This window comes from Euleptes europaea, chromosome 5 (assembly GCF_029931775.1).
Source record: "Euleptes europaea isolate rEulEur1 chromosome 5, rEulEur1.hap1, whole genome shotgun sequence".
NCBI lineage: Eukaryota > Metazoa > Chordata > Lepidosauria > Squamata > Sphaerodactylidae > Euleptes > Euleptes europaea.
Genome location: NC_079316.1, coordinates 12,311,362 through 12,381,840, shown reverse-complemented (window position 1 = coordinate 12,381,840; position 70,479 = coordinate 12,311,362). Strand labels below are relative to the sequence as shown.

The 70,479-nt window shown below is 46.6% G+C and overlaps 2 protein-coding genes and 4 non-coding genes across 8 annotated transcripts; 2 read left to right on the top strand and 4 right to left on the bottom strand.

The window, feature by feature from the left end:
- The first annotated feature begins 11,464 nt into the window (after positions 1-11,464).
- TRNAT-AGU (transfer RNA threonine (anticodon AGU)) lies at positions 11,465-11,536 on the top strand. The gene has a single exon. It is a non-coding gene; the product is annotated as a tRNA-Thr (tRNA).
- Positions 11,537-26,066: 14,530 nt separating this feature from the next.
- Positions 26,067-49,636, top strand: RFC4 (replication factor C subunit 4). The gene is made up of 11 exons (XM_056849864.1): positions 26,067-26,082; positions 28,980-29,127; positions 30,664-30,742; positions 35,518-35,597; positions 35,934-36,053; positions 38,590-38,733; positions 39,590-39,710; positions 42,663-42,788; positions 44,198-44,278; positions 47,955-48,071; positions 49,501-49,636. The coding sequence occupies exons 2-11, from the start codon at positions 28,994-28,996 to the stop codon at positions 49,594-49,596; spliced, it is 1,098 nt and encodes a 365-aa protein (XP_056705842.1). The 5' UTR covers positions 26,067-26,082; positions 28,980-28,993; the 3' UTR covers positions 49,597-49,636.
- A 2,146-nt stretch (positions 49,637-51,782) lies between these two features.
- EIF4A2 (eukaryotic translation initiation factor 4A2) lies at positions 51,783-60,509 on the bottom strand. 3 transcript variants are annotated; one of them, XR_008933329.1, is made up of 12 exons: positions 60,401-60,509; positions 58,265-58,307; positions 58,043-58,175; positions 57,658-57,797; positions 56,172-56,340; positions 55,859-55,968; positions 55,470-55,613; positions 54,660-54,797; positions 54,203-54,292; positions 53,888-53,967; positions 53,192-53,289; positions 52,457-52,597 (listed from the first exon to the last, which is right to left on the bottom strand). XR_008933329.1 is itself a non-coding variant. In XM_056849542.1 (11 exons), the coding sequence occupies exons 1-11, from the start codon at positions 60,427-60,429 to the stop codon at positions 52,453-52,455; spliced, it is 1,221 nt and encodes a 406-aa protein (XP_056705520.1). In that variant the 5' UTR covers positions 60,430-60,509; the 3' UTR covers positions 51,783-52,452. The 3 variants fall into 3 exon arrangements, 1 of the variants encoding a protein (XP_056705520.1); XR_008933328.1 differs by having other exon boundaries at positions 52,461-52,597; positions 53,188-53,289; XM_056849542.1 differs by lacking the exon at positions 53,192-53,289 and having other exon boundaries at positions 51,783-52,597.
- LOC130478497 (small nucleolar RNA SNORA81) lies at positions 55,256-55,433 on the bottom strand. The gene has a single exon (XR_008933358.1). It is a non-coding gene; the product is annotated as a small nucleolar RNA SNORA81 (small nucleolar RNA).
- Positions 55,676-55,805, bottom strand: LOC130478485 (small nucleolar RNA SNORA63). The gene has a single exon (XR_008933347.1). It is a non-coding gene; the product is annotated as a small nucleolar RNA SNORA63 (small nucleolar RNA).
- On the bottom strand, positions 57,874-57,944 carry LOC130478499 (small nucleolar RNA SNORD2). The gene has a single exon (XR_008933360.1). It is a non-coding gene; the product is annotated as a small nucleolar RNA SNORD2 (small nucleolar RNA).
- Positions 60,510-70,479: the final 9,970 nt, after the last annotated feature.

The following is a 70,479-nucleotide window of genomic DNA, read 5'->3' as shown; positions in this document are numbered from 1 at the left end:
GTGCCCAAAGCTGCGATAGAAAGGAAATCTTACCCCAGCTGGAAGGAGTCGCTACGGCTTCCTGCACATTAACGCCGGAGGTCTTGCGTGTCCTCTTTCTCAGCCAGAAAAACAGCTGCAGTGGCAGGCAGCATGCGGGGCTAGTTGTGCAGGATTCAGTCCCCCCCCCCCACACACCCAGGAAATGGAAAAATCACGCAGCCAGCAGCCCTATGGAGCAGGTAGCATCAGTCACAGGCATCCTGTCTCCCTTGGCAACCGCTTGCTCTACATCGCTCGCCCTCATGCCAATGAGGGCTTTTGCCAGATGGGTTTTAAAATCTGGATCGGCACCTGCACAGCCTTCTGCTAGCCACCCCAGAGATGCTGCAGTCGCGGAAGACGTGTCCGGCAGGAAACGTGTGAAGGACCGAGCAATTCCAATTCCCAAATGGATTAGTAATCATACTTGGAAATCGAAAGAATCTCCTGGAGCTTATTTGACCCATGTTTACCTTCCAGGAACCTCAAGGGAAGGGATATCGCAGAGATCGAGAAGGTGCAGAAAAGAGCAACCAAAATGATCAGGGGACTGGAGCAACTGCCCTATGAGGAGCTGTTAAAATTTTTACGCCTGTTTAGCTTGGAAAGAAGGTGGTTAAGGGGAGACATGATAGAGGTCTATACAATTATGCATGGTGTGGAGAGAGTGGACAGGGAGATGCTTTTCTCCCTCTCATAATACTAGAATGCGGGGTCATCTGCTGAAGTGGGAGGGTGAGAGATTCAAAACAGATAGAAGGAAGTATTTCTTCACACAACGCATCGTGAAATGGTGGAACTCCCTGCCTCAGGATGTGGTGATGGCTGCCAACTTGGAAGGCTTTAAGAGGGGAATGGACATGTTCTTGGAGGACAGGGCTTTCCATGGCTACTAGTCAAAATGGCTACTATTCATGATGCATAGCTTTCGCTTCAGGATCAGAGGAGCAGGCCCATTATATTAGGTGCTGTGGAACACAGGCAGGATGGTGCTGCTGCAGTCGTCGTGTTTGTGGGCTTCCTCGAGGCACCTGGTTGGCCACTGTGTGAACAGACTGCTGGACTTGATGGACCTTGGTCTGATCCAGCATGGCCTTTCTTATGTTCTTATGAGTGAACAAATTGGTGACAGGGATGAGTTTCAGAAGAAGGGTTTGCGGAGAAACTAAGGGTTAAGGAGCCTCTTCCCTTCCCTACTCCAGATCGCTTTGCATATCCCAAAGGAGAAGTGGCCGGCAGCCTCAACATTGATTAGTTCGGCCCTAAGAGGCATAAATCACAGGAACAGTTCTTGTGGCCTAGTTTGCAGGACCTATGGTCAATCTCAGGATCACTGGGCAGAGGTCATGTACGGATATTAACACTTCCAGTAAAAAGGGAGGTCCCAAAGTTGAAGGCAGCAGGAAAAGAGGAAGACCCAACAAGAGATGGATTGACTCTATAAAGGAAGCCACAGCCTTCAGTTTGCAAGAGCTGAGCAAGGCTGTCAAAGATAGGACATTTTGGAGGACTTTCATTCATAGGGTCGCCATGAGTCGGAGGTGACTTGACGGCACTTATACACACATCCTAGCCTTAGGAGTGCAGTCCACCCTATGTGAATTCATATGTTGTTACTAAAGAGGACATCTATCTAGTCATGGTGAAACCACCACATTAGGGTTGCCTGGTCCCTCTTCACCACCAGTGGGAGATTTTTGGGGCAGAGCCTCAGCAGGGCAGGGTTTGGGGAGGAGAGGGACTTCAATGCCATAGTGTCCAATAGCCAAAGCAGCCATTTTCTCCAAGTGAACTGATCTCTATCGGCTGGAGATCAGTTGAATTAGCAGGAGATCTCCTGCTACTACCTGGCAGTTGGCAACCCCACACCACATCCAAGTCTCTTAGAATACTCTTTAATAGGGAGTACACCCAAGAGCTGGCCATTAAACCCAGCTATCAGTTTTTCTTTCTTTCTCCTGCAATATCTCTTCCCCCCAAATCTCAAATGCCCCCAGCCAGCATATATACTGGAAAAGAGATTCACATTTCTTGAAAGAACAAATGGAAAACTCCATGCTGCTATTCGTTACCCTAATGATCATTTAAAAAATGATGTTTTAGAGGGGTGGGCCACTAGGGTTGCCAACCTCCAGGTGGTGGATGGAGATCTCCTGCTATTTCAACTGATCTCCAGCAAACAGAGATCAGTTCACCTGGAGACAATGGCTGCTTTGGCAATGGGACTCTATGGCACTGAAGCCCCTCCCCAAACCCCGCCTTCCTCAGGCTCTGCCCCAAGAAACTCCCGCCAGTGGTGAAGAGGGACCTGGCAACCTCACCCCCCATAATTACTACCACCTTCTTTAAAAACAACAACAACAACAACCTGGTCAGATCTGGGTTGGGAAATACCTGGAATTTCGGGAAGGTGGGGTCTGGGGAAGGTGGGGTTTGGGGAGGGGAGGGACCTCAGCAGGGTAGAATGCCATAAAGTCCACCCTCCAAAGCAGCCATTTTCTCTAGGGGAGATTAGTTGCAATAGCAGCAGATGTCCAGGTGCCACCTGAACATTGGCAGACCTATCCTTCTCCTATGCCTTTAATTGCAGCCAAAATTAAGGAGGCAAGGCTTCTTCCCTTGATTTCTTCATAGGGTTCCCAAGACACACACACCCCGGCCACCGGCTCTGCGTTGAGAAATACCTGGAGATTTTGGGGGGAGGGTGAAGCCTAAGGAGGGCAGGGCTGGGAGAGTGAAGGGACTTCAGTGGGGTATAATGCCAAAGCCTCCTCCTTCCAAAGAGACCATTTTCTCCATGGGAGCTGATCTCTGTGGCCTGGAGATCAGCTGTAATCCCAGGAGATCTCCGGCCACCACCTGGAGGCTGGCAACCCTAACCTGGGGGACAGGTTAGGAAAAGGTTCACTAGTGAGATTTCTGCCCAGCAGGCTTTAGTTAAAAGCAAATGAACAGGGCTGCTAAAGAAAGTAACACCCTGCTAGCAATTTTGCAGTGCAGTTGATCATAAAGCGTTACTTGTCTAGCGACAGAAGCACAGATCAGATGGATGATGACTCAGCACTCAGATCTATGATGAGTCACTACCCTGAGATGACCAATTTATTTGAGATCATTGTTTACTCTTCTGTACCAGCTTTAAGTGGGTGATGGAACCAGCGGGACAGGGTCTCGGCTAAGGGGTCGAGAGGAAATTGCAGAGGCACAGAACAGGACTCGAGACATCCGGCTCTTTGCAAAGGCAGCAAAATTAATACAACAATAAAGCCCACATTCATAATGCAAAGGACAGCCGCAAATCACAAAAGGAGGAAGTGCACAAAGGCTGTGAACTTGGCATGAAGTCTCACCAGTTTAACTGCTGCAGAGGCACGCGCCACAAGCAGGAAACAAAACTTTAAGGACTCGAACTTTAAGAAGGCTTTCAGGTGTAATCTACAGCTTTCAAGGAACAGCGAAGACAAGTTTGATAGCACTGGTGAGGCCTCTACACTTTTGAGCAGTTTTCTGCCTTGAGACAAAACAATCACCCAAAAAGTTTCAACATGGTTCATCCAAACCGGGGTGTGTAAGTGGGGGGGGGGGGGGGAGGGAGGGACGGAGAAGCTATGGTGAGCACCTATTGGCTAGCACCTATGCCTTCATCAACACATATGTTCCCCATTCTTCTACAGGTCAGTTTTCCAATTGTTTTCAATGCTTTTAAAAATGCTTGTGTGTTTTTTGTTTTGTTTAATTTGGTAAGATGAAGGAAGAATGTTTACATACACAAGTGTACATGTACCACTTGACATTTTGCAAAGCAAAAAACTAACCTGGTGTATGAGAGATGGGAGAACAGAAAGAACGGGAGCACCTCTTGGCAAGGGAAAGAACTCGCTCAACTAGCACTCCACTTGCTGGCATGTAAGTCAGTCTTAAAAAACTACAAAGTTTACACCACAGGCAAGAAAGCAACTGGAAACATGTATTTGTCTTCAGCCTCTGGGTGTAGGATTGCCAACCTCCAGGTACTAGCTGGAGATCTCCTGCTATTACAACTGATCTCCAGCTGATATAGATCAGTTCCCCCGGAGAAAATGGCCGCTTTGGCAATTGGGCTCTATGGCATTGAAGTCCTTCCCCAAACCCTGCCCTCCTTAGGCTCCACCCCAAAAACCTCCCACCGGTGATGAAGAGGGGCCTGGCAACCCTAGGTCACCCTGTAGGTGACCCTACCCATACCCCTCTAACATAATTAGTCCCAAAGGATAACCCACTTTAGAAATAGGGTTGCCAGCCTCCAGGTACTAGCTAGAACAGACTGCTGGACTTGATGGGCCTTGGTCTGATCCAGCAGAGCTTTTCTTATGTTCTTATGTTCTAGAGATCTCCTGATATTACAACAGATCTCCAGCTGATATAGATCAGTTCACCTGGAGAAAATAGCTGCTTTGGCAATTGAACTCTATGGCACTGAAGTCCCTCCCCTCCCCAAACAACACCATTTTCAGGCTTCGCCCCAATAACCTCCTGCTGGTGGCGACAAAGGATCTGGTAACCCTAATCCCCAGATCTCTAGGAATTTTCCAACCAGACTTGGCAATCCTATGGACCCCTACAAGCATCTGAACTAGGGTTGCCAGTAGGGTTGCCAGGTCCCTCTTCACCACTGGCGAGAGATTTTTGGGGGAGGAGCCTGAAGAGGGCGGGGTTTGGGGTGGGACTTCAATGCCATAGAGTCCAATTGCCAAAGCGGCTATTTTTCTCCAGGTGATCTGATCTCTATCGGCTGGAGATCAGTTGAATAAGCAGGAGATCTCCTGCTATTACTTGGAGGTTGGCAACCCTAGTTGCCAGGTCCCTCTTCACCACCGGCGGGAGGTTTTTGGGGCAGAGTCTGAGGAGGGCGGGGTTTGAGGAGGAGAGGGACTTCAATGCCATAGAGTCCAGTGGCCAAAGCGGCCATTTTCTCCTGGTGAACTGATCTCCATCGGCTGGAGATCAGTTGTAATAGCAGGAGATCTCCAGCTAGCACCTGAAGGTTGAGCAAACCCAAACCAGCAACGTGTTGCAAGGACAATGAATAATTCAAAATTAAATACTTGTAATAGTGTTATTCAAACTATCATATACACTATATACAATGAACTTGGTTTACAAACTGAACTGTATATACCAAAGAACACAAAATTAAACTACAGAACATAGGTACAATGTCCATTTTTTGCAGTCCTTTTAGCTGTATAGAACGTCTTGTCATTCAAGAGGTAAGAAGGTCAGTTCTTCATTTAAACAGAAGCCCGGTTGTCTTTCTGTTTCGGCTTAACAAAAAAGCCTTCCTCAGCGGCCACTACAAAAATACAGCAATATACACAATGCAAAATGGTCTATAAATAACAGGAATCAAAAGTAAGCATTATAGGAATAAACAAACAATTGATACTTACACGCGAGCTGTTACTAACTGGCTTTCGCGTTGGCAAAGGGCTACTTTGCCAACGCGAAAGCCAGTTAGTAACAGCTCGCGTGTAAGTATCAATTGTTTGTTTATTCCTATAATGCTTACTTTTGATTCCTGTTATTTATAGACCATTTTGCATTGTGTATATTGCTGTATTTTTGTAGTGGCCGCTGAGGAAGGCTTTTTTGTTAAGCCGAAACAGAAAGACAACCGGGCTTCTGTTTAAATGAAGAACTGACCTTCTTACCTCTTGAATGACAAGACGTTCTATACAGCTAAAAGGACTGCAAAAAATGGACATTGTACCTATGTTCTGTAGTTTAATTTTGTGTTCTTTGGTATATACAGTTCAGTTTGTAAACCAAGTTCATTGTATATAGTGTATATGATAGTTTGAATAACACTATTACAAGTATTTAATTTTGAATTATTCATTGTCCTTGCAACACGTTGCTGGTTTGGGTTTGCTCAAGTAACTATACAGCACGCTAACGTTTGTTTGCTACAATAGCACCTGAAGGTTGGCAACCCTAATCTGAAGAAGTGGGCTATATTCCATGAAAGATTATGCTAGACTGAAAACGTGTTAATCTTTGAAGCGCCACAAGACGGCAATTTAATTATTTATTTTTTTAACCAGTTGCCGAACTGGGATGTAACTTCTCCCTAAAACATTTGGGAGAGTATGAATGAATGAAATAGCACTCAGTTGAGGACTGCCTCACAGAAAGCGTGTGAGAATATCACACTGGGTACTTAATCGCATCCGATTCTGTGATTTCTTTTCCAATCCGTGCAGAGAAGAGACCTCGGCTTTCCCATAATAATAATTTCACACCCACCCATTCACCAAAGAGATAAGGAAATGGGAGGTAGGGGAATAACACCCATGAATGAAATGAGTTGTTTCTCTTGAATGTTGGCTGAGGGGGAACGATTGGAAGGAACAGTTTATTCTTATTTTTAAAAATAGTCCGAGCACAGAGGAGGAGTCTAGGGTTGCCAGGTCCCTCTTCACCACCAGCGGGAGGTTTTTGGGGCAGAGCCTGAGGTGGGCGGGGTTTGGGGAGGGGAGGGACTTCAAGGCCATAGAGTCCAATGGCCAAAGCGGCCACTTTCTCCAGGGGAACTGATCTCTATCGGCTGGAGATCAGTTGTAATAGCAGGAGATCTCCAGCTCATACCTGGAGGTTGGCAACCCTAGAGGAGTCAGTGTTGGCTGATGTTTCCGCTTTACAACATTCCTGCTTTATGTTTTTGCCTCTGGCCTGGAGTTGTGAGTTTTAATTTCAAACATTACTGCCCCCTTGGGAAGAGCCGTAGGTCGGAGCCTGCTGGGTCAGAGTAGAAGCTGACCAGTTGAGGTGGAACTTGATGGATCATGGATAGGGTTGCCAGCTCTGGGTTGGGAAATACCTGGAGATTTTGGGGGAGGAGCCTGAGGAGGGCGGGATTTGGAGAGGGGAGGGACTTCAATGCCATAGAGTTCAATTGCCAAAGTGGACTCTATAGCATTGAATTCCCTCCCCTCCCCAAACCACAACTTCCTCAGGCTTTGCCCCAAAAATCTCCAGGTGTTTCCCAATCCAGAGCTGGCAACCCTATCTCAGGCTCCACGCCCAAATTTCCAGGAATTTCCCAACCCGGAGTTGGCAACCCTATGGCCTCTAACCTAGACCAAGTTGTTTGATAGAGGGACATGACAGGGACTCTGGACAGGGTTGCCAGCTCCGGGTTGGGAAATACATGCAGATTTTTGGGGCAGCGCCTGAGGAGGGGAGGGACTTCAACGCCCTAGAGTCCTATCGCTAAAGCAGCCATTTTCTCCAGAGGAACTGATCTCCATCGGCTGGAGATCAGTTGTAATAGCAGGAGATCTCCAGCTAGGATCTGGAGGTTGGCAACCCTAACCCCACCCTCAAGTTAATGCTTGCCTGGCTTCAGCGTTTGAAGCTCATTGCTTTCCTTTGAGCCACTTACTCTATGCAATTATGGAATTGCTGAGAGGGGTGGGGAATGTCATCCCCATTATGAAATGTGCCCTTGTAAAACAAGGCTTTCCACTGAAATTGCCTTTCCAAATTTATCACGTTGGCTGCCATAAAAGGTGCTTCCCCCCCCCCACCCGACCTCTAATATTAGCTTGTTATAGCTGATTCAGCTATAACATGATTCATGGCGGCTGCGGGTGCCATTTAGGGGGGGAAAGGGAATGTGTACCTCACTAAAGGAGAATTTACAATGCCAGTAGCTGCTCCAGGAAAAAAGAAAAGACTTGGCAAGATTAATTCCCTGCTAATGTTGCATAAAATATACACCATTTTTCACACTGTATTTCGGACAAGGTGTTCCTGTCCCTGAAAAACATGTTCTTATACTGTTCAATTTCTTCAGGTGTGACTGATATAGGGTTGCCAGCTCCAGGTTTGGAGTGGAGCCTGAGAAGGGCGGGGTTTGGGGAGAAGAGGGAATTCAATGCCATAGAGTCCAATCGCCAAAGCGGCCATTTTCCCCAGGTGAACTGATCTCTATTGACTGGAGATAGGGTTGCCAACCTCCAGGTACTAGCTGGAGATCTCCTGCTATTACAACTCTTGTGTTTGGCTCTTGTGGCCCTTTCTTGCGTGCCCAGGGTAGTGCCGATCGCCACTTTGGGGTCACCTGGAGAAAATGGCTGCTTTGGAAGGTGGACTCTATGGCTTTATACCCCATTGAAGTCCCCCAAACCACGCCCTCCTCAGGCTCCACCCCCAAAATCTTCAGATAATTCCCAACTCAGAGCTGGCAACCCTAGTGACGATCCTTGTGCTGTGGTGGCAGCTGCTGCCAAAGCAATGTTTTGAAAAATCTGCACAACCAATCAAATCGCTAATGGCCAATCAGAAGCCCTGCTGGGCAAAACATCCACCTAGCCCCACCCACTTTCTAAAAATACTTGATGGGCACCAAAAAAGGTGTTGGTGAGTGCCAGCTGAGCTACCTTCCCTCTCCAAACCTGGTCTTCTCCAGGTACCACCCCCGAATCTCCAGGATTTTCCCATGCTAGGGTGGGCAACCCTGTCATAGTGGGCAGAAAACAAGGAATCATCCCTGTGCGGAAGTTAGTTAGATGCACCATTCATTCATTTGACTTGGTATACAGAAGCTTCATGATTGCTTTACAAAGTTCAAGATTGTTTTCTGATATAAATAATTTTGAGAGTATGCAAAACGGACTTGATCACTTGGGTTAGGGTTACCAGGTCCCTCTTTGCCACCGACGGGAGGTTTTTGGAGCGGAGCCTGAGGAGGGCGAGGTTTGGGGAGGGGAGGGACTTCAATGCCATAGAGTCCAATTGCCAAAGCGGCCATTTTCTCCAGGTGAACCGATCTCTCTATTGCCTGGAGATCATTTGTAATAGTGAGAGATCTCCAGCTAGTTCCTGGAGGTTAGAATTCAAGGTGCAAGCACCAGCAAAAGTAAACCTAAAATAAGGTAACTACAATACAAAATTGCTCTTAAAATGTATTAAAGGTAATTACTAACAGGCACAAGCTTGGTTGAGCAAACAGGAAATTTACAAAAGGTACAAAGTAGATTCAATATAACAGCATACAAGCTTTACACAAAGATAAATATAGGCAAAAGTGCTCAATGAATATCATAATTTCAAGTCCATGCATGTAGATTGCAAAATTCAAGCAATGGAGACAAGACGTGGTGCAATGGAAATCCGGTATAATTCCATTTCATAGGAAACTTTTTCAAGCTCTTAGTCCTTCCGTGCCAAGTTCATTCAATATATGAAGGAGTGTGCCTTCCTTGTATACATGGACGGCAAAGTAAGACGTCTCCTGGAGGTTGGCAACCCTAACTTGGGTGAACTCTTTGGGAAGGCCTTTTGTTACATTATGTTCAGCTACCCCCTATTGTGTTCAATTGCCCCTCATTTACTGCGACTGAAACAGTGATATCAGATTATACATAAGCAAAGAAATCTGATCTAGACAAAAAGCTGGGGAATCCAGCTTTCCTCCCCAGGTTTTACTCTCCCATTAACGCTGAATAACTCAGTGACCTTGAAGAAACCTCCCAGCTGCATCAAAATAATGAACACATTTCCCGTCCAGTCAAGAATGCCATAAAGATGCATGAATGTTTGATAAATACTTTGCATCGCTCATCCTCAGAGGCCAAAGACTAATTTGTTATTTCCAAGGGGCGGGAGTAACTCCTGGAACGCTTCTTTCACTGTTATGTTAAAAGGCAGGGCTGTGAATTGTTCCTGTTAAAAATGAAAACCATTCTGCAACAAGGTTACAAAGACAAGCTGGATCCCGCAACCAGCATATATTATACGAAGTAGGGCAATCTGTAGGGTTGCCAGCCTCCAGGAGAGGGCTGGGGATCCCCCAGAATTATAACTGATCTCTAGACGCCAGTTCTGCTGGAAAAAATGGCAGTTTTCAAGGGTGGATTCGATAGTATTAACATCCCTGCTGAGGTCCAGCTATGGTTGCCAGCTCTGGGTGGGGAAATACCTGGAGATTTTGGGGGTGGAGCCTGGGGAGGGCGGGGTTTGGGGAGGGGAAGGACTTCAACGGGGTATAATGACATAGAGTCCACCTTCCAAATTGGCCCTTTTCTCCAGGTGAACTGATCTCTGTCGCCTGGAGATAGGGTTGCCAACCTCCAGGTGGTAGCTGGAGATCTCCTGCTATTACAATTGACCTCCAGCCAACAGAGATCAGTTCCCCTGGAGAAAATGGCTGCTTTGACAATTGGACTCTATGGCATTGAAGTCCATCCCCTCCCCAAACCCCGCCCTCCTCAGGCTCTGCCCCAAAATCCTCCTTCCAGCGGTGAGGAGGGACCTGGCAACCCTACCTGGAGATCAGTTGCAATGCCAAGCAATCTCCAGTTACCACCTGGCAATTGGCAACCCTAGATCCCACCCCTCTCTAAACCTCTCCCTTACCAGGCTCCATTCCCAAATTTCCCAGCCCAGACTCAGCAACTCTAGCAATTTGCCACAAAAAATATTTCCAGAGAAGGAAACAGCATTGCACAAGAAAAAAAAAAGCACATATATTATTTGAATGGGAGACATCTTTTTTTTAAAATATTTTTTTATTATTTTTATAACAAAACATATAAACACAATAAAAAAACAATATATATATATATAAAATACACATACATAAGAAAAAAAATAAAAGAAACATATTTTTTGGTGGTGGTGGTGGGGTTGTGGTTTGCTATTTTAGTTTTGGTTTTAGCTGAAAATGTTTTTAACTATTATTGCAAGCTCCCTTGAACCACGAGGAAAGCCAGGATGTAAATGAGTAAATAAATCTTGCAATAATAGTTGCAAAAATCTTGCAAATAAATCTTGCTGGAGTGTAAATCTAAAATGCTGACCCTCAGCAAGAATCTGGATGCTTTTGTTGAAATTGGGCTGCATTCACATTTGCCAATTAAACTGCTTTTCAGCCCTCCTCCCACTCTTGGTGTGCATACGTGAAAACCATAAAGGCAATTTTAAATGTGCTTGCATCAGGCTTCTGAATCGATTGACAGCCACACAGAAAGATTGATTTACAATTGCATCCCAATCTTCCTGAGCTTTACCATGCACATGTGATTTTGCTTTGGGGCTGCAGGATTTAATCAGTTTAATGTATAGCCTACCTGAAGCATTAGCTGATTAATGTTGGAGAAGGAAGGGGATTTTAATTGGGGGCGGCACACTTTAATCAGGATGGCTGAGGGTTACCGTGAAAAAGGAAGCATTAACGATGGACTCTCCCACTAACAATGAGTTATGACTTTTAATTATGAAATTGCAAGCTATCCAACCGATCCTTCAATATCTCAGAAAGCCATGCTATGTTGAGGTGCATTTCAGGCAGGTAGCCACGTTGGTTTGTAGTAGTGGGACAAAATTCAAGTCTAGTAGCATCTTAAAGACCAAAAAAATGTCCAGATTGAGGTGCAAAACCTCAAAATTGAGGTGGGGAGGAGCTGTGGCTCAGTGGTAGAGCATCTGCTTAGTATGCAGATGGCCCCAGGTTCAATCCCTGGTGTCTCCAGTTAAAGGGACTAGGTAAGTAGGTGATGAGTATGAAATGTAGGGGTGGGATTTCTGCTTGCAATGAAACATCTAGATAGAAACTCTTTTGATTTAATTTAAACTCGTTGATTCTGGTCTGACCTTCTGGGGCAACAGAAAACAAGTCAGCACCATCCTCTATTTTACAGCCCTTCAAGTACTTGAAGATGGTTATCATATCACCTCTCAGTCGTCTCCTCTCCAGGCTAAACATACCCAGCTCCTTCAACCTTTCCTCATAGGACCCCTCACCATCTTTGTTGCCCTACTGTGGACATGTTCCAGCTTGTCTACATCCTTCTTAAATTGCTGTGCCCAAAACTGAAGACAGTACTCTAGGTGAGGTCTAACCAGAGCCGAGTAAAGCAATACCATCACTTTGCATGATCTGGACACTATACTTCTGTTGATGCAGCCCAGGATGGGGTCCCATGACCCGGCTGTCATTCTCAACAGCGAGACAGCAACTGCAGGGAACTAATTTTCTAAGCACTGCAGGGCCCCTAGTCAGATCAGAACCATAGTGCAAGGAATGAAGGGACTTCAGCCTTTCCCCTGTGCCATTTTTCTGACCTGAGATGGCCCCAGGGGAGCATTATTTGGTGCGCCGAGGGGTTGTATGTGCATCAGGTCAAGGAAATGGTGGGGGAGGGGAATCTGAAGCCCCTTCTCCCTCCTACACCATGGTCATGATCCAAATTGGGCCATGCAGCACTTGAGAAATTACTTCCCCTCCGCTGCTGTCTGACTGCAGGAAATGAGAGCCAGGTCTAGCGTGGCTGTTAGCGACTTCTATTAAATGCACCACCTGCTGTTAAAGCCCAGGACAATTCTGATGAATTAGGTTGTGAGGCCTTAATATCACCAGGGAAGACTTTCAAACAGGCCTAAATTTCTTTAAGGGATTGCATGTTGCAACGACGAACCGTGTTTGCCTCTGAAGCGTGCCCGCTTGAGTCATGGCTGTGCATTATGCGCTGTAGATTCTAGATATTTGTTCCATATGCCTTTACTGGACCACCTGAATCGCATTCTGCATGTCTTTGTTGGGGTAGTCACAGCTTTCTTAGAGCTCTCACAGCCCCACCTACCTCACAGGCTTCTCTCTGGGACCCCTGCCTTTCAAGGACTCAGGCAAACATGGGAACTACCTCCTTAGACAAGTATTGTATTTGAGGCAAGTCTGGGAATCAGCAGCCGCTCCCCCTTTGATCTGAGATAGCACCTTCCTGTAGTCAAGTCAACCTTTGAGACTGTGGTCAACCAATGGTGAAAACTCACTCTTGAAGCATGGCCATTGGGTAAGCTCAGTGGTGAACACCATTGCATCCATGGTAGGGTTGCCAGGTCCCTCTTTGCCACCGGCGGGAGGTTTCTGGGGTGCAGCCTTAGGACGACGGGGTTTGGGGAGGGGAGGGACTTCAATGCCATAGAGTCCAATTGCCAACATGGCCTTTTTCTCCAGGGGAACTGATCTCTGTTGGCTGGAGATCAGTTGTAATAGCCGGAGATCGACCCAGTGTGCCACAGCAAAGAAAAAGGCAAACTCTATGCTGGGATTATTAGGAAAGGGATTGAAAATAAAAGGGCCAATATTATAACGCCCCTGTATAGATCAATGGTGCAGCCATAGTGTGCACAGTTTTGGTCACAGTATCTCAAAAAGGACATTGCAGAGCTGGAAAAAGTACAGGAGAGGGCAACTGAGATGACTAGGGGGTTGGAGCACCTTCCCTGCGAGGAAAGGCTGAAGAGCTGGGACTTTGCAGTTTAGAAAAGAGACAATTAAGGGTGGGGGACACATTATAGAAGTTTATAAAATTAATCATGGGGTAGAGACAAAAGACCCAACAAGAGATGGATTGACTCAATAAAGGAAGCCACGGCCCTCAATTTGCAAGATCTGAGCAAGGCTGTCAAAGGTAGGACATTTTGGAGGATGTTGATTCATAGGGTCGCCATGAGTTGGAAGCGACTTGATGGCACTTAACACACACACACGCACACACACAAGAGGGGGATGGAGATAACTTTTTCTCCTCCCAACTCAAGTCCATCTAACAAAGTTGATGGGCAGTAGATTCAGGATGGACAAAACAAAATACTTCTCTACCCAATGAGTGATTAAAATGTGGAATTTGCTACCAGAGGATATATATACAGAGGATATAGATATATAGTAATGGCCACAGGCTACTTTAAAAGTCTGCTTCAAAACGGGATTCGTTCAATTCATGGAGGATAGGTCAATCAGTGGCTACAGCCCATGGTGATGAAAGGAAACCTCCCCGTTCAGAGGCAATAAACCTCAGAATATCAATGCTTAGGAGGCAACGTTAAGGGAAGGCTTCGGCTTTTATGCCCCTTTTGTTGGAATTCCAGGGCAACTGGTTGGCCGCTGTGTGAGTCGGGATGCTGGGCAAGATGGACCACTGGTCTGATCCCGCAGGGCCTCGCTTATGTTCTTATTACTGTGCTCTCCCATGTGAACCTACCCTGACAGCGCATTCCTGAGAGGAATGCCTGCGCCGGGCTTAGGAGGCGTACTAGTGGCGTTGCCTCCTAAGGAGGTATGTACTACAACCCTCATAGGGTTGCCCGGGAGAATAAAAGGGGGCGTTTCCGAGCCATAACGGCTCAGGAGGCCACCCAACAGTGCCAGAATGCCCCGAAAATGCCTCCCAGGAAGCTGGGACTCCTCCCGGGACGCCGCCGTAGCTGTGGCCGGTGTCTGTACACCGGCGGCGGGTTCCGGCGGCACCCGGGCTTGGCGCTGCTTCGGCAGCAGCTGGAGATTGGCGTCCAGCCCTGCACGCCGGTGCTGGGGTCACAAACACCGGTGTGCGCCTCCTGGATGCCGGCGCTCTGGGCCCTTGCGCCGGGGTGGGCTGTCGCCAGCCTCCAAAGGGCTTTGGGCGCGGCAGCTGGCGCAGCTCAGGAATGGGCTATGAGTATTAGAAAATCTGTTACCTGTGCCTCTACCATTTGAGGAACACTGGATGATCTCACGAGACAGGGCCTTTTCAGTAGTATCACCAACCCTTTGGGTCTCCCTTCCTAGAGAGGTTCATTTGACCTCTCTGTAATGGAATTTAGAGGGAAAATTGGCCTTTCAAGAAATGCTATTCTGGAGCACACACTTTGTAACTTTGAGCTGAAATTATTCTTTTATTTTTATCTTGACTTTTGGACCTGAATTGCCTTTTGCTTCTCTCCTTTTAGTAGCGTTTTACTTTACTGATATCCTTGCCCTGATGGTTTAAAAAATATGTAATCTGACTTGGGACATCAGTGAAAGACAGGGTCCAAATATTACAACAACCGTGGATCACATATGAAAAAAAATGCCACATATTTCTATTGATCAGATCTGGAAGAACACATGCGATCTTTCGTGGAAACGGTCCAAATTAAATAACTACTACATGGACCTCCTAAACAGGCCTTTTAGTTTAATATTTCTTAAATGGATTTGTCATTTATTTTTGGATCATCAGAAGCACCCAGAACACATGCCCGTCTGTATGAAATACTTTCGTTCCCAGAGAGAAACGACGACTATTGGCTACTTGTAGAAAAATGATCAGTAGACAGAGATCTGATTCTAGAGCTGACTTCACCACTCCTGGCACAGGTATGTACTACAGCATGCTTAATCTTCTTATTGGCAGTAAAAGAGCATTGCCTGACATTGTAATACTCCCCTGAAAATTCTGCCCACCAAGGCATAAATCAGGGGTATAATAAAATGATTCACATTTTAGTCTTTTTCATGATGCACATTCAGCAACCTCATTCAGGTAATGGAAGGCTGGGAATGATCTATCAGAAATTTGAATTGGGGGGCTGCTCTTTTACTCCAGAACCACTAAAAGCCATGCTGCCGATTGAAAGGCAGCACCTGCATTTGCTTTCACATTTCAACCGTAACATTTTCGGTTCGATAAAACGACAGGTTCGGATGTGCCGGGTTTTACAATCTCCTCCACCCCAAATTGCTTCCTCTGCCATTCATCTGCAATAACTGGGAATTAAAATACAACCCTGAGCTAAGGTAGTAGACAGCCAGTGAACATGGCAAGCTCTAATACCTTTGAGAACATGCAACATATCATATCGCGCTCACTAAGATGCACTGAGCCGAAGATTTGATCCAACCCAGCAGAAAAATCAGCAGACTCTCCAACCATATTTGACGCCCAGAAGATGTGTGTGTCCCCCCCACTCCCTTTTTCGCTTGGCAATTCACAGATGTACTACGATACCACTCGCCTCCTCCCTCCCCCAGGTGTAACACTGACACACAAAAGCTTGCGGCTAACAGCTTGGCGTCCTCACTGCTTCCAGGGAGATGATCCAGACCCAAAAAAAAAAAAACCCCACCACAAAAGAGGGGCCTTTCCTTACCCACATGGGTGATGACCGTAGCCAGGCGCTGGTTGAGCTCCTGATGTGACATCTCTTCTTCTTGCAGCCAAAAAAGCATTTCACACGGAAGCAACCATACAGCACCAGGGGAAAGAAAGAAAGAAAAGAGAGAGAGAAGCCTAAGATGTAACCAGGGTGGGAGGCAGCTCCTCGACATACACAATGCATGTGCCACTCCCACAGTGCCGGGATCCTTCCTGGCTGCTTGCCTTATTACACCTTTTTTTTTTTTTGCGACGGGCAAGCTCTAGCAGCATCCAGAGCACACCGAAGGCGCTCCCTGCAAGATCCTTCCAGGTGTGCCTCTATATTTTGGACCCAGGGAAACAGGGAGACGGATCCCTTCCGTCATTCCTCCTGCCTCCTCGGCTCTACCTCATTTCTCTCTTGGTTTTTTTCCCTTTAAATGAGGCAATGTTTCGGGAGAGGCGGATCTGCGGCCAGCTACCGAATTCCCAAGGAGCTTCTCTGATGCTAATGCTTCGAGGCAGGAAAAGAAACCCCAGATCTGGGTTTTTTTGGGGGTAGGGGGTAGGATGCAGCCAGCTTGCACAAGGAAATCGGACTATTTTAGCCCGAGGGTCCCTTGAAAGCTCCCTTTTAAATTCCTTCCCCCCCACCCTTTCAAGCAGAGTCATTAAGCGTCTTTTCTCCCCAAGCGCTCCACCTTTGCTATTAAGGGGAGTATGTCTGGTTAGGCTTGAAAGCTAATGGTCGAAGACTGCGGAAACCACAAGTATGTTCATGGACACACAATGCCTAAGGAAGTACGTTAAAAACCCCATATTTGTTGAGAAAGGGGGGGAAAGCGTGTTTAAATATCCTTTCCCTCTGATGCATAAAATCTACACACAAACGCGCATGTCACTGCAGAGAATGAGCCCACGATGAAACAGGGTGCATGGAGAGGGGGGAAACGCAAGAATCTCACAGCCCTTTCCACCAAGCAACATTGGATTAATCGTGCTACCCCCTCCCCCAATCTCCTAATTTTTCATATACATCCCGAGGGCTGCTTCATGTATGACAGTGATTAATGTCTGGGAGGAATAAGGTCTGTTCCTGTGTCAGGATAAATGAATCGTAGCCCGGGGACAGTGCAAGGAATTCTGACACCTAAGCAAAGCACACACGTGGCACCTCCCCAAGTTAACACCAGCCAGGTCGGAGCTGGACCCCTGTGGCAATGCCTCGGCCCTGTAGGGTTGCCAGCTCTGGGTGAGGAAATACCTGGAGATTTGGGGGTGGAGCCTGGGGAGGGGAGGGACCTCAGTGGGGCATAGCGCCATAGCGTACATGCTCCAAAGCAGCCATTTTCTCTAGGGGAACTGATCTCTGTCATCTAGTGATCAGCTGTAATTCTGGGAGCTCTCCAGCCCCCACCTGGAGGTTGGCAACCCCAGCCTCAGGACCTCAGCTTGGACTTGGCCGATAGCAGAACAGGTACCACAAGCATTGCCTGCCTTGCCCTGTGAACACATCAACACAAGAAGCTGCCTTATACTGAATGGGACCCTCGGTCCATCGGTCAGTATTGTCTACTCAGACCGGCAGCAGCTCTCCAGGGTCTCAGGTAGAGGTCTTTCACATCACCTACTTGTAGGGTTGCCAGGTCCCTCTTTGCCATCGGCAGGAGGCTTTTGGGGCAGAGCCTGAGGAGGGCGGGATATGGGGAGGAGGGACTTCAATGCTAAAGAGTCAAATTGCCAAAGTGGCCATTTTCTCCAGGGGAACTGATCTCTATCAGCTGGAGATCAGTTGTAATAGCAGGAAATGTCCAGCTAGTACCTGGAGGTTAGCAATTGCCTGGGATTACAACTGATCTCCAGGCAACAGAGACCTGTTCCCCTGGAGATAATGGCTGCTTGGGAAGGTGGGCTCTATGGTGTTATACCTCATTGAAGCCCCTCCCCAAACCCCACCCTCCTCACGCTCCACCCCCCAAATCTCCAAGTATTTCCCAACCCGGAGCTGGCAACCCTACACAGGCACCACCCTAGGGTTGCCAGCTTCAGGTTGGGAAATACCTGGAGATTTTGGGGGTGGAGCCTGAGGAGGGCGGGGTTTGGGGAGGGGAGGGACTTCAATGGGGTATAATGCCATAGAGTCCACCTTCCAAAGCGGCCATTTTCTCCAGGTGAACTGATCTCTGTCGCCTGGGGATCAGTTGTAATAGCAGGAGATCTCCAGCCAACACCTGGAGGTCGGCAACCCTAGATCTTCTTCTTGTCCAAACACGGGCAGTTTATAGCTGGGACTGCTTCCTCCGAATATAAGGGTGGAGATTCGTTCTATACATGTCTGACTCACCCAGCCGTGATGCCAGTTTTGGAGTTTATGGGCCTTTCCCCTGCCAAACTTTCACACCCTCTCCCAGGACTGACTGAAGCCTACTTGTTACAGAGGTGGTAACCATGTCTGGATGGCATCATTTTAGGTTGCTGGTGTGGGACTTGCATAATGGAATGCTCTCCATTATGTTTTGTTTTTTTAAATATACCCATTGATAGCATGGCCACTGGGTAAGCTCAGTGTTCAGCTAGTACCAATGAACACCATTGCATCCACCTACCTCACAAGGTGTCGGTTGTGGGGAGGGGAAGGGAAGGTGATTGTAAGCCTGTAAGTTGCCCATAGCTTCTTAGAGGAAGGGTGGGCGAAAAATGCATATTAATTCTTATATATATTAATTATAAACAAAAGGGATAAGTTGATTAAACTCCCTCTCAATTTTCAGTTACCTGACATCAAGATTACCTACCTTTTTTGGGTTGCTGCATATTTTTCTAGGGTCTTGTGATGGTCAAGTACATTATCTATTGCCTGTGTGAAGTGCCCTCAATTGCTTCCGACTTATGGTGAACCTATGAACCAATGACCTCCAGTCTGTTAACAGACTTGCTCAGGTCTTGCAAACTGAGGACCATAGCTTCCTTTATTGAGCCAATCCATGTTGAATCTTCCTCTTTTCCTGCTGCCTTCACCTCTTCCTAGCATCATAGTCTTTTCCAGTGAGTCTTGTCTTCCTTAAAATCTTCCTTCCTATTTCTGCTTTTCAAAGTCCGCATTTTGCACGGCAAACATACCCCTGTTTTTAGGGGCAAACGCAGACTTACACATGAAATATTGATTCACATCGGATACTAGAATGCATTCTTCTTCCACTGTTTAAGAGTAAAATGTCAATCCCTGTGTGATTTCTTTGGTCGCGGTCCGAGGGATACTCTCAGGAGACTGGATCAGATGTTGCAATTTTTAGGAACAGAAGGGGAGAAAGTGAGAATGTACAGAATAAAACCAAAGCCCCTGGGGTGAGATAAATTAAATAAGAAGGGGAAGGGTAGATAAGCGCTGTCCAGAAGCAGAGCTGAGGCTGGGCAGAAGCAGAGCTGAGGTTGGGCAGAGCAGCTGCCTTTTGGCTGGATACTGATAGATCCCCTGGGAGTCGCGTCGCATGCCAGATGTCTTTTAGAGGAGCCATAATGGATAGAGGGCCTGGTGCCCGTTTGGAGTCCTACCAAATGCAAGGAGAAATGCATTAATTGGATGCATTCGGATACGGAGAAGGGAAAGGGGATGATTGCAGAAAAGGGAAGAAAGGAGGTTGGCGTTTAGCTTGCTAGGTAACTGCAAGAGACCCATCGCCATATCCTGGGGTTGCTGCTGCCTATCAATATCATGAATAAACAGTCTTCCAAGAACCAAGGTATTATGATTCCATATTAGTGTAAGTGGAGGAGTGGTGTGGTTAGGAGTGGTGCTCCATTTATGCACGGGATGTTTTGCCTTGGATTTGCTGCTCTCTAGATGCACTTTCCCCCCATCCAAATTCTCAAAACTCAACAGTAAGCCCCCATGCAGAGTTTTGAGAATTCACATAGGGGAAATGTGCATCTAGAGAGTGGCAAATCCAAGGCAAAACATCCCATGCATAAATGGCCATGGACTCTAATCTGGACAACTGGGTTTGATTCCACATTCCTCCACATGAAGCCTGCTGGGTGACCTTGGGCCAGTCACAGTTCTTTCCTTTCAACCCCACCTGCCTCACAAGTTGTCTGTTGTGGGGGAGGGGAAGGCAAGGCAGCTGTAAGCCGGTCTCCTTAAAAAGGTAGAAAAAATCAGAGTATAAAAACTAACTCTTCCCATAAGATGGGAGAAGCAAGCAAGCTGCTCCTTGGAAAAAAGGCAGGATAAAAATGTGACCAAGATAACGTGACCTTCAGCTAGTAATTCTTGATCAGCCTAAACTACCTTGCAGGGGTTTTGTGATGATACAATGGAGGAGGAGGAAGTCCTAGGATGAAGGGTTGGATAATAATAGACGAAATAAAACGATGTGAGGAAATAGTCTGTGTAAAGTGAACTCTAATCTGCCAGGGCAAATGCATTTCCTATGATTTTGTAAAGACAATTATATCCTCCTGGAGTGTCCTCAGCTCCTCTTCTCTCAGACAAAGAAACCATCAACCAACACTGGATGCAAATAATATCTTTCACTCTATATTGGAAATAACTTTCTGATACAATTTCAGGTTTTACAAATATTCCCTACTCTTCCCTACCCTTTACTTGCGATTTGGTCTGATTGAGCGGAGGATGCTGCCGTTATGCCCAATAACAGGAAGCTATTTATTTCGCATTTCCCCAAACAAAATTACAACCTTCCTTTCCCAGTAGAGTGATGTAATGCCAACTTGATGTCTTCCTTGCAACTTCATTTTTCAATAAACTGTTGTTGCTATAGAGACCATCTCCAGGTCAGCTTTCTACCAGTCCCCGGCTCCCTTCCCAAGCGATTACCCTTGTCTTTGTCTAATTTTTAACTGTGCCTTTGTTACGCTCAGAAATTACATCTACAAGGAGCGTCGGATTTATTATCCCAAGAACAGCAGCAGAGAAACTCTCTTTTGGGGCTGCTTTGTTTATTTCTTTAAAAATATTTATAAACTGCCTTTCCCTGACAAGTATGCCCAAGGTGATTTACAAGACATGCTACACTACATTAAAAGCAATAAAACCATAAACACACTACTGAAAACTAGGGTTGCCAACCTCCAGGTACTAGCTGGAGATCTCCTGCTATTACAGCTGACCTCCAGCCGATAGAGATCCGTTCACCAGGAGAAAATGGCTGCTTTGGCAATTGGACTCTATGGCACTGAAGTCCACGCCCTCCCCAAACCCCGCCCTCCTCAGGCTCCACTCCCAAAACTTCCTGCTGGTGGCAAAGAGGGACCTGGCAACCCTAGATATAATGCCATAGAGTACACTCTCCAAAGCTTCATATGTAGTCTGGAGATCATTTGTAACTCCTGGAGATCTCCAGGCCCCACCTGGAGGATGGCAGCCCTACCCCTCATCCTAGAGTAGGGTTCCCAGGTCCCTCTTTGCCACTGGCGGGAGGTTTTTGGGGCAGAGCCTGGGGAGGGCGGGGTTTGGGTAGGGACTTCAATGCCATAGAGTCCAATTGCCAAAGAGGCTGTTTTCTCCAGGGGAACTGATCTCTACTCGCTGGAGATCAGTTGTAATAGCAGGAGATCTCCAGCTAGTAGCTGGAGGTTAATAAAACAAGCAACCTGTGCCATAATAGTCTACCTTAGGAAATAGCACGAAGGCTCAATATAAAGCACGGTAAAGAAACAGACATATGCCCTGTGTTAAGAAAACAATCAATATTTACTGGGCATTGACTTCATGCCTAGAAATTAACCAAAAGCAAAGTCCAGAAAAACACATGCATACACCATAACAAAATTACAGAATGTAGAACTGCAATTCATTAACAGCACAACAATTGTTCATAGGCACAAAGACTCAAAGTAAGTTGTGAAAGCATCCGAACAGGGACCTTTCGTGGTCCGCAGAGGCATATCCATCGGGTGCAAGGAAGGCCTTGGAGAATTCAAGGTGAAAGGAATAAACAAAGAGGACGCAAGACCAGTCGTTTTTGGGGGCAGAGCCTGGGGAGGGCGGGGTTTGGGGAGGGACTTCAATTCCATAGAGTCCAATTGCCAAAGTGGCTGTTTTCTCCAGGTGAACTGATCTCTATTGGCTGGAGATTAGTTGTAATAGCAGGAGATCTCCAGCTAGTAGCTGGAGGTTGGAAGAGATCCAAACAGCACACACAAAGTACTAGAAATGGAGTGATAATTTATAAAAGTGAAAAGTGGTGCAACAAATGAACAATATATACAATAGGATAACAACAAGATACACATACAAAATTTCAATAGAAGTCCAGCATAATGACAAGTTCAATGGCAAAAATAATTATCCTGAGAGTCAGGTAAGTAAATGTCTATTGTCTAAGAATTTATGAGTATCCTGTATGTCAGGTCAGTCAATATTTGTAATCCAATATGGACTTCTCTTGTACTTATAGGCAGCTGAAAAGCAGATGTCCCAGGCAAGAGCCACGGAGGGAAGATGTCAGGACGTGTTGTCTAGATCCAAATCACATTTCGCACATGGCTTCATCAGCTATATGTATCAAAAAGATGCACAGGAAAATCAAAGTCTCAAACGGGACCAAAGAAGTTCATATAGGTCTCAAAGTGGACAAGTGCATGGAGGTTGGCAACCCTATCCTAGAGTTGTATCTCCTGCGATACAGTGAAGTCCCTCCCCTCCCCAAACTCCGCCCTCCCCAGGCTCTGCCCCCAAAACCTCCCACCGGTGGCGAAGAGGGATCTGGCAACCCAACCCAATCCGCAGGGGTGTACTGGCTAGATAACTTACAGGGCAATGTCGGGGTGGGGGGGCACTGCCCTAGAGGGTGACTGACTGGTGGCCAGCAGCAAGCATAACCAAGCTCTAGCAACTCTGTCAGAGCCTCAGGGGTCTCTTGGCTCATACCCTTCATCATCGGCAATGGTAGTTGGTGTCAGCTCACCAATTATCTTTTCCAGCAAATTAGCTTTTTCCAGCAGTTTTCAGGGAGATAATGCCCACTGTTTGCATCACTGAATGGAGTGACAGCCCTGGCTTACAGCGCATCACAGCCAGCATGGTACAGGGGTTAGGAGTGGCGGACTCTAATCTAGAAAACCGGATTTGATTCCCCACTCCTCCACATGAGTGGTGGACTCTGACGCGGAAGCCAGTGGATTGGCAGTCTGTCCAGGATAACACCATCAGAAAGCCTTTTCTGCTACTTAGAAAAGTGTAGTTTATTTCACAGTGCAAAGATATAATACAGATACGTCTTACACACTCCCCGCTCATAGCATCCCACACAGAGCTTCAGTTTCACTCCATTATATACACCTGGTGGACGCAGCCACCAATCACAGTAGATGCCTAGTCATTCTGACATGGCTCCTGTATTGCATCAGCCTCCTGGTCATAACCGGATCAGGCCAGCTCCCTCTAGCTCTCCAGGGACTTTCCAGGCTGATTGCATCATTACTAGATCCACCTGATCTAACCTGCACCTGTCAAACTAATCTGACAGCCTTGTAATCTTGACAGACGCTACTCTGGTGACTCTAATCTGGTTGGCTTCCCCACTTCCACATGAAGCCTGCGGAGTGACCTTGGGCTAGTCACAGTTCTCTCCGAACGCTCTCAGCCCCACAACCAGTCGGAAGCGACTTGACGGCACTTAACACACACAACAAAGGTAGAGCAATCAGGGTATCAAAAACAATTCTTCTTTTTCCTAGTCTGCTCTTGCCCACCGGCAATATGTTACCAGATGACACCACAAGGTTCTTAACCTTTTCGGCTCTCATTATTAGTATTTCCCCCCATCATTCCCCTGACCTGGATGACTCAGGCTAGCCTGCTCTTACCTGACCTCGGGAGCTAAGCAGGGTTGGCCCTGGTTAGAACTTGGATAGGCAACCACCAAGGAAGTCCAGGGTTGCTATGCAGAGGCAGGCAATGGCAAACCACCTCTGTCTGTCTCTTGCCTTGAAAACCCTATAGAGTTGCCATAAGCTGGCTGTGATTTGACAGCACTTTTCACCACCATACATACAACAAACAATGCAATAAAACTGCCTGGGGTCTTGCAAAAGAGTTGTTTTTTATATGCCGACTTACAATTTGGCTTCCAATCCCCTCCCCTCCCCCTCCCCACAACAGACACCCTTTCAGGTGGGTGGGGCTGAGAGAGCTGTGACTACCCAAGGTCACCCAGCTCGCTTCACGTGGAGGTGTGGGGAAACCAACCCAGTTCACCAGATTAGCCTCCACCACTCATGTGGAGGAGTGGGGGAATCCAACCCGATTCTCCAGATCAGAGCCCACCGCTCCAAACCACTGCTCTTAACCACTACCCCACACTGGCTCTCTAAATGTGTTAGGGTAGCAGAAGAATGCCCTGACCTGGATGGCCCAGGCTAGCCCGAACTTGTCAGATTTCTCTGAAGCTAAGCAGGGCTGTGCTTGGATGGGAAACCACCCAGGAAGTCCAGGGTCACCATGCTGAGGCAGGCAATAGCAAATACCCTCCATTGGTCCCTTTGTCTTGAAAACCCTTAACAGGTTGCCATAATTCAGCTGCAACCGGATGGTCATTTTGCTGCCGCCAGGGTTGCCAGCTCCAGGCTGGGAAATGCCTGGAGATTTTGGGGGTGGAGCCTGAGGAGGGCGTGGTTTGGAGAGGGGAGGGGCATCAGAAGGGTATCATGCCATAGAATCGACCTTGCAAAGCTGCCGTTTTCTCCAGGTGAACTGATCTATGTCGCCTGAAGATAGGGTTGCCAGCTCTGGGTTGGGAAATATCTGGCGCTTTTGAGGGTGGAGCCTGAGGAGGGCGGGGTTTGGAGAGGGGAGGGGCTTCAGTGCCATAGAGTCCAATTGCCAAAGCAGCCATTTTCTCCAGGTGAACTGATCTCTATCGGCTGGAGTCCAGGTGTAATAGCGGGAGATCTCCTGCTACTACCTGGCAGTTGGCAACCCTAACTGCCACTCACTGTAACGGTACAAATTATAGCACTGCAAGGCGGTGTTATACAGCCTCAGCACTCTTGCACCCCGTTTGGGTGCAGTATCTCAGACTCATTCTCCACGTGCAGTATAATATGGGCATAATAATAGTGGGCAATTTATTTCACCCTCCTAAGTTATATATATATATATATATATATATATATATATATTAATTTTCTAATTAAGTCACATTCAATTTCAATATTGTCATCTTCAGAGTTACATAAAATAAAACCATTTCAAACTAATCAGCCAAATCAGTATTGACTTTTCTGTCTTCCCCTCTCCCCTCCTCTATCAAATTAATATCTATATAATCCCCTCTGCATGTTTTCTAATTCATTATAATTCATTATATCATTTCTATAAACTACATATAATCATCCTATATACTTTAATTATTGAATACTTCATCCTTTCAACATTGATCAGTTGAATTAGATTAAATCATAGCCTTTAACGTTTCCCGTATTTAATTCGTTTTCACAATATGTTATCCATGCCTCCCATTCTCTCACATATTCTTCATTGTCTTTTTGATTTACTCAAGCAGTAAGTTTAGCCATTTCTGCTAGTTCAAACATTTTATTCATCCAGTTTGGACTGGCACGATGATTCCTAAATCCTGGATTTCTGCACTGTTTCCTAGTAGTTATCCTTATTTCCCCTTTGAAAGCAAAACTTCCCAAAAGTGCAACGAACTACAGCGCGCGCACAAAATACCCCGCTCTCTATGACTTGTGTCGATAGGGCCGGATCGACGACCCTCGCGCGCATGCGCTCCCGACTCTCTTCGCCCGCAACGCCGTCGTTTTCCCACCTCTAGTCTTTCTAGCAGGGAACCCGCGAGCATGCGCACGTCTCCCATTCACCCCCCCACACACACTCAAATGGGAGAGAGCGCAGCCTGTCACACTCAAGCCCCACCCATACAAGTGACGTCACCCCGCCCTCTCTTTTTCACCCTTTCCTCTCCGGCTCGTTCTTGTACGCTTGCGTCGGAGCCTCTATGGCCGCTGACATCCTAGCGCGGCCTCATGAGGAACCCGGAAGTGGGTGGGGGAAGCGCAAAAAAAAGAGTGGTTTTGGCGGGAAGTGGAACTAACGGTTTTCTTGCCTTAGAAGAGGACTGAGGGGAGCTTCGCGGGCGCTTCTCAGGTGAAGGAGACACCCCACCCCCTGCCCCCCACACACATTTGAGCCTCTTAGGGGCCGGAGCCCGGCTTGGGCTCCAGTCCGGGACTCGCCCATGGGTGGCTGCTCCTCAGGGGTTAGTTTCCCCCGCTGTTGAGGCCGCAGGCTGGCTCGTGGTTTGCTTGGGAGAGTGGCTGGGTTGCCTTAAATCCCCCTTCCTTCCTTCCTTCCTTCCTTCCTTCCTTCCGCGTTTTCCTCCCGCCCTTCCTCCAGCGGACTCAGGGCGGTAGGCGAGGCTGAGGGAGAACCGACTGCCCCGAGGCCACCCCGGGGGTTTCATGGCAAGCAGAGATCTGAGCCTGGTTCTCCACTTTCCATTTCGTACAACGGCCCTGCGAGGTAGGCGAGGCTGAGGGAAGGGAGCTGTCCAAAGGCCACCCTGTGGGTTTCATGCGAAGCAGAGATCTGAGCCTAGTTCTCCACTTTCCATTTTGTACGACAGCCCTGCGAGGTAGGCAAGGCTGAGGGAAGGGAGCTGTCCAAAGGCCACCCCGTGGGTTTCATGCGAAGCAGAGATCTGAGCCTAGTTCTCCACTTTCCATTTTGTACGACAGCCCTGCGAGGTAGGCGAGGCTGAGGGAAGGGAGCTGTCTAAAGGCCACCCCGTGGGTTTCATGCGAAGCAGAGATCTGAGCCTAGTTCTCCACTTTCCATTTCGTACAACGGCCCTGCGAGGTAGGCGAGGGAAAGGAGCTGTCCAAAGGCCACCCTGTGGGTTTCATGCGAAGCAGAGATCTGAGCCTGGTTCTCCACTTTCCATTTCGTACAACGGCCCTGCGAGGTAGGCGAGGCTGAGGGAAGGGAGCTGTCCAAAGGCCACCCTGTGGGTTTCATGCGAAGCAGAGATCTGAGCCTAGTTCTCCACTTTCCATTTTGTACGACAGCCCTGCGAGGTAGGCAAGGCTGAGGGAAGGGAGCTGTCCAAAGGCCACCCTGTGGGTTTCATGCGAAGCAGAGATCTGAGCCTGGTTCTCCACTTTCCATTTCGTACAACGGCCCTGCGAGGTAGGCGAGGCTGAGGGAAGGGAGCTGTCCAAAGGCCACCCTGTGGGTTTCATGCGAAGCAGAGATCTGAGCCTAGTTCTCCACTTTCCATTTTGTACGACAGCCCTGCGAGGTAGGCAAGGCTGAGGGAAGGGAGCTGTCCAAAGGCCACCCCGTGGGTTTCATGCGAAGCAGAGATCTGAGCCTAGTTCTCCACTTTCCATTTTGTACGACAGCCCTGCGAGGTAGGCGAGGCTGAGGGAAGGGAGCTGTCTAAAGGCCACCCCGTGGGTTTCATGCGAAGCAGAGATCTGAGCCTAGTTCTCCACTTTCCATTTCGTACAACGGCCCTGCGAGGTAGGCGAGGGAAAGGAGCTGTCCAAAGGCCACCCCGTGGGTTTCATGGGAAGCAGAGATCTGAGCCTGGTTCTCCACTTTCCATTTTGTACGACAGCCCTGCGAGGTAGGCGAGGCTGAGGGAAAGAAGCTGTCCAAAGGCCACCCCGTGGGTTTCATGGGAAGCAGAGATCTGAGCCCCCCCCCTTACATTTCATACTCACAACAATGCTGGCTCAAGGTGCTTCATGTTGCTGAGTGGGGATTTGAACCCAGGATTTCCAGAACCTAGCCAGGTTATAGTGTGTTGAGGGACACATCACAGTTTGCAAGAGATGATGTTAGACCTCACCTAGAGTACTGTGTTCAGTACTTGAAGGGCTGTCACATAGAGGAGGGTGCCGAGTTGTTTTCTGTTGCCCCAGAAGGTCGGACCAGAACCAACGGGTGGAAATTAAACCAAAAGAGTTTCCTTCTAGACATTAGGAAGAATTTTCTAACAGTCAGACCGGTTGCTCAGTGCAACAGGCTTCCTCGGGAGGTGTTGAGCTCTCCTTCCCTGGAGGGTTTTAAGCAGAGGCTAGACGGCCATCTGTCAGCAATGCTGATTCTATGACCTTAGGCAGTTCATGAGAGGGAGGGCACATTGGCCATCTTCTGGCCATGGAGTAGGGGGTCATGTGGGGGAGGTAGTTGTGAATTTCCTGCATTGTGCAGGGGGTTGGACTAGATGACCCTGGTGATCCCTTCCAACTCTATGATTCTATGATGTACCCAGAGAGAAGACAGCAAAAAATAAAATGCAGTGGAAGAAAGGTTGTGGGGAACAGCTGTAGCTCAGTATTTGGGCACAAGGTCCAGTCCCTGGCATCTCCTGTGAAAGGATTTTAGGTGATGGGGAAAAAGGCTTTTTCTGCCTGAGGAGCCACTGTCTACTCTTTACTCCATTACTGGACCAAATGGGTCACTGAACGCATGAAGCTGCCTTGCGCATGGTCAGGCCATTGGTGAATTATAGAGTTGGAAGGGACCACCAGGGTCATTTAGTCCAACCCCCTGCACAAGGCAGGAAATTCACAACTACGTCCCCCTGTGACCTCTACTCCATGCCCAGAAGATGGTGGTGGTGGGGGAAACCTCCAGGATTCCTGGCCAATATGGATTAAAGCAATAAGAAATCACAGTATAAAAAGCCAAAAGATTTTCATTGTGTTCTTGTAGGTTATCCGGGCTGTGTAACCGTGGTCTTGGAATTTTCTTTCCTGACGTTTCGCCAGCAACTGTGGCAGGCATCTTCAGAGTAGTAACACTGAAGGACATTGTGATTCATTTTCCCCCCTGCAGGTTGAAAACATGAATTTGTATGTACTTGAACAGATTTGGTTTTGTCTCTGCAAAGTATTACATGTAGTATTTACCCACCTATGACTTTTTCATTATTTACTTAGTGAAAGTACTAACATAGACTTAATTTTTTAAAAAGTACAATGATAACATTGCATGTTCATATACTTTTAACCCTTCCTGCTTCTCCTTTGCAGGCTGGTGAGGAGCAATGCAGGCTTTTCTGAAAGGTCCATCGTCAATCAGTACAAAACCACCACCTTCTAAGGAACGGGGAGCAGCTGCCACTGCGGGAAGCAGTGGGGAGGGCAAGAGAGTCAGACCCATCCCTTGGGTGGAAAAATAGTAAGGACTGGGGCTGTAGTTTGGGGTCAGATTGGTGAAATGAATGCAAGGGATAAAAAAGACTAAATCAGGGCCCCCCAACACTTGCTCTGGAGTCCACCAGTTGTTTATAGGAAATGGGCAGGGCCAGATGGGGCTTTATTCCAGCAATAATTCTGTTTGACTACTGGAGATTTGGTTGGCTGTGCAGATTTTTAAAAATGTTGCTTTGGCAGCAGCTGCCGCCACAACACAAGGATCTTCACTGTGATTGAAGGTAAGCTCTGGCAATCCTTTTGTGGCTGGCTCCACCTTTTGTGGCAGCCATTTTGTGGCTGGGCCCACCATGCCATGTCAGAATTCCAAATGTGCCAGCAGGCTCAAAAAGGTTGGGGGCCCCTGGACTAGATGAAAATGGGACTATACTGGAGCAATTTTAAATAATGGATATGATGATTGTGGCCACTAGGTGTCCCTACTTATTTTTGCCTCCTGTCAGTCTCGTGTTGTATTTAATAGGCAGGTCATCTATGTGTCTCCATTCCCAAAGCCTACACGGGTGATCAGTGTGACCTTGGAGTAGCTGCTTATGGAAGATTGTAGTGACTACTCCTATGACATGCTGCTCTTCACTGTGATTGAAGCACACATGAAGCTGCTTTATACTGAACCAGACCCTTGGCCCATCAACATCAGTACTGAAGCTGCCTGATCAGACCATTGGTCCATGAAGGTCAGCGTTGGCTACTCAGACTGGCAGCAGCACTCCAGGGTCTCTGGCAGAGGTCTTTCATATTACCTATTGCCTGGTCCTTTCAACTGGAGATGCCAGGGATTGAACCTAAAATAACGCCAGTATCAGAAGAAAACCAGTTCTTATTTTAGTTACCTAAAATAATGCCAGTATCAGAAGAAAACCAGTTTAAAATGGGACTCAGTTACATATCCGTCAAAAATCCATCCTAAATACAAATAATAATAAAAAATCAGCTGGCAGAGAAGAGGATAGTAAGGGAGGCAGATTTGGGATTTCAGTAGGATGGATGTTACAGTTATGAAAGCACTTGTCTGCCCTCTCGTAGGCCGTTTATGCTTGGTCATTAGCAGCGCGTTTCAGGCTGAATTGCCCCATATATTTTTAAAAGTTTTTCATGCTGAACGTCATTAAGGAAGCGACTGCGAAACCAGCACATATCTGCTTCACATTTCTTAAGAGCCCCTTTAATGCGACCTTTTGTGTTTGCTCCGCCCCCGCCTCGAAGAATCCCCTCAAGCATGGCGTATTAGCTATGCAAACGATGGTTGCTCAGAAGGAATGAAGGAGTGGGGGAGGGGATTTCTCCTTTTGTGTCGGGACCGTGAGTAGGCATTTTAAAGGTCGAATTTAAAAAAAAGCTTTGAGGGAGCATCAAAATTGACCCTGCATAAATGGCCATAGAGAAAAAGACAGAGTAAGGCTTGACTGGATTATCTAACACAATGGAGAGGGTGTGTGTATATAATTATTATACATTAGTGTTTGAGCTTTTTTTCATTTTTCTTTATTTTTAAATCTAGCCGCCCAAAGTGTGTGGATGAAGTTGCATTTCAAGAGGAAGTTGTTGCTGTACTGAAGAAATCCTTAGAGGGAGCTGATGTGAGTGCTGCAGTTTTATCAAGTGTTTGTAGCATCTGACCTTTCTCTGGTGGAGGAAACTGGGCTGGGCGGTGTTGGCATATAAATCCTTAGCAGTTGAATGGTGCTTATAGCAGTGAACATGCAAGCCAGGTTTTGGAGCACGCCTTCCGAGAGCCAGTGTGGTTTAGCGGTTATAGTACCTTTCTCTGCCATAGAAGCTTGCTGGGTGACCTGGGGCCAGTCACACACCCTCAGCCTACCCTACATCACAGTGTTGTTGTGAGGATAAAATGGAGGAGAGGAGAGCAATGTAAGCTGCTTCGGATCCTCACTGGGGAGAAAGATAGGGTATTAATGAATATTTGCTACTTGAAATAAATAGTTTAAATAAAATCTCATGTTCTAGTTACATTCACAGCACTGTTTATTCCTAAATGACCGAGCTCATGCATAGCTTAGAACCATTTCCTAAAAAACCTAATTTACTTTTCAGTGCTATATGCTGAAGGATATTATACAGTTACAAGCATGGGCTTGCAAGAAACTCATCGGGAAAATCCTTGTCCAGGCTTCTGTACTTGATGGACCGTGGTCTGATCCAGCATGGCCTTTCTTATGTTCTTATGTACATAATAGTAAAGGACAGAGACAGTCTCCTAACTACTGAGAGAGCAGAGAGAGAACTTCTGAGAAGGAGGAGGAAATTGCCCCTAAGAATTTCAGTCTGGAGACAGACGTGACCCTTAAAAAGAAGGAAAGGTCCTTAAACTCATTGACCTCGCTAACTGCCCACTTCTTCCCCCTGCAGGGTTGTCTTCTCATTCCTTTGCACATTAGACATTGCCTGTATTCCAACACCTCCAATTTTTTTCCTTCTTCTTCCTCTCCCACCTCCCCTCTTTTCTTCTCTGCTTTCCTACCTCTACCTCCTTCCTTGCCCTTCTGTCTCCTTCCCTTCCAAACCTGCCTGTCATCCAAGTGTAAACACTGCCAACACTCGGCAGGCGTTTCCTCTGGCTGCTTCTCCTTCTGTTGGCACCAGCAGCTGCTGCTGCCGTCTCCCAGCCTTCTCGCTTTCTGGGTGACTGCAGCTGTCCTCTCTTATGCCCTCCAGCCATGACAATCCATATGAACACACATTAAGCTGCTTTATTCTGAATCAGACTCTTGGTCCATCGAAATCAGTATTGTCAGTCCGGCAGCGGCTCTCCAGGGTCTCAGGCAGAGGTCTTTCACATCACCCTCTTGCCTAGTCCCTTTAACTGGAGGTGCCGGGGATTGAACCTGGGACCTTCTGCATGCCATGCAGACGCTCTACCATGGAGCCACTTGCGATGTACCTCTGCAAGAATGTGTTTTTTACCTTTAATTTAAACCCCCACTTGCCTTTATTATTTTTCCCCGTATTTTTCTGCAAACTCCGAAGCTTGTTTTTTGTTTTTGTTTGTTGTAAAAGTCTCTTGGCTGTACCTGACTCCGTTGTGCAGATTTTTTGACCTGCACACTGGCAGCCAGGTTCACTACTGGGTATATGATTAGAAATTCATCTTTTATGTTACATAATCTGTTTCCCTAGGATAATTACAAATTTTGCTGTGTAAGTGAGGACAACATAATATTTGAGTAGCTCTAGAGTTTATGTAATTGTCAAAGCTCTAGCATTGCAAGAAGAGCAATAGAGCTCCTTTTAAAATCGCGCTGGAATATCAAAGAAGATATTTGGTAGGCATATAATGAGTTTGCAGAAGAGATTTTTGCTGATTTCCCCTTTTCACTGCAGCTCTTCAAAAACAGCTCCTGGGGGTGAGAGACCCTCTGGGATGGTGTGAGATTCCATAGTAGAAGAGGGGGTTGGCAGGGACCAAAGGGAATTGTTTCTCAGAGAACTCATTCTTTAATCATAATAAAGTGCCATCAGTTTGCATCCAAGACCCCTCATGGGGTTTTCAAGGCACAAGATGAGTAGAGAAGAGTTGCCAACTTTCTCTGCCACTTAAGGAAGACTCAGACCGGCTTACAATCGCCTTCCCTTCCCCTCCCCACAACAGAAACCTTGTGAGGTAGGTGGGGCTGAGCGAGTGTGACTAGCCCAAGGTCACCCAGCTGGCTTCATGTGGAGGAGTGGGGAAACAAATCCAGTTCATCAGATTAGCCTCTGCTGCTCACGTGGAGGAGTGGGGAATCAAACCCAGTTCTCTAGATCAGAGTCCACTGCTCCAAACCACTACACCACACTGACTGGTAGTTTGCCGTTGCCTTCCTCTGCATAGGCCTTCCCTGGTCTTCCTCAGTGGTCTCCCATCCAAGTACTAATCGTGCTGACCCTGCATAGTTTCCAACAAGATCAGCCTAGGCTGGGCTATTAGGCTGCTGCTGATTCTTAAGGATCCAGTAAATTGTTGTCTTGCTGGGATTTTGCCTTGAAAAGAGAGGCTTACTACTTGCCCCTTCCGTAACTTTCCACATAGCTAAAATCCTGTCATTTCTCTCTAGAAGGGTGATATCTGCTGCCTTGTATGACTTCCAGAGCTGGCTGGGCTGTTCTATTCTGAGTCGACTATTTTAGACCTTATAGATCTGCATCAGGAACAGTGTATGGACATGATAGTACAGCATGTGTAACTTTTTTTTCTTTTTACTCCTTCTCAAGTGGAAAGACTTAGCTTTGATGCTCAAGTTATATCGAGGTTTATGTTTTGCTATAGTTAACTTGACCAAGATGGGCAGTATTACTCCTGATGTCATTCATGGCTGGGGTGGGAAGAGTACGCATTACTGGCTGAGATCCAAAGAAGCAATTAGTTGTGTATACTCAAGGGGATTTGGGTTTCCCTTCCTCACTTGGAAGCTCCCCATGCCAAACAGCCGCTGGCATTAGAAAACAAGGAGGCTTTCAAAGGCAGCTGGTGATATGTTGTGGGTGTTGTTCAGAGAAATACAACAACAAAAAAAGGGGGGAACTAAACCAGAAGAGTACTAGGAACCTAAGGGTTGAGCTGGAAACTAAAAATTCTTACAAAGTAATATATTTATTTGGTGTACGCAATAAAATAGATTAAAACACTGGGCCTGGAATACAGGCTACATACAGAAGAAGAGTTGGCTTTTATATGCCCACTTTATCTACCTCTTAAGGAAGAATCAAACCGGCTTACAATCGCCTCCCCCTCCCCACAACAGACACCCTGTGAGGTAGGTGGGGCTGAGAGAGCTGTGACTAGCCCAAGGTCACACACCTGGCTTCATGTGGAGGAGTGGGGAAACAAATCCAGTCCACCAGATTAGCCTCTGCCGCTCATGGGGAGGAGTGGGGAATCAAACCCGGTTCTCCAGATCAGAGTCCACCACTCCAAACCACCGCTAGCTCTGAGCCAGAAGGTTAGAAGAATCCAGTCTTTCCCAGGTGCTTTATTAAGCACCTTGCCAGGTCACATGGAGCTGGTTCTTTCTCTCAGTAAGGCACATATTAGAGTGGGAGGTAGCCCTGATTCCTGGGCACTTATGCTCTGCACTAGTTCAGTGGCTGCTTGAATGTTTACTTCCTGCTCTCTGTATTCCTGTTCCGGTTTAGAGATGCCTGTAGTTAAAGGGCATAGCCAATAGAAGCTAAATCATGTGATGTAATTCATAGGGGAGAGGGCAGAAGGTCTCTGTTCAGTTGGGCAGCGTCTGAACCTTAGCCCCAAGTCACGTTTGCATCTTGGTTTGTGATCTGACTTGTGTGTGGAAATGTCCAATATTCCAAATGTATGTGCCGGTAGCTTTTATCATCTCATAACTCAGTGAGCTCCCCTCACTGGCAGTCTTTAAGCAGAGGCTGGACAAACACTTGTCAGGGATGCTCTAGGCTGATCCTGCATTCAGCAGGGGGTTGGGCTATGGCCTGTATGGCCCTTTCCAACTCTATGATTCTAACTGGACTGCAGTGGCTACAGGTATTATAATCTCATCACTGGCAAGTGTTGGAAATAGCATGGCTTGGTCATGTTACAGTGCTGCTAAAAATATATCCGTTAAGTTAAATAAAGGATTAGGACACATTTCACCAGACAGTAGTGTTAATATTGGTTAGGGAATTGCAGCGTGAAATCTGAGCATACAGTGTCAATACCCATTGAATTGGTTTATGTATGGAAAACTTGCACTTTACTAACGCCAAGCCTCTGCTTTCAGAATAGCAAAAATGAATAGGATAGTAGCTATTTGGTGCACAGTTCCATCTGGATATCTCTGGCACACTTCTGTTGAATACAGTAATAGTGTGATCCCCAACGCATTCTACAACAAAGAGGTTGGAGTTCAAAGAACAAAGCAATTAGTTCTGCGTGTCCAGGAGTGGAAGGGCAGAGTGGCTTTGCACTTGTGTACCTCTTAACACCCATGTCCTTGGGAGCCAGCATGATGTAGTGGTTAAGAGTGGTGCAAGCCAATCTGGAGAACCGGGTTTGATTCCCCCACTCCTCCGCATAAGCAGTGGCGTCTAGTTGGATGAACTGGGATGGGTTCCCCACTCCTACACATGAAGCCTGCTGGGTGACCTTGGGCTAGTTACAGTTCTCTCAGAACTCTTTCAGCCCCACCTACGTCACAAGGCGTCTGTTGGGAGGGGAAGGGAAGGTGATTGTAAGCCAGTTTGATTCTCCCTTAAGTGGTAGAGAAAGTCAGCATATAAAAACCAACTACTACTACTACTTTTTGCCTGTCGTCCATATGCACAATTGTAAATCTCCAGGAAAGGAAAGGTAATGTTTACATAATAAAAATTGCGTGACAAACCACTTTTCTTCTTGCAGCTTCCCAATCTCTTGTTCTATGGCCCCCCTGGGACTGGAAAGACATCGACTATTTTGGCAGCAGCTAGAGAACTCTATGGGTAAGCCTGAAGCCAAACCGTTACAAGTGCAAAACAGTTGAAACCGGCACCCTTATATGTCCTTTTCAACCCTTTTATACTTCTGAGGGTTTGATTGTATGTCTATAAACATATGGAGCATGCCTACTATATTTGATGCTGAGGAACACAAGCAGGACGGTGCTGCTGCAGTCGTCTTGTTTGTGGGCTTCCTAGAGGCACCTGGCTGGCCACTGTGAACAGACTGCTGAACTTGATGGACCTTGGTCTGATCCAGCAGGGCTTTTCTTATGTTCTTATTGCTCTGTAACTTGTTCACACATTTATTAAAAACCAAATGTCTTTTGTGGTACACAGGCCTGAACTTTTCCGGCAGAGGGTCCTCGAGTTAAATGCATCTGACGAACGCGGAATACAAGTCATTCGAGAGAAAGTGAAGACTTTTGCCCAGCTAACAGTTTCGGGAAGCCGTTCAGAGTATGCACAATTATCTGAGGCGTTCTGTTTGTAGGATTGTTTTTCTACCTGTGTCGGTTTTACTGTGAGTTAGCTTTGTAATGCTAAAATAAGCCATGAGTCAGCAATGCCTGGTGGCTTCTGTGCTCTAAAATGCATGCCGGAATGAGTCACCTGAGCATAACTGCATTCTAAGGGAATTTATCTTTCAGCAGCTGCACACATCTTTGCATTAATGTCCCTGATGAACTGCGTATAGATTGAGTAGAATGGATGCTGCTTATAATGCGGAATGCACTTGTTTTGTATTGCACACTAAATGATTTACACATTGGCATATGAACCACCACTTCCCAAATCTGTTTAGGGTCCTTGAAATCTTATGCCCTGTAAACCTCTCTGTCCGTTGATCAGCACTGGCCGAAAGCTTCTGAAGCGAAAACGAGAATTTGTTAGACATGCTTCGGGAAAGCAATAGGATGCTTGCATTTTTTTTATTGTCCGAGCTCAATTATTGTGTTGTTTGTTCCTGGAAAACTTGACACGTGGAAGAAGGTATTAAGTTGTTTGTTTTTTCTTGTTTTTGGAGAGTCAAGGTTAGGTTTGAGAACTCCCCAATAAGAGCTCTTCAAGTCTCCACTACCAAAAGTCCATAGGAAAATAAGGCTATTCATGGCTACTAGCAAAAATGGATACTATTCTTGATGCATACCTATAATCTCCAGGATCAGATACGCATGCCTATTATATTAGGTGCTGTGGAACACAAGTAGGATAATGCTGCTGCAGTTGTCTTGTTTGTGGGCTTCCTAGAAGCTGCAGTCATCTTGTTTGTGGGTTGGCCACTGTATGAACAGACTACTGGACTTGATGGGCCTTGTTCTGATCCAGCGTGGCCTTTCTGATGTTCTAAAATGAGTCTTCCGCAAGTTCTCTGGCTTAACGTATTTCATCACTCGTCCTTAATGAAAAGAAGTGCTGGCATTGACACGTTAATATTTCTTCTTGTCCTGTCATTAATGCCTTCTGGTAAAAGATCTTAAGAACCATTCCCAACTCTTAACAGTATTCAAATGTAGTAAAAAACAAACAAAACACCCTAGTTACTGGTAAGGAAATTATCCCCAATTAATCCAGGTGGTCGTATGATGAGAATGATCAGGGGCCTGGAGACCAAGCCCTACGAGGAAAGGCTGAGGGACTTGGGAATGTTTAGTCTGGAAAAGAGGAGGTTGAGGGGGGACATGATTGCTCTCTTTAAGAATTTAAAGGGCTGTCACTTAGAGGAAGGCAGGGAGCTGTTCCTTTTGGCAGCAGAGAATAGGACCCGCAATAATAGGTTTAAATTGCGGGCGTAAAGGTACAGGCTGGATATTAGGAAACATTTTTTTTTACAGTGAGAGTAGTTCAGCAGTGAAATTGGCTGCCTAGGCAGGTGGTGAGCTCCTCCTCTCTGGCAGTCTTCAAGCAGCGGTTGGACGAACATATGTCAGGAATGCTCTAGGCTGATCCTTCATTGAGCAGGGGGTTGGACTAGATGGCCTCTATGGTCCCTTCCAACTCTTATAATTCTAGCTAATTGGAAGCAGTCTGTCGACTATCTTCTTTCATTGTCATCTGAAGGGCGGGTGTTTGTGGCCGCAAGTATTAACCAAGTTTGTGCAAGTATTAACCAAGTTTGTGCCCTTCACAAAGAAAACATTTGTTTGTGACATCTGAACAGGACTTAAGCCATTTATGTATTACTTTTTTTTAGAGATTTAAGAAGTTTGCAAAATATATATAGCAAACGTTGTAGACAAAATTTTACAAAAATTGAACAGAAGATTCCCCTTCAAAATATTTTGAGACGAGTGTCTTATAAGCAAGAGAAATTCTGGAATATTAAAGCACCTTCTTACAGACTGAAAAGGGTGGGCAAGCATAAGGCTGAATCCCCGATTATTTATTTTTATTATTTATTTACTTTTATTATTTATTTACTTAGAAGATTTCTATGCCTTTAAAGAGTACTACTTGAGGTTGGAGATTTGTATGCGTCTAAAGAGTTCTACTTGAGGTTGCCTTACAATACCTTGATAATATATTATGAGTACAGAAACAAGCCATTTAAGCTAGTCCAGGGACATAAAAACCCATAAAACTATCCATAATACAGGCCTGTTCAACAGGGCTGGAGCATTTCCAGAACCCAACTGTCCTCATTCCTGCTGCAGCCAAACTTTGTGGTATACTAGGAACGGCAGAGGCGGAGTGGGGGTTTCCAGCAGGAAGGGGGGGTTAATGAAAACTGCTCCTTTTCTTTTCTGCTGATGAAAGTGTCTTCCGCCAGCAGAAAACATGGCTGGAGTCCACCCCAGCGATACCCGTTTGCCAAGTTCTCCAGCAGAGCAAAAATGTCCTCCGTTGCCAACGGGAAACTTAGCACAACAGAGTAGTTGGATCCAATCCATAATGTTGTATCATAGCTTGTTTTTCGCCAATATGTACTTCTGCAAAATGACTCCTAAATGTAACTTGCCCTAATGCCAGATGTTTCTGATGTGCCTGTGTTTAGTGGCAAGCCATGTCCCCCTTTTAAGATTGTGATCTTGGACGAAGCAGACTCTATGACCTCAGCAGCCCAGGCAGCTTTAAGGCGCACCATGGAGAGAGAATCCAAAACGACACGTTTTTGCCTTATCTGTAATTATATCAGCAGGTACGTGTGACTTTTGCCATCTCCCTAGGTTCAGGCTTCCTTATCTGCCAGCAACTTCTTTAGAGAGCCTAATATTACACTTGTGTTTTTAGAACTGCTCAAATTACACACGTGGAAAATAAGAAATCGAGCAGAAGTGGAGTGCTCTAAATCATATTTATCTGCCAGTTTTTGTGGGGGAGCCATATTGTTCAAAAAAAGGAGGGGGGGTCAAAACTTAACCCTATAAACGGAATTAAATACCTAGAAGGTCAAGCAAAAAACAGCTGACAAGGCCAACAATATGATTAAAAGCTAAACCATTAAAAATTTTCTCAATACATATAAGTTTAATACAAGTTGAAATCCAAATGATGCTAATAACTCCTATATGGCCTTGCAAGAAGCCTTCCAAACACATATACTAAAATAACAGTAGAGGCATGATATACAATAAGACATACAATCATACACAAACCATAATATACAATAAGACATACAATCATACACAAACCATAAACAATCACATATAGACCATACGCGTTTTGGCATATTTGCCTTCAGTGGTCTAAAAGACACTAGCACACCAGACTAAATTATATAAAACTTTGTGACTTTTGTGCCTTGTACGAGCAGGTTCTCAATAAATATAGAGCTGCAGAGCTTCTTAGTCTGTTAAAGGCACTCTTACAAGTAAAGCTTACAGCCTATCTAAATCACACAGTCACAAAGTGCTATGAAAGCCTGGAGTGATTATCAAGTGTAGGATCATATTGTAGGAGCCATATTGTTTCCAGCTATACACACTGGAATAGATTCTTCTTAAGGGGACTGTTGCATAGACTTCTATAACTATTTCCCTTTCTCCCTGCGACAGGATAATTGAACCCATCACATCTCGGTGCTCTAAATTTCGTTTCAAGCCCCTTTCAGACAAAATCCAACAGCAGAGACTTCTAGACATCGCTGAAAAGGAGAATGTGACAGTCAGCAGCGAGGTGGGTTTTCTGCTAATTCAGAGGGCCTTTGTTTGTAATGCTGTGAAAAAAGACAGATGCATGGCTTAGCATTACGCTCATCCAAATTTTTCTGCGTTATCATTTAACCAAACGCAACCACTTCACAGAAGGACAAAAAAGTCCAGGAAATCAGCCAAAATGACTATGTTCAAGCGTAGTGTTCAGTCAGTGGGGGACAGCCTTTTAGATAAGCGTGCTACGTGTGGAGTCCAAAGTATAAAATAGTGCTGTTCTGGTGAATGTGTATATTATTTACTTCATTTATAGTCTGCCTTACTTGCAAAGACTCAAGACAGGTCACAAAATTAAACAGTGCAATTAAAACATCAACAACAACACAGTGTATACAGACGTACATGCCTGACCTGGATGGCCCAGGCTAACCTGATCTCGTCTGATTTCGGAAGCTAAGCAGGGTCAACCCTGGTTAGAATTTGGATGGGAGACCACCAAGGAAATCCAGGGTTGCTACACAAAGGCAGGCAGTGGCCTCTTTGTCACTTGCCTTGAAAACCCTATGGCAGGGGTGTCAAACATATGGCTCAGGGGCCGGATTTGGACCCTTGAGAGCTCTTATCCAGCCCACGAGCCAGTCACCTCCCCCCCAGTCCTGATCTGGGCTGGCGAGGCATGGCCAGTCCTGACCAAGTGACATTTATGTCATATCCGGCCCTCATAACAAATGCGTTCGACACCCCTGCCCTATGGGGTTACCATGAATTGGCTTCAACGTGACAGCACTTTTCACTACCAAACATACAACTAACAGTGCAATAAAGCCGCCTAGTTTTTTGCGCAGACATTAAAACTACAGTCATAATCCATTTATAAAGAATGCTCTCCCGCACAGTTCCGTTTTACACATAATATGGAACAATAAAAACGTGGCAGCCTTTCTGATACAGAATAGTGCACACTCAGCTTCCCCATGCCACGTGGTGACTTTATATCTCTAGCTTTCCAAGAAAGGAAAGCAGGTTGCGGTATGGTGCTGGACAGGGCAAGTAGTGGAGGCAGTATCCAGACCCTCGGCCGGGGATGGAGGGCGGGATATAAATATAAAATAAATAAATAAAATCCAGCTCGCATCCCAGAGCGCCACAGGCTCGGACTGTCCCATGCTGCAGTGCTGTGTGCTTGGAGCAAGTAGCCAAGTGGCAAGTACAAAAACACCGCCTGCTCATTCAGGCCAATCTTGGCAGCTTCCCAGCCGCATTATTCTGTGTCCCCGTTTGGAGGAACACTGCAGGCTTCTTCCTCCTGCAAAAAACCTCTTGCGCAGTAGAAGAAAAAGAGTTGGTTTTTATATGCCGACTTTTTCTACCACTTAAGGCAGGATCGAACTGGCTTACAATCACCTTCCCTTCCCCTCCCCACAACAGACACCCTGTGAGGTGGGTGGGGCTGAGAGAGCTCTAAGAGAACTGTGACTAGCCCAAGGTCACCCAGCTGGCTTCATGTGTAGGAGTGGGGAAACCAATCTGGTTCACCAGATTAGAGCCCGCCACTCATGTGGAGGAGTGGGGAATCAAAAACCTGGTTCTCCAGATTAGAGTCCACTGCTCTTAACCCCTACACCACCAAAACAGTCTGCCTAGTAAATGTCGTGATGTGACGTCACCCCATGAGTCAGTAATGACCTGGTGCTTGCACAGGGGACTACTGTTACCTTTTACCTTACCACCGAGTATTGCTTACGTGGGGGCTATGCGAGGGATTCTGCTCTTGGGGTTGAATCCAGTGGACCTGTCTGCAGAAGGACCATGGTTGAGTAGGGAGAAAGGGACCGAAATCAGCTCCCTCTTTGGCAAGCACAGCTCAGAAGAAAAAAAAAGGGGGGTGACCTTCATGTTCCATTTTGATATCTGTTCTCACTGAATGGAAGGGGTGTGTCCCCTATAAAGGGCAGGACCATAGAAGACCAAAACGGTAATTCGATGAGCATATGTAATTCCCCACTTGCTGAGACGGCTTGCTTTTCCATCCTGGGGCACACCCTGACCTCTGTGATCTATTAATTTAAAGCACATAACTGGTTTGTACTTTGTCTAGGTTATTTATACAATGCCAGGCGTATTAGGGAAGGAAGGAGCTCGCAGTGTGGTTTCAACATCTGCTTAAGGTGCTTAAAGGAGGGGCTGTGGCTCAGTGGCAGAGCATCTGCTTGGCATGCAGAAGGTCCCAGGTTCAATCCCCGGCATCTCCAGTTAAAGGGACTGGGCAAGAAGGTGATGTGAAAGACCTCCACCTGAGACCCTGGAGAGCCGCTGCCAGTATTGAATAGACAATACTGACTTTGATGGACCTTGATGTTGACAGATATAGACCCTTATATTTCCCCCCAAAATGGCACTGTACGGCCTCGTAGCCAAGAAAATCAGGGCAAAGCAAATTACGAAAGTTGGTAAAGCTGGATAGAGCCGAATGGGCGTATTTTAATTTCTTAATTTTTGTATATATATTTAATTATTCCAGTTGGGTACCTTTTAATCTGTTATATAGTTACACTGTTTTAGATTGTAATGGCTTATGGCCTTACACAATAAACTTGACTTGGCTTGACTTGAGTAGACAATACTGACTTTGATGGACCAAGAGTCTGATTCAGTATAAGGCAGCTTCATGTGTTCAATGCTGGTAGAATGAAGTAAAATGAGTAGCAACCCTATGATGCATGTAGGTAAGGAAGCGATTGGGAGATTGCACTTCATTGTAATGGGTAAATAGATGCACGTATTGGACGCATTCACCCAAATTGTGCTTGAGAAGGAAGATCTGGAGTGGTTCTTTTGCTCATACAGATGGCAAAAAAAGTCTATGAACTTCAGATGCTGGGTCCGATCCCCCTCCCCCAACTGTGCAGAACTCCCTACTGGTCATTGTTCATTTTGGCTTTATTTTTAAATCTTTATTTCCCCCCACGGTTTGTAGGCGATCTCTTGCCTTGTTCATGTGTCTGAAGGAGACTTGAGAAAAGCCATCACACTTCTCCAGAGTGCCACGCGACTAACAGGCAAGAAAGAAGTTACAGAGCAAGTTGTCACTGAAATTGCAGGGGTAAGTTTTCAGTTAAAAAACAAACAAACGGCCTCCCATGTGCTCGCCGCTGGAAAAGTTATGTGTAATGTCTCTCCATCTCCCCCCCCCCCCCCGCCCCCCGCTGTAAAGATATGCTTTCTGTGTATACGAGTTCAGGTCTTTATGGATTCTTCCAAACAGCAAAGTGCATGAGCCAATAAATTAAGAACAAATTCACTCTTCTGTTCAAAGGGAAAAGGCTGGGTGAAATCCTTGCTGTTATAACGCTTCCTTTTCACACTCTTAAGTTTTCTAGTTTCTCTAACCCAGCGTGGTATAGTGGTTAAAAAATTGTGATTTGGAACAGTGGACTCTAATCTGGAGAACTGGGTTTGATTCCCCACTCCTCCACATGAACAGCGGGCGCTAATCTGGTGAACCGGGTTGGTTTCCCCACTCCTACACATGAAGCCTGCTGGGTGACCTTGGGCTAGTCGCAGTTCTCTTAGAGCTCTCTCAGCCCCACCTACCTCACAAGGTGTCTGTTGTGGGGAGGGGAAGGGAAGGTGATTGTAAGCTGGTTTGATTCTTCCTTAAGTGGTAGAGAAAGCTGGCATATAAAAGCCAACTCTTCTTCTAACCTTATTTACTTGGTTACAAAAAAAGAAAGTGACTGGACTGTATCTCATGTGTTGGAAACTCTTCAGTTCATTGAAAGCAGGCACGCACCTATATTGATGGGATGAAATAACAAGTGATCTGTGAGCTGAGTATTTTTGGATAAGAGCTTGGGATTGTGTACTGGACCGTTCCGTTATAGATTGCTGTAAAAAGGGAAGGTGTTCAACTCACATGCGTTCCAAAAGAATGAATGGAGTGAGACACCTTGTTGACCAAATAACAGATGTATTACCAGCATAACTAATTTCATTTTGCCTCCTCTCTTTACCCAAGTCCAGATTTAACCACCGAAACACAGGTCTAACACAAACACTGCATTCTGTTATACCAGCTAATTTATAAATAGTTCCAGGTTTGTTGAAATCTGAGACAAACCCCCTGGCTAGGCAGGGCCCAAGAAACTTTGTTTTACTTTTGCGGTGAGCATCTAAGGCTGAGGAACGTACAGTAAAATCTTTGTTAAATAGCATTATTGGGTTAGGGGGTTGCCAGCTAACCAAGCTTTTTACACATTTTTTTCTGTACAAATTTTGTGACGAAGTTCTTAAATAGGGGCAATTCTTGCCTAAAAAGATGTGTAGACCCAAGAATCCTGGCTTCAATGTTAGATAAATCCTTGGGAAGTGACTCTTGTGATACTAGACTCCGGATTTTACTTGCATGTCTGCACTTTCAAAAAAATATTATGGCATTACATTAAGTACACACATTGGCGTATCGTAAGACACGTGACACATTCATGCTTTCTGTGTGCAAATCTGTTTTAGGTTGTACCTAAAGAAATACTGGATGGATTACTAGCTGCCTGTCAGAGTGGCTCATTTGAAAAACTGGAAGTTGTTACTCAGGTATCGTGTGTAGGATTTTAAATATGTGAGCATTGGGCGTAGGGCTTTTTTGTCTTTTTTTTTTCTCCTGAAATGCTACTCATTGCTCCGTACTGGCCAGTTGCACAGGTTGTGAGAGGAGATCGGTGGTTATATAAGCATATTGAAACTAAAAACTGCTCATCTTTAAGCCATTCGTGATAAATGTAACTTGAACTCCCTGACATTTATGAAGCCTGTGACCTTAGGGGAGCGGCCGCACTCCCTGTGCCATAAGGATTTGTGCAGCCCTGGTTTTTTCCAGGGTTCTTTTTAGCTCTGTAAATTTGTGTCTCCGGCTCCTCAAAGGGTTCGAGTACCACGTTGCGTATTTGAAGGGTTAACAGGCTCAGCGTGAACTGTTGTTTTATAATATTGTCGAAGGCTTTCACGGTCAGAGTTCATTGGTTCTTGTAGGTTATCCGGGCTGTGTAACCGTGTAACCTGACGTCAGGAAAGAAAATTCCAAGACCACGGTTACACAGCCCGGATAACCTACAAGAACCAATGTTGTTTTATAGTTTGGGCTGCTGCCATTCATGGAAATAATGGATCATACATCTCACTCTGAAGTTCCCCCATCTCTTCCTCACACCTCCCTCCGAGTCTGCCTTCAAGTTGTAGTGGAATCCAGGGAGGGAGCTCTTTTATGCATGGCTGTGTCACTCACCTTTGGGTCTTTGTGCTGATTGTGCGTGCCGTTTCCGACCGTCAGAGGTCGCCTCGCTCTCCCCCTTCGTTTCCCAGCGTTTTGCCCGTGTTTTCAAATTTGAGATAAAACAGGTCCCTGAAAACGCGGGGAATGGCAGGGGAAGAGCAAGGCGACCTCTAACAGTCAGAAACAGCATGCATAATCAACACAAAGACCCGAAGTCGTCGGAGGGGTGACGGTGAGTGAAACAGCCATGCATAACAGACCAGAGGCAGAGTAAAAGAAGCTCTGGTAGGACTCCTGCGTATTCACATGCCTTTGGCATTATTCTCCCCTTAGCCAAGGAAGGGGGATTTCAGCGTATCTTCGCTCCCCTCTTTTTGTCCGTAACCAATCAAAATTTGGCACGGCCTCCAATCACCACCCCTCCAGTGATTTCCATTCAGCGTGGTGTGAGAGCCAGCGTGGTGTAGTGGTTAAGAGCGGTGGTTTGGAGTGGTGGACTCTGATCTGGAGATCCGGGTTTGATTCCCCCACTCCTCCACATGAATGGCGGAGGCTAATCTGGTGAAGCGGGTTGGTTTCCCCACTCCTCCACATGAAGCCAGCTGGGTCACCTTGGGCAAGTTACAGCTGTTAGAGCTCTCTCAACCTCACCTACCTCTCAGGGTGTCTGTTGTGCGGAGGAGAAGGGAAGGTGACTGTAAGCCTGTTTGATTTTTCCTTAAGTGGTGGAGAAAGTTGGCATATAAAAACCAACTCTTATTCATTCAGTTGCTCTGTTGTGATCTAGAATCCAGCCAACAGCCATGGGGTTCTATCCTGACGCTTCACCATGTAGGGCTGGATCCAGACTAAATTGGCAATTTCCACCAATTCCCTCTTCCTCCTCTGCTCCTCCACCCCCCACCCCCATATAGTGCCTCATGGTTTCCCGTCTCACATGAGGAGCAATTCATGGAGCTCCATGGGATGCCCTGGGAAGAGGAGGCATGAAAATTCCATTCTGGTATAAAACTTACTCTGGATCCAACCTATACTCTTTTTCTGGTACATTTATTTATTTGGTTGGTCGCTTGGTTCGCTTATACCCCACCTTTCTCCCGAAGGGGGACTCAAAGTGGCTTGCATTGTTCTTCTTTCCTTCATTGTGTCCTCACACCAACCCTGTGAGGTGGGGCTAGGCTGAGAGGGTGCGACTGGCCTGAGGTCACCCAGCAAGTTTCCATGGTGTTGCGGAGATTCAAACCCGGGCCTCCTGGATCCTAGTCCAACACTCTAAACACTGCACCATTTCTATAAGCAGCCTTTCAGCAGAGGAGTCTATATCACTCAGCATATTAGCAAAATCTTTAAATTTAGCTCGTTCTCCAGCGCAACACGCTTCTGGTGCCATTTACTCGACAGCTCCTGATCTGACATGGCCAGACCAGACTTTTTGAAGCTTTTTGGACCGATTGGCAGATTCTGCCAGTGTAAAACATATGTGACAAATTGGGAATGAATATAAGTGGGTACATATATATTGGAGGGAAAAATTATCTTGATAAGGCATCTGCTTTTAAATAGGGTCTGTTGCCCTGGTCATTTGGAACAAGGATATCCCTCATCTGTATTCTTGGGAATCAGTCTGTTCTCTGGCCTGATTCCCTCCTGAACAGTCAGGTTCCATAGTAATGTTTGGCACACTCACATTTATAGATCTTATTATTGTTGTTTTATAGAGCACACTCAAACATTGCTAGGGGCATTACTTGAAGCTGTGGAATATCTTTCTTAAATACATTTTCTTTTTTTTTAGGGCTATTAGGCAAACTTTTTACCCACAGCATGATTTAAAATTTGGCACGATCACCAGAGGCTACTTAGTTGTCCCACCTTAAAGACGAACTGTGGGCTTATACTCACTGTGACATGTTCACTTAGGGGAAAAAAAGAGGTTGGGCCTTCTTAGTTCTTTGGTTGTGCAGAATTCTCAAAAAGTATCAAGCCTGCGTCACGCACATGTACATCTCTTCCCACACATTTTGGAGGGGTACTTGGCATCTGGCTAACTTCCAGACTTCGCTACGCTCATTGCACAGAGTTTCAAAGGCTGCCTTAAATTGTGGCATAGTACGTACAGGGCTGGTTCCAGGTTTTGGGGGGTCCTGGCCACAAGTACTCAGAGACCCTGTCTGTACTGCCGCCCCGATCGCACCACTTCCCACCCACCTGTATGGCCCTCCACCCCTGTCCAACTCAGCATCCCCTGTGGGCCCACCCGCCACTATGCATCACCTGCATGCCCTTTCCCCAGTGGTGCTGGGTAGCACATGTAGCCAGGGGGCATGGCAGCCACATGGGCGAGGGGCCCCACTAGAAAGTCTGGGCCTTGGTGGCTGCCCCACTTTAGGGTACACTAACGCCAGCCCTGCTTAACATACAAGAAAGCAATATAGTCCCTTCTTGTCTTGGGCTATCAAGTAACCTCCCCAGGGTAGCAGACTAATCCCATTTAAAGCCATTTTTTGAGTTGGCAATGTGTGGTACTTGGTATCTTGCAATATAATCCTTTATTTCTGGACCTCGCAGACCTCATGGGGCATCAACATGGAGGTAATGACCCCCTGATTTGGCTTTCTGCTCTTTTAAGGCAAGAAGCATTACACCAGCGTGGTGTAGTGGTTAAGAGCGGTGGTTTGGAGCGGTGGAGTCTGGTCTGGAGAACCGGGTTTGATTCCCCACTCCTCCACATGAACAGCAGAGGCTAATCTGGTGAACATGAAGCCAGCTGGGTGACCTTGGGCTAGTCACACTCTCTCAGCCCCAACTACCTCAGGGTGTCTGTTGTGGGGAGGGGAAGGGAAGGTGATTGTAAGCTGGTTTGACTCTTCCTTAAGTGGTAGACAAAGTCGGCATATAAAAACCAAGTCTTCTACCTCCTCCGTTAATAAAGCACGCTTGTAGTCCTCAGCCTATAAATCTGCTAATGCTAGCTTGTATTTTTTCCTCCCTTGCATCCAGAATCTGATAAACGAAGGTTACGCTGCCACGCAGCTTATTAATCAGCTTCATGATATCATTGTTGAGAAGGAGGAACTCAGCGACAAGCAGAAATCTGTTATAGCAGAGAAGTTTGCTGTAAGTCTTAAACGTCTGAAATTAGGTTCTTTTAACTGGAGTATCACATGCTCTGCCTACAGGATGTCATTTAGGGGTGAAGGGGAGTCCTTTGTTATGGATTTGTTTTAAAATTTGTTTCTTTTATATCTCGCTCTTCCCCCACCAATGCACTGGAGCATGCTGGTGAATCAAATGACAAAGTAGATACCGGATAGTTTCCCCTCCCCACCTGTGTGAGGCAATCTGTGATGTCTTTAAACACACAGCAAGATTCGAGTCCAGTAGCACCTGGATGCCAACAAGATTTTGGAGGTATGAGCTTTTGAGTCGTATCTGATTAAAAGAGAGCTTTTGAGAGTCAAAGCTCATACCCTGAACATCTCGCTGGTCTCTAAGGGGCTCCTGGATTCGACTCTAGCTGTTCTACCGCAGGCCAATATGGCTACCCTCTGAAACTTTAAACACACAGTAGCTGGGAGAACCCTGAGCAGAGCCAAAGAAATAGCCGGTTGCCAGCTTCCATCATCTTTTTTCTCTCTTCCCTGCCCTCCCCACTAAAAAGAAATGTGCCATGTTGTGTGCTGGTAGTGATAACAGGTCGTTTGATCCTCCCCACCGTCAAATCACAGCTGACTTAATGGAGACCCCGTAGGGTTTTCAAGGCAGGAGATCTCCAGAGGTGGTTTGCCGTTGCCTGCCTCTGCCTAGCAACCCTGGACTTCCTAGGTAGCCTCCCATCAAAATACTAACCTGCTTAGCTTCCAAGATTGAGCTATCTAGTCAGGGCAAGGTGCTTGATAGCCCCTAATTTAAATTAATATTGGGCTTTGGTACAAAGTGTACACCCCCAGCTAGAGAAAAGCAGCAGCTGGTGATTCTCAGCTTTCTAGACTTGTCTTTCTGTACCAGGACGGAGCAGGGGGTACCCAGAGGCTGTTCATTCTTGTCCTGTGCAACTAGGTGTATGCTTGCAAATGCAGACAGGACTGCTTCTGTGTCAGACACATGAAACTGCCTTATACTGAATCAGACCCTTGGTCCATCAAAGTCAGCACTGTCTACTCAGACCAGCAGCCGCTCTCCAAGGTCTCAGGTGGAGGTCTTTCATATCACCTACTTGCCTAGTCCCTTTATCACTGGAGATGCCGGGGATTGAACCTGGGACCTGCATGCCAAGCAGATGCTCTACCACTGAGCCACTGCCCTGCCATCACACACAATTTGAACAAACATCTTGCAGATGTTTAATATGTTGACATTCCTTTGACAGGATAACGCATTTGAGGGTTTGTGCCTTATTTTTTTTATTTGTAGACTCTCCCTAGAACAGATTGAAGACTCCTGAGGCTTGTGTAAAATCATCTACTCTCCTGCCATTAGATATAGCTGTTGCTGAACCAGGAAGATCATGACCTTTTATTTTGTAACTCTGTATCTTCCTTTGCAGGAGGCAGACAAATGCTTGGCAGACGGTTCTGATGAGTTCTTGCAATTGATCAGCCTCTGTGCAGTTCTGATGCAGCAGCTCACTCAAAATAGCTAGCTGCAGTGCAAAGCTGACTCCGTGGCGGCTCCAGCCAGGATCCTGGCGGCTTCACATTTTGATGTGGTTTTGGCACAGCAGCTCGTTGCGAAGTGCAAAGGCGAGCAGTCTGAACTGCTTTTGACCGCTCAACTGGACCTTGCGGTTACAATTCCTGTTCTTCGAGAAAAGGAAGGAGGGAATTCATACTTCCTGTACTACATTTTTAATCCTTACTCTTTCACCTCTAGATTAAAACAAGTCACCGTATTTTGAAATTCAGTATGGTTTTGCGGTGCCTTTGAGTAAACGTTCCTTCTATTTGTAATGTCTTCATGTGTGATCAGGAGGTGGTAGAAAGGATACACACACCTAGCCCCACAAGTTTGTTTTCCTGTGGCTTTCAAGAAACTGAGTAATTCTGTACTTGTGGAAGGTATCGTCTAAAGTACAGTACAATTCAGAAGGGGAGAAAATGAGCAAGCAAAAGCAACTTGTCTTTATTCCTTATCTCTACTAGGGTTTCCAGCTGTCCTTCACCATACAGGACTGGTGATGGTGTGTATGTGGGGAGTGATTCCTATTTGCTCAACAGAAAGACACTAGGTTTTTTCCAGGTACGCCCTTCTCCCCCCCGTGTCACCTTTTATTTACATACAAGTTAGTTTTATTTAACTCTTCCATGAGTAAATACAGGTACCTAGATTTTGACTACCTTAATGTCAAGAAAGAGAAAGCAGGGTGGGAAATGATTTAGACCAGTGGTTCCCAAAGTGGGAAGTACCACCCTGGGGGGGGGGGACTGAGAGGCAAGGGGGCAGCCCTGTCAACGGTGTTGTTCACTAATTTACAATAGATCAAGCTATGACACTATCAGAATTTTCCCCCAGACTTTGAAGAGCTGGTACCACTGGATCAAGTTCATCAGTTTTGTTGAATAAATTTGAACTAAAAACTTTTAATTTGGTTTTGAATAGATGTGAAATTGTTTTAAAATTTTATTATCTTTAGTGCAAACCCCTTATTTTGAATAATGCTTTTTGTAGGGGGTGCGGGGGTTGAGTTTTGTAGAACCAAGGGGGTGGTGGCCCAAAAAGTTTGGGAACCACTGATTTAGAGGATAGCACTAGCACTCTTTTGCCCTTGCATTTTGGGATCACAGGGAACCCCCACCGCAGAGAGAGGTTCTGGTTTTAGCTCTGCCAATGAGGCAAGTTCCAGATTGAACGTCGTGTTTTCACTGAAGCCTGAGCCCTTTAAACTGCTTAGTCCACAACAACCACAACTCCGTGTGTGGTGGTGAAAACATCATGAAACACACAAACCTTTTTTTTGCCATTTCACTTCCAGTATTTCTATGGCTCCAAGTAGTCGAGGAGAGATTACAACATGAAACTGAATAGTGACTTCGGTCTAGAGTATTTTATGCAGGCACCAACACAGATTTCCCACCCACTTATGAACACATGAAGCTGATTTATACTGAACCAGACACTTGGTCCAGCAGAAGCTCTGCGGGGTCTCAGGCAGAGGTCTTTCACATCACCTACCTGCCAAGTCCCTTTAACTGGAGATGCCGGGGATTGAACTTGGAACCTTCTGCACACCAAGCAGATGCTCTATACTGAGCCACAGCCCCTCACCCTAATTTTTGGTACTGCAAAAGTTAAGACGTTTTTCATTCATTTGCAGAGATGCCATATAAATTTATTTTATTCCAGCCTGTTTTATCTGAAATACCCACTAAGCATATAAGATACATCTGTATTAGTAACACTAAATGTACTTTGCTTTAATCTTCCTAAGCCGGAATCGAATGATGTTGAACATGCTCAAATAGTTTCTCTACAAGCTCAGGTTGAGAAAGGACAAACCAGTGGCGTAAGTGTGAGTTAAATTACACATAAATTTCATCATATTGCAACAAAGTATCCTTACCAGTCCGCTATACCCTTATGACATTGGCCCTGGAATGCAGGGCCCCCCATAGTACTGGGTTCCAAGTGGGACTTGGCAAAAAACACCTTTTCTATTTGTAAAATACAAGCATTAGATACAGCCAGGTGAATTGTGTCAGGATTGTAAAAACGGAAATGAGATCCAGCTCGCTCTATTCCTCAGGCCACCACCCCACAGACATCCTGGAAATCATGTCTGCCATCTGCAATCACTGGTCTCATAAGAAGCATCCAGCTCACCCAGTGAAGTGAATATATAAGTATTTTATTGAACATTCAAACTTCATTAAGACATGTGCAATATGGCAATTATAATGGGATTAACCCTAACTAAGACAACAATAATGATTGCTTTGCTGGGGTTTAGCAACAGGGTCCAGATCACACTTAACACTAATTAAATACTTTATTCAATAAATACATACCAAACAAAAAATGCATTTTAATGCTCTTATAAAAGTTTAGTCATTTTGAAAGGCCTTTCCAATTCAGTCTAATATAGAACTATAACATACAATAAAGGTAGGTATGCCAGTTTAACATAATTGGCTGATTTTATACAGCACTTATACCTTTTAGTCCATAAGTAAATTATTAAATGATAAAGAACGTCTAGCACAACCACTTCTAAAGAACTAGGAAATAAATTTCTAATGAAGAAAAAATTTACAGACCCCATGACTTTCAACCCAACCCCAACAGTCTAAACCCTAAAGAGGAAAGCCAAGGGCTCCCCGCCCGCAAAAAGCTCACGACAAAATGTCGCTTCGCTTATCAAAAATCTGTATTTCTGATTTGTAATGAGCATTGAGACAAGATTCAATGTATCCCCCAAGAAAGAAGCACAATGCACGTCGTGGATCGCCTAGTCAGCAAAACAGCGAGCACGGCATCCCCAAAAAACATCTCATCCCAGGAATTAAATGAGGTCAGCCACATTCATGGGCATCTCCTCCACTGTAGTATTGTAGAAAGTCTCAATATCCCGAAGGATCCGCTTGTCCTCCTCAGTGACAAAGTTTATAGCCACGCCTTTCCTGCCAAATCGACCACCTCGGCCAATCCTGCACAAAATGGGGAAAAGGTTGTGACAAAGCCGACTTCAACAAGTTTTCAGTTACCTGTTTGGGGGGTTCAGAAGTATAATTAGTACTCCTATTCGGCTAATTTGGTTACCACAAATCCTTGTGTTTACAGTACAGACATTTGGTGCCAAAAGCATGCCTTGCTAGCTCTTTACTGGTAATTGCAGAAGCTGTTGCGCTCAGCGTGACTTCGACGGGGTTTTTTACTCCCCACTCTTGGAGAAACGTTCCCACCATTGTTCACACCGTTTCTTTGCGAATTGGGCAGAGCTTGATGTCAGCTTGCAAAACTTAAAATTCTATAAACAGCCATTATAACTTCCAAATCAAATCCCCTGAAAGCCAAACATTAAGCTATCTTCATTTTTCAGAGACAAAGATTATTCAGTGGGAAAACTTATTTTTGGCAGGACAACCAGTTTCTGAGAAAAACAAAAGTTTACAGGGCACACATTATATGTCCAGGTTAACAAACCCACAACTCCTGCCTCCATCTGGCCACGCTACTACGAGCTTATAAGACAGACATAGCTCACAACAATCATTACAAGAAGAAAGTATATAAATACCAACTCGCTCTTTATTCATACAGTGTGCCGCTTACGAATCCACGTCCTAAATTACGCCGTCGTTTCTGAGCACCATCTCGTCATCAACTGGGCTAGCGACTCCTGTATTTTTTTACATCAAGTAACAAGGTACAATTTACTTCATGTAGGTACAAAACTACCAGGAAAATTAGCTAAGCACCTAGGGAGATAAACTGCAAGTGCTACTAGAAGAATACACCAGAGAAAGAATCCCACTGTAAGAGGAACCAAAGCAATAGTGAAGGGTGTTGGCAAAAGAAACATCCAATAAAGCAACATTAATCAAGCGGAAAGAGGCAAATAGTGAGAAGTCTAGTAAGAAAACTCATAGCAACTTTGAAAACAGCTTGAGCCTCCGACGAGCCTAACCAACTACCGAGTCAGGAGAATTTTTGCAGACTATACAACACATGCCACAGAACATTAGTTCTGTAGCCATTAAAAGCTGCACTAGGACCTCAAAATTAGCGATCAGCCATCCACATCTTTTAAGTTTTCCCACTGTTTCGTTTCATTAGCTAACGAAGAAGCTCTGCCCCTCCCAACTCCACATTATATATACACACACCACATAGGGGATGCAAGAAAGCGAGGCAAGTTGGGGTGTGTGTAAAGATTCTGAAGAAACAAGCAACCTGAGCGCCGCGGGGACGCTCAGTGGAAACATTCACCAACTAACCTGTGAATGTAGTTTTCACGATTGGTCGGCAGGTCATAATTTATAACCAATGACACCTGCTGCACATCAATGCCACGAGCCTGCAAGGAAAGGCAAATCATCACTAAGCAACCCCCTGTGTTTGGGGACCCCAGGCATCTGGCTTTGTTGGCCACGTTATAGTTATGAACTGCAATTATGCAAGTCCATTGTGGAGCATGGTCTTTACTCTTCCAACAGCTTGAGCGGTGTGGGCTACAATAACCTGCACCAAATGAAACAGCTTTGGACAACCCCCCCCTCCCCGGGCACCTACAAAGGCAACTGGATACTTACCAACAAGTCAGTAGTGATCAAGACACGGCTTGATCCTGACCTAAACTCTCTCATGATGACATCCCGCTCCTTCTGGTCCATGTCACCATGCTGCGTGGATAAAAATAGCTCCTGTTACCCGACACCTCAACCAAACGCCTCAAGCACTCTTCCTCCACTGAAAGGTATAGTACAGGGCCACCTGCAATTCTGAATTTTGCCAAACTATTCCTTCATTTGTCCAAGTGCTTTTTAGTGGGCAGTCACCTCCTCTCAGTCTCCTCTGCTACAGAGAAACTGTGGACTGGTAAATACAAAGGATGGCGGTACCGGCAGTACTGCACTAATGCAGTGGGCACCAATCGTGCCACTCGGTTAGGGCCACTGTACAGAAAAGCCCAGCAGTCACTTCCAGCTGTACCTTCAGCTTGCTTCCCAAATGCAGCACAATCATATCGTATACACATTAACGTCTTACCAGAGCAGAGACAGTGAAGTCCCTTGCGTGCATTTTCTCTGTAAGCCAGTCTACTTTCCTTCTTGTATTAAGGAAAATAACAGCCTGCGTAATGGTCAAAGTTTCATACAAATCACAGAGAGTATCCAGCTTCCATTCCTGTGAAGAAAGCAATCGTGAGGTGAGTGCAGTGACGACACAAAATCTCGCCATGCAATCCTCAACAGTTCTGCCATACAGCAATACAGTGCAGCCCTAAGTACATGAAGGTCATAGAATCACAGGGTTGGAAGGGGCCATACAGACCATCTACTCCAACCCCCTGCTCAATGCAGGATCAGCCTAGAGCAGGGGTGTCAAACTGGATTGTTGCGAGGGCCAGGTATGTCATAAATGTCACTCGGTCAGGCTGGGCCATGCCTCGCCAGCCCAGATCAGGACTGGGGGGGGGAGGTGGCTGCCTCAGCTGGCTGGATAAGAGCTCTCAGGGGCCGGATCCGGCCCGCATGTTTGACCCCCCAGCCTACAGCATCCCTGACAAGTGTCTGTCAATGGGGGCTTCGAAGGGTATAGCTCTGCTTGAGGCTGGACCGCTGCAGCACATTAAGTTCCAGGATAACTGTTGCACCAAGTCTTCAGACCAGGACACTGGACATTAAGAAAGAGGTCCACCCGAGTCTTTTTCCGATCCAGTGCTTTTCACTCTTCTTCTTGTGTGTACCCTGCTAGCACTACCACAGAGGCCAAGGCCAGCCTAGCCTCTGAAGTTTTAGCACGGTGCTTGAACAAGAAGGCCAGGCTGTGAGACACTTCCCTAAACTCTGCCCTTACCTCTCTCTCCACATTAATGTAGAATTGTTTGATACCCTCGAGGGTCAATTCTTCTTTCTTCACTAGGATACGAATGGGATCTCTCATGAACTTTTTGGTCACCTCCAACACATCCATTGGCATAGTGGCAGAAAGCAACACAACCTGGAACAGAAAATGTCGTTAAGTGGGGCCCGTCTGGTATGCTGGACAACAAGAGGAAATTCATGTATGAAACCAAGCGTCCCCGTCTGCCGTGGAATCAAAGCAGACGGGGATAGAAAAGAAACATTTTTGCTTTGTGCAGGGGGAACGACAACGCAGCACTTCGCAGCTACACTGTAACTTTACCTGCATCGACAGGAAGGCCCATCTTATTATTGCAGTGTCAAGTTATTATTATTTTTTACCTGAATGTTTGTGCTTAGCTTCTGAAAAATTTCATAGATTTGATCCTTAAAACCCCGGCTCAACATTTCATCAGCTTCATCCAGAACAAACATTTTGATCCATTTGGGCGCTAAAAGAAAGCAAAACACACAGAAGCTTGATATAACCAAGAATCAGTTCCACTGAATGCTAAGATAGTAAAATCTTTCTACATACCTATCTATTTATCGGGACCTCACCTGACTGTTTTAAAGTTGACCCCTCCCCAGAGGTTTTATTCATTTTAAAACATGTACATCCTCCCACCCCACAAAGAAACAGTTCTTCACTTACACAGATAGCGCCTGTTTAACATGTCAAATACGCGTCCGGGTGTTCCCACCACAATGTGGGGAGCCTCTGCCTGCAGCTTCTGCATCTCATTGCGAACATTCGTGCCACCAATGCAGGCATGGCAAGTTGCGCCCATATAGTCACCAAGAGCCAGAATAACTTTTTGGATCTGAAACAGTAAGCCCCAATTAGAATTTACATTAACGGACTTCCGTTCACTACAATCTCAGTGAGTGCACCTCAGTTGAACACAGAAAAAAATGCAACCCTCATTTGACAACCTTCATGCAGTATGCAAACTTGTTTGCTACCCAGAAGGGCCAACCTCATAAGCAGCCCATCTGTTTTCTACTACTATATGCTTGTTTCCTTTCTCAGTAAGAGCACCCTGGCCACGTAAAGGAACACACTGAAGTATTCCCCTGCCACTATCTACAGACTGGTCTTAGTTCTAGTTAAATGCAGCCAACTGACAAGCAAAGCGTAATTGATCCTCCTGGATTAATTGTGAGAACCTGGCAGCTTCCTTATAGATGCCTAGATATGTCACTGGAACTATGGCTCTAGACTAACAGTTTGCGATGTCAGAGAAAGAACGGACAATGACCAATCCAGGCAACCCTTTCCTTGCTTCCTTGGCAGTGCTGATGGAAATCACTCTGGCAAATAGGCCCGTTAAATATTAAGTGTGTAAGATTTTGCAAAACTATTTCGACTTGGGCGTGTCAAGAGTTTTGGGCCTTCCAGAAACAATCAGATAAGGCAAGAGATTAGCTGTTGTTCAAAGACTAATTTTGTTCCTACTAAATGGTTTACATTTAAAAAAACCTATAAAAATCTGTGCTCAAAAATCCACTAGGGAAATCTGTAGTCAGTTGCCTCCAGGGGCCGTACTGTTTAATTTGGAGCCCAAAATGAAAATTTAACAAGTCTGGATGTAGAAATCTTTCCAGACTGTTGCAAACTGGTCTGCGATTATCAGAATATTCAAGTGATGCTCAAGAGTACAGAATTTAATGGAAATGTGTAGTGCTGCAAAAAAAATGCTGTTCGAAAAAGATTAAGAGACTGAAGCACACACAGTACAATTACATACACACAAAGAAAAATCAACTGATCACATGTGCACTGCAGTTTCCATGTTGCACAACTGCATGCATTTTAAGAGTGCCTTTTCTCAAAGGACGTTACATGTCAACTCAGGTTATACTGTTAGTATCACTAAGTGTTCTGGACATGCCCCCTCATCGATCCTACACAACTTTCCCCACTCGTAATCCCGAAGTCACCGGCCTATCATCACATCTGCCCTCTCCACATATCTAAAGGAGAAAGGCTAGTGGAACAGTGGCCAGTTTCCATGTTTGCAGCCCAGAGACAACCAGTAGCCATTACAGACTCACAAGCAATCTGTTAACTCTCCTACAGTTGTGAAACCTGAAACCTATGCAACATGTAAGCAGCTTTTTAACTACACTATCAATACCTGTTGAGCCAGTTCTCTGGTAGGGGCCAATACTAGTGCTTGGGTCTCCTTGTGATCAATCTCCAACTGTTGCAGGATGGAAATAGCAAATGTGGCTGTCTTGCCAGTACCTGACTGAGCTTGAGCAATCACATCATACCCTAAAAAAAGGATAGATATTTACTGCTCCCAAACACAACACATCAAGGATTCAGTTTTAACTGTAGATTCCTTTTCAAGTGATCAGCAGTTAAGAATTCTCTCCATTTCAGGTCAGTCCCGAAAGATGGTATACCATCATCTCACTTTTCAAAGAAAGATGTGTTTTACTTCCACCAACACAAGAGACAGAGAATGAAATACTTTTCCAGTTCATAATGCCTGCTGATATCAAGCGCTTGCTTACCTTTGATACATGGAATAATAGCCCGCTGCTGAATAGCTGAAGGCTTCTCAAAACCATATGCATAAATGCCCCTGAGGAGGGATTCTTTTAAGTTCATATCATCAAAATTGTCAACGATTTCATTCCAATTGCTCTGCAGAAAGGAAATTAAAACAGACTTTACTTCACTCATCAAAATTTACCCCATAACGATTTTAAAGTGTCCTTCATTGAAATACAAACCTCAATGACGCCATCGGGGTCCATTCCCTCTGGGCCATGATCTCTGATGGAAAGAAAATAAAAAACTGCTTGCTCAATGTTGTCAAGCTTTAAATAAAGCCTTAACTTAAATATGCTTTACAATCACTCCAGGATACGTACTGCCTTTACGTACTGCAAGCATACTATAAAACACAAAGAGCTGCCCTTCTTTTAGCATACAGGATTAGCCACAATGTCCATGCTTTATTGCATGAAACACATGTGGTAATATGGTGCAGTGGACAGCATGTGGACTCTGGGTGCAGGATCCCCATTTATCTGCCATGGGATTCTGAAATGCTCAAGAGAAAGTTATATAAATGTCCTAAATAAATTAAATAGCCTTGGCAAGTCACCATTATTGCCAAGGTGATCCCCAAAAAGCTGAGGTCGAATGCCAACAATTTACTCGAAAGTAACTAAAACAGCAATATTAGAAACCCACACACTCATCTTTCTGTGCCAGTTTCAGCAGCATCTGGCAGAACAAGCAACTCATAGCATGGCACGATGGCAGTACACATGGCAAGACCATCCCCAGCATACACTGCATTTTAGCACACAACACCCCTCATCCAAGAATACCAGGGGCGGTGTTAATTCACAAAGGGGATTTTTGTTAGGGCTGGAATAGTTTTTTTTCTTTTAAGAATGCTGTGTGTGTGTGTGTAGTGCCGTCAAGTCGCAGCCAACTTATGGCGACCCCTTTTGGGATTTTCATGGCAAGAGACTAACAGAGGTGGTTTGCCAGTGCCTTCCTCTGCACAGCAATCCTGGTATTCCTTGGCGGTCTCCCATCCAAATACTAACCAGAAAGCTACAAACACGTAAAACTATACTTTCAAAATCCATGTTCCAACACAGTGGTTCCTAAACTTGCGAGTAAACTACACTGTTTCAGACCAATCCTCTTGTACACATAACCACATTCCCAATTATTGCTCACTTCCCACCGAAAATACACAGAAGTGTATCTGAAGAAGTGAGCGGTGGCTCACGAAAGCTCATAGCCTGCCAGTTATTTTGTTAAATCAAGATGCTACCGGGCTCTTGCTCTTTTCTGCTGCTAGTGACAAACTAACATGGCTACCCAGGAAGAGCATCCACTTCAAGGGTGGATACTCATGGCAAGAATTAGCAAGAATTAAGAATTAACACTGGCTATATTATGATCCCTGGCTTTTAGCATCCACAAAGAAGTGATCAGATACTTTCACACAAAATCCGGAAAGGTGGCAGGGACACTTCAAGCAGATGAGAGGGAAGGCATCTTGGCCATTTTCTGGGCATGGAGCAGGGGTCACTGGGTGTGTCTGTGGTGGGGGGGAGGTCGTTGTGAATTTACTGCATTGTGCAGGGGGTTCGACGAGATGATCCTGGTGGTGCCAACTCTATGGTATCATTTTTTGCCGTTATAAGGGGGGGGAGAAAAAACACTTTATGCACGTGGAGAGGAAGCGTGAGAAAGCAAAGCAACCACCACGCATCCAGCTGTAGAGGGAACGCAGCCCCCAGCACCGTTAGCAATGAGACCAGCGCTCGTAGCCGGGCCTTGTCTTCCCTTTCCTCCGAGAAGGGCCGCCACACTCTCGCGAGAGGGAGCTCCGCCCCTAAGGCACGATTGCGCAAGCCCGAGGACGCGCGCGTGATTGACGGGGCCGCCGGCGAACGAACGGCCCGCGAGCCGCGCCCCTCCTTCCCTCTCCCTCCCCCCCTTCCTCAGGGCAAAAATGGACTCTTCCGAAGCACGCGCGATGGGGGGGGGGGTCTTTCCCGGTCACCGCTTGGGCGAAACCATGTGGACCTACGGGGGGGGGAGGAGAGGATAATAATAATAATAAGAGGGAGAGCCGCCTCGAACCTCTTGGGTCGACCTGCGGCCGGCGAAAGGATTACAACGGAAAAGGGGCATCAACGGAATGGGGGAGGCGCGTTTAAATAAGCCACGGAGCGGCGCCGGCTGTACCCGCAGTGGCCTTGAAGGGAGCGCGCCGCCAGCCGCGCGGCCCCGTTTCACACCCAGAACCCTTCCCGGTTTTTCTCTCCCCTCCCTCAAATAACCCCGACCTTCCCCCCCCCCCAGTCAGTCAGTCCCCTTCCGGCCGTGCTCATTACCGGCTGTAATCCGCGGACCCGCCTGACATGTTCCGACGACCGCCGCTCTCCTCAACTGAAAAGGCAGCGCCTCCGCGGCGCCTCCTTTATATAGGCCCTCCGTTGGCCGGCGCTACTTTTACTCCCCCCACCGCGGAGCGATACATCAAACAGCAACCCTGTAAAATGACCGCAAGTTCGACGCTCGGGCATCGGCGCGTCTCCTCTCTCGGCTCCGATGGAAGGCCTTCCGTTATACGAAACGAGGGAGGATAATTTTTGGAGGGCGCCGCTCCGGAGCCGAGGAAGGCGCGCGCTCTGGCGAGGGACTACTTCACGCCAGGAGACGCGGAGGGATATTGCAGCAGTTGAGAGGCACCGTGCTGCGTCCCGCTTTCTCCTCCCCTCCACCCGCTCAGGCTCGTAAACGGGGTTTCCCGGCTCGCCTCGACTGGCTGGGGAGCCGGGGAAGGGGGCGTGGCCAAAGAGGGATGGGGCGGGGCTTGAGCGGTGAGGATGGGAGAGAATGGAAGCAGTTGCCCAAAGGGAATTCCCGGAAGGTGGGGTGGAGAGCGAGGAGGGAGGGAGGGAGGGAGGGGGGGAGGGGAGGGGTAGCCAAAGGAAGGAAAGAGGGTCTTAAGGACCAGGGATTATGGTGGGAAGGGGATGGTGGCCATTCAGGGAGCCCCCCCCCCAAGACAAAATTTGAATATGATCCATATAATTTCATTGGTGCAAATCCACGCACTGCATCAGAGGGTAGCTTTGCTGGATTTAGGGTTGCCAACCTCCAGGTAGGGCCTGGGGATCTCCAGCTAATGCAATAGATCTCTAGACAAGGGTCTTAAGGATGAGACTCTGATGGAAGGTGATGGTGGCCATTCAGGGAGCCTCCCCACAAAAGACAAAATTTGAATATGATCCTTATAATTTCATTGGTGCAAACCCACGCACTGCATCAGAGGGAAGCTTTGCTGGATTTAGGGTTGCCGACCTCCAGGTAGGGCCTGGGGATCTCCTGCTAATGCAATAGATCTCTAGACCAGGGTCTTAAGGATGAGACTCTGAGATGGAAGGTGATGGTGGCCATTCAGGGCCCCCCCCCCCCAAGACAAAATTTGAATATGATCCATATAATTTCAGTGGTGCAAATTCACGCACTGCATCAGAGGGTAGCTGTGCTGGATTTAGGGTTGCCAACCTCCAGGTAGGGCCTGGGGATCTCCTGCTAATGCAATAGATCTCTAGACCAGGGTCTTAAGGATGAGACTCTGAGATGGAAGGTGATGGTGGCCATTCAGGGAGCCTCCCTCCCCCCCGAAAAAGACAAAATTTGAATATGATCCTTATAATTTCATTGGTGCAAATCCATGCACTGCACCAGAGGGTAGCTTTGCTGGATTTAGGGTTGCCAACCTCCAGGTAGGGCCTGGGGATCTCCTGCTAATGCAATAGATCTCTAGACCAGGGTCTTAAGGATGAGACTCTGTGATGGAAGATGATGGTGGCCATTCAGGGAGCCTCCCCCCCTGAAAATGACAAAATTTGAATATGATCCTTATAATTTCATTGGTGCAAATCCACGCACTGCATCAGAGGGAAGCTTTGCTGGATTTAGGGTTGCCAACCTTCAGGTAGGGCCTGGGGATCTCCTGCTAATGCAATAGATCTCTAGACCAGGGTCTTAAGGATGAGACTCTGTGATGGAAGGTGATGGTGGCCATTCAGGGAGCCTCCCCCCAAAAAAGACAAAATTTGAATATGATCCTTATAATTTCATTGGTGCAAATCCACGCACTGCATCAGAGGGTAGCTGTGCTGGATTTAGGGTTGCCGACCTCCAGGTAGGGCCTGGGGATCTCCAGCTAATGCAATAGATCTCTAGACCAGGGTCTTAAGGATGAGACTCTGTGATGGAAGGTGATGGTGGCCATTCAGGGAGCCTTCCCCCCCCCCCAGAAAATGACAAAATTTGAATATGATCCTTATAATTTCATTGGTGCAAATCCACGCACTGCATCAGACAAAAGCTTTGCTGGATTTAGGGTTGCCAACCTCCAGGTAGGGCCTGGGGATCTCCAGCTAATGCAACAGGTCTCTAGACCAGGAGAATCAAACATAAAGCTCATGGGGCTGGATCCGCCCCTTGAGAGCTCTTATCCAGCCCACGAGGCAGCAAATGGCTGAGTTCCAGACATGCTGGGGGCCAGGACTTTGAGGGCTGTACATTTAACTGTGTGGGGAACAGGGCTATTGCTTAAGAAGAAGAAGAGTTGGTTTTTATATGCCGACTTTCTCTACCGCTCAAGGGAGAATCAAACCGGCTTACAATCTCCTTCCCCTCCCCACAACAGACACCCGGTGAGGTAGGTGGGGCTGAGAGAGCTGTAACTAGCCCAAGGTCACCCAGCTGGTCTTGTGTGTAGGAGTGGGGAAACCAACCCGGTTCACCAGATTAGCCTCCGCCACTCATGTGGAGGGGTGGGGAACCAAACCCGGTTCTCCAGATTAGAGTCCACTGCTCCAAACCACTGCTCTTAACCACTACACCACGCTGGCTCAGGGGAGTGCCACTGGAGTACAAGCCTAGTTATTCTTTAAAGTGCTGATGCCAAATCTTACAGTTGGTTATCTATTTGTTTCATTTATGCCAAAGGGTACCTAAGCAGGCTTACATCATATTCCTCCCCGCCAGTTTCTCCTCACAACAATCCTGTGCAGTAGGTTAGGATGAGAGTGTGTAACTGGCTCAAGCAAGCTTCCATGCCAGAGCAGGGATTCGAACCTGGGTCTACCAGATCCTAGTCTGACGACTGCTACACCGTGCCAGCTGTAAGTTACTGTGATTATTCAGTGATGAGGAAAACAGGCTCCACGGATGCTTTGTCAGCTTCCTCTTTTAATAACTGGCGTTTCTGGCATGCAAAACAGGTTGCCGGGCTTATACCCAGCAACTCCTGGAGACGTTTCTGGTGTGTAAGAAAGAAAAGCAGAAGTCAGAACTATGTTCGAAGTTCTGCTTTTTAATTCTGCCCTTGCATTTGAACAGCTTTCCGTTTTAACGGACTCTTGCAAGGCACGGTGCGGTGCCTTCAGCGTGCTTTCCTCGCCTCTCTAGGGGATTCCCTCCACGAGCGTGTTGCACAAAAAGATGATTGAATTTAAAGCATCAGGTTACACCCTTTGGGGCTGCTGGCTAAGGAAGGAAGCAGGAAAGGAAATTAGGCGCGATGCTGGTTTGCTGCCAGACTTTATAAGGACAGCACTCAGTTGTTTCGTATTGAGTTGAGTCTAGCGTGTAATCTAGTGAATGGCAGGTTCTCCTCCTCCAGAAAAGACTCAGAGCTATATTTACATGGACTAGGAAGTGCTCTGAGTTTCTTTCTTACACATAAATCTTCACCTATTTACTTCATTTATACCAAAGGCAGTGTGCTGCTTGTTTTTTTCTTGTTTGGGATTGGATTTTTAGTTTTACGTGAGACGACCACTTTTCTCTTTGAATAGAATCATAGAGTTGGAAGGGACCACCAGGGTCATCTAGTCCAACCCCCTGCACAATGCAGGAAATTAACAACTACCTCCCCCCACACCCCCAGTGACTCCTACTCCATGCCCAGAAGATGGCCAAGGTGCCCTCCCTCTCATCATCTGCCTAAGGTCATAAAATCAGCATTGCTGACAGATGGCCATCTAGCCTCTTCTTAAAAACCTCCAGGGAAGGAGAGCTCACCACCTCCTGAGGAAGCCTGATCCACGGAGGAATCGCTCTGTTAGAAAATTCTTCCTAATGTCTAGATGGAAACTCTTTTGATTTAATTTCAACCCGTTGGTTCTGGCCCGACCTTCTGGGACAACAGAAAACAACTCAGTACCATCTTCTATATGACAGCCCCTCAAATACTTGGACGTGGTTATCATATCACCTCTCAGTCCTCTCCTCTTATATGAGGTGTTCTCAAAAATTCAGCCTTCAACAAATCCTTGTATTATTTAGGGTATGTTGGGTATACAATCCGATTCCTGGCCCCGTCGCACCTCGCCGTTGACTTGTGTCTGCTGAGAGTGCATCCTAGAACTAGGGGTGCCAACCTCCAGGTACTAGCTGGAGATCTCCTGCTATTACAACTTTTTTGGGGGGCTGGGTTTTTCCCCGTGCCCACGTTGAAGATCTTTAATGGGAAATGCTATAGAGCATAAAGCGTGTTCAGTCAAAGGTGGTATGCCTACGGTTGAGGGTAGAGTTTTCCCTTCAGGCTGCAGAGATAGCACAAGAGAACAGAAGCGGGTGGTAGCTGCTGATAAACCTCTGAAATAGTGTTGCATTAACATTACATTTTGGAAGCCGAAAAGCTATGACTGCGCTTAGCGGACGACCGCCATTTCACAGACGACCGTCAGCAAAAGCATCGAGGGAATTTCTTCACACAAGAAAAGGTAGATATGAGCAGTCTACTCTCTGCACTCTTTATGTTGGCTACACAGAAGCCATTTATGTACGGCTGTTTCCTCGCAGTCACCCCACCGACAACTTCGGGGCTTGGCTTTGATTAATGCGTGTGTTTTCCAGCCGTCGGAGGTCGCCTCGCTATTCCCGCATGTTTCTGCTTGTTTTCCCCTCGTTTTCCGGATGCTGGCTAAACACCAATCCAGGAAACATGGGCAAAAGACGTGGGGATGCGCGAGGAGAGCGAGGCGACCTCTGACGGTTGGAAAATGCAACCATTGGTCCATCAAGTTCAGTCTGCTCAGACTGCCAGTGGCTCTCCAAGGTCTTTACTGTCAGATTCTTTAACTGGAGATGCCGGGGATTGAACCTGGGACCTTCTGCAAGCCAAGCAGATGCTCTACCACTGAGCCGTGCCCCCTTTCCCTCCCCTGGTAGAGTTCAGGCCTTGCTCTGCTGCAAAGAGCCCACAATATATCTCCCTTGGACAGCCAATAGGGTTGCCAGCTCCGGGTTGGACAATACCTACAGATATTAGGAGCGGAGCCTAAGGAGGGTGAGGTTTAGGGTTGCCAGCTCTGGGTTGGGAAATACCTGGAGATTTTTCAGGGCAGAGCCTGAGGAGGGCGGGATTTGGGGAGGGGAGGGACTTCAATGCCATAGAGTCCAATTGCCAAAACGGCCATTTTCTCCAGGGGATCAGTTGGCTAGAGATCAGTTGTAATAGCAGGAGATCTCCAGCTAGAACCTGGAAAGTGGCAACTCTAGCGAGGTTTGGGGAGGGGAGGGACTTCAATGCCTTAGAGTCCAATTACCAAAGCTGCTATTTTCTCCAGGGGAACTGATCTCTATCAGCTGGAGATCAGTTGCAATAGCAGGAGATCTCCAGCTGTTACCTGGAGGTTGGCAACTCTAATAAGCAAATCAAAGCCCCAAAGTAGTCGGTGGGGTGACTGCGGGGAAACAGCCATACTTAAATGGCCAGATATAGCTTTTACTGTTTTAAACATGTCATTAACATGTTATGCACACCCACAAGCTTGCATGTTCCATCTAAGATCCTTTCCACACAGGTTATTGCTTAGAATCATAGAGTTGAAAGGGACCACCAGGGTCATCTAGCTTAGTACTCCAAACTGACGATTAAGGAATGGAATCTGTTTTCCTAATATATCATTAATGTCGTTTTCCCAGAATTACCTTTTCCCCCCCTCGGTGACAATGGGGTGCACATTCTTGGAGCAAAGCGCCTTTGCAATCTGGTGGGAAACGTTTGCGTCAGAAATGCAGGTTGGTGCGGCGTCTATTTAATATTGCAGTGGGCAAACAGGCTGTTTCTCAGACTGCCAAAGGCAAGAGCGCGAACGTGAAGGAATCGAGGGGGACGCTGCCTCCGAACGGCTGTTGCCATAGAGCTGCTGCCCAAGGAAGAGAAAACGGGCGGCCTGAATTTCCTCTGCTGGTGTGGGGGAGCCTCTAGAAAGGACACGACGAGAACTCGGGAGGCGCGGAGAAGAAAACCCGCCACCTTGCTGCTGTCTAAAAAAGAAAACGTGCATCTTTGCAAGAGAAGCGCCAGCGACCAACAATTTTTTTTGGCTTCCGCTGCCCAGGATGGCAAAGAAGTGGGAAGACAGGCGCTGCAAAGAAGGAACGAGAAGCGTCATGATTTCCAGACGTTGTTCCCTGTCTTGTTGGCACTTCTCTAACAGAAGCCCCGCTGTTCTGTAAAGCCTCTGAAACTTGAAAGCAGCATAGCACGGGGTGGCCGGCTGGTGGCAAGGGGAACGCGAAAGCAGTGCTAAATATACCAGGCCTGACTTCATCTGGTCAATGTTAGCACTGGCGCATATTCTCAGGGAGAACTTGTTAAGGTCTTCCAATACTCATCCTTTACGCTACCTGATACAGGTCAAGAGGGGGGGGGAAGGCAAGGAGGTGCATAAACTCTGAGTCACAAGTCCTGTCTGTGGGACATAGAAGTCGTGCCTTCCTGGTGAACCTTTTTTTTAGAATAATCGCTGCAGAGTTTGGCTGTCCAAGGGAGATATATTGTGGGCTCTTTGCAGCAGAGCAAGGCCTGAACTCTACCAGGGGAGGGAAAGGGGGCGTGGCTCAGCGGTAGAGCATCTGCTTGGCATGCAGAAGGTCCCAGGTTCAATCCCCGGCATCTCCAGTTAAAGAATCTGACAGTAAAGACCTTGGAGAGCCACTGGCAGTGAGACTCCTTAAAGGCAGAGAAAAGTGGGCATAAAAACCAACTCTTCTTCGACCTATATTGCTGCCACTTCGCAAAAGGAGGCAAGGGGTGAGCTGGTGCCCATTGCTGGCACCACTGAGCTCAGTGCCCCCGCAGTGCTGGCTTGTGCCACTTACCTTGGCATGCTCCTTGGCCATTTTGACTGCCCAGTCCTCCCCTGATCATGCACAAGATGGTGCACGCAGGGCATTTTCCAGGCACGTTGGGCCGTGCTGCTGCCTCGCGTTGATCTTGTGACTGCATCCCAGAATACACTCCACACGTGCCAGCAAAGATAGGGGCGGGGAAGCTTGTCTGCCATTACCAGCTTGTCTGCTCATATTGAAGAACCTCTGATAAGGGCTCCTGAAAATGTATTCTGTGTAGGAAATGTCAAACTGTGTCCTAAGCTTGTGTCGGAAGGCTGCCTTTCTTGTCCCCACTCCAGCCGTGAAGGAGATGCAATAGGGCAGCAGTGACAATTTTGCGAGCTGCAATGTAAAAAGGTGGGTAAACAGGTGCGCACGGCAGTGGCGAAGAGGGACCTGCCTCCATGTCTCAAAAGCTACTCATTTTTTGGGGGTGGGGGGGACTTTAGCGCGATTCAAGACAGGCTCCATCTCTGCATTGCCCGTTTAAGCTCATGTTACTATCCCTCCCTTCTTGAGCCATCGCTTGAGTGACTTGACCCCTGCGTAGGGTTGCCACTGCCAGGTCCCTCTTTGCCACCGGCGGGAGGTTTTTGGGGCGGAGCCTGAGGAGGGTGGGGTTTGGGGAGGGGGGACTTCAATGCCATAGAGTCCAATTGCCAAAGTGGCCATTTTCCCCCGGTCAACTGATCTCTATTGGCCGGAGGTCAGTTGTAATAGCAGGAGATCACCAGCTAGTACCTGGGGGTTGGCAACCCTACCCCCGAGCACCCATGTCAGGCCGCCTGTTCTTATCCCTGCTCATTTACAGGTGTTACTTTTGCAGGTGGAGGATCTTTTGCCAGCTTTTCATTTCATAAAATACCTTGCAGGCCTGGGATTTTTGATGCTTTGTCAATAACAGGCAGGACTGGCCTTGCCTCGAAGTGGGGTGAAGCTGTAACAGGTGGCAGATTTCTAAAGGGTTTAGAAATCTTTTCCTGTCCCCAATTCTTCACCTCCCTGTATATCATTAAAAACAAATGAACAACCTGAGCTGAAGGCCAGTGTTTATGAGTGAGATCTTTCATTGTGATCTGAAGCGTCTTTGCCTAGCCGTAAACACTGAATTGAATTTGTCTTTGCTTCTTGGCAAGCGTGCAGAGGAATGCAGCCATTGTCTCTTAGCTTTGAGGTAGGAAATGTCTAAGGTTGTCACTTTGGACATAGGAGGGCTGATGTTTTCTAATCGGCCAAATTAGTTTTATTTTTGGCAGTGTTGAGATATGCCTGCATAAAATCTTTATGCAAGTTAGCACAACAAAGAGGGCTGAAAAGAGAATAGCAGATGCTATTTGAGAAACATTTGAGAAAAAGCTGCCATCTACTGGCCAGACTGAGAAGCATCAGATCGATCGATCGATCGATCGATAGATAGATCTTTTATGCATGGAAGTCTTACCTGGGGTTTGATGCTCGCTTGACCCACACTTTTCTGTTGCGAGTTCTCAAATTGCTATGCACCAGCAAACTCACCAGCTCAAATCTGGAAGTGACTTAGTCTCCACCCCTTGAAAATGCTGCTTTGCAATTGGCTGTAGTGCATACTGTGAGAAAAACGTCCAGTTCCCCTCTCCCCCTGGCAGAAACCCAAATGCTTTAAAAAAAAACAATTACCCAAAATGGAGCTTTTCAAAAGAAATGGGGTGAGGGCGGGGTAGTGGTGGGGAGAAGCCCAAGGTCAATTAAAAATCCCATTATTATGTGAGGCAAATGTCTTCTCAGAAGGAACTCCGGGTGGGAGAGAAAAATCAGGAAAGCATTTTAGCATTAGAGTCCCCACCCCTTGAAACACTGCTTTATAATTGGCTCTAGCGCTTACTGTGAGAAAAAGTCACACACACACACCAGCTCCCCGCCTCACGCTTTGGATCATACATGGAGATTGACCCGGGATGATCTCAGGGGGGATCGAAGAATCAGGTTTTAATAGCATTAGGAAGACCTGGACATTGCGTGGGCTGGGCGCGAGGTCATCTCTGAGGGATGGAAAACTCATGCATAACTCCCAAGGAACAAGCGAGTCAGTCCGGGGGTGACCGTAACAGTACCCATCCATAAAGGAAGATCGATAGATAGACAGACAGACATGTGTGTGCATAGTCCAGGTTAGTTCGATCTTGGAAGCTAAGCAGAGTTTCCCCTGGTCAGTATTTAGATGGGAAACTACCGAGGAGAGGCCACGTGTCAATGTCTCTTGCCTTGAAAACCGTACAGGGTCACCATAAGTCGGCTGCCACTTGATGACAAGATTTTTTTTTTTTAAAGCTTTATGCCTACATGGCAGCCAAAGTTTTGCAATGGTCTTGGCCAAATTTTCAGTGGGCTTGTTGGAGTTTCCAGTTAAGAGTACTTTGCACTGTCATGCCGGGAATACTGGTTTCTGCTTGCCAAAGCCTGTGGGAGAGAATGCAACAAAAACCATGCAGAAAGGATTGTTATATAATCTTATTTTACTGTTTCAGCGCTAGTATAATTCTATTGATTTCACTGAAATTGTTTCCAGTATCTCCTGCGGGGGGAATCTTATCTCAGAGAGCTTCATCACACTTGCAGCTTGCTCATAAAAGGACCGGCTAACTAAGGCTACATACAAACATAACATTAATTGAGCATTTAGGATGCTCTCTGTGTTCTGTTCAACTAGTTTTCTCTACAGGGTTGAGTGCTGTTGGCTGGTGCCTGTACCATCATGAACTTCCCCCTCATCTCTGGAGCGGATTTGTAAAAACTCATTTGTGAAATTTTTGGCTTTGATTTGTTTTCTGAAAGAAAAAGGAATATGGTACATGGATGTCTAATAAATATACCTACTGCAGCTCACTTGGAGAATGGGGAGAAAACGTGACAAAAGTCGGGAGGAAGCAAGACATAACACTGGGAGGAGAAATCTTTTATGACTTCGGTTTCCCAGGTGGGGAAACGCAGGGAGAGAGTCAAGTGACTTCTAATGGCAGGAAAGGACGTGCATAATGAAAACACAGCCCCAAAGTAGTTGGGGGGTGATTGCAACGGAAACAACCCGTGCATAAGAAGAAGAGCCGGTTTTTATACCCCACTTTTATCTACCTTTAGGAATCTCAAAGTGGCTTACAATCCCCTTCCCTTCCTCTTCCCACCACAGGCACCTTGTGAGGTAGGTGAGGCTGAGAGAGTTCGGAGAGAACTGTGACTGGCCCAAGGCTACCCAGCAGGCTTCATGTAGAGGGGTGGGGAATCTAACCCG

Excerpts from the sequence above, each read along its gene's own strand:
- RFC4 (XM_056849864.1), top strand. The coding sequence starts at position 28,994 with ATGCAGGCTTTTCTGAAAGGTCCATCGTCAATCAGTACAAAACCACCA. Across the intron at positions 30,743-35,517 it reads AATCCTTAGAGGGAGCTGAT|CTTCCCAATCTCTTGTTCTA; the intron begins GTGAGTGCTGCA and ends TTCTTCTTGCAG. Across the intron at positions 39,711-42,662 it reads ATGTGACAGTCAGCAGCGAG|GCGATCTCTTGCCTTGTTCA; the intron begins GTGGGTTTTCTG and ends CACGGTTTGTAG.
- EIF4A2 (XM_056849542.1), bottom strand. The coding sequence starts at position 60,429 with ATGTCAGGCGGGTCCGCGGATTACAGCCG. Across the intron at positions 57,798-58,042 it reads TATTATTCCATGTATCAAAG|GGTATGATGTGATTGCTCAA; the intron begins GTAAGCAAGCGC and ends TCCTTTTTTTAG. Across the intron at positions 53,968-54,202 it reads TGATCACTACTGACTTGTTG|GCTCGTGGCATTGATGTGCA; the intron begins GTAAGTATCCAG and ends CTTTCCTTGCAG.